Source organism: Cupressus sempervirens, chromosome 3 (genome assembly GCF_028749045.1).
Source record: "Cupressus sempervirens isolate cs-2001-9-10 chromosome 3, ASM2874904v1, whole genome shotgun sequence".
NCBI lineage: Eukaryota > Viridiplantae > Streptophyta > Pinopsida > Cupressales > Cupressaceae > Cupressus > Cupressus sempervirens.
Window position 1 is genome coordinate 446,665,132 of NC_143120.1, and position 72,089 is coordinate 446,737,220.

Consider the following 72,089-nt stretch of genomic DNA (forward strand, 5'->3'; position numbering starts at 1 on the left):
TTGTGAACAAGTAACGGAAATAGGTGAAGCTCTCAAATCTGCTTCCAAAGAATTGATGAAGATGAATAACATTATACTGAACTTGTTGACTGGTGGATTACCAAATCTAGCTAACTTAGACAACAAATTCATTGAAAAAGAAAATTACATGAAAAGGTTGCAAGACAACATGAATTCTAATTTAGGCAACTTGCCTAAGGAAACCACTCTAGAAAGAATTGCAAGTTGCATCAAACCATTGTCAACAATGAATGAAGTTATAGATAAATTCCTTGATTCATGTAAGAATATCTCTCAGAAGTATTTATTGTTAACGAGGTTACAACTATTTAGCTACAACCTCAAACAAATAGAGCTTCCAAATGATGAAGAATGGAGTGCCTTAAAGAAATTCTTTGAAGTTGGGTCATCTTCTCAAACTGAAGTTGTTATGGTTGCTGTCAGTGGTAGTCATGACTCATAGTTGATAGCACTGAGAAGTAACAAATTATTAAGTGATAGTACCATAATCATTTTGTTACTTGCTGCTCTTTAATTTTAAATTTTGGATTTAATTTCAACTTTTTTTAATGTTAATTGTTACAGGAATCAAGAACAAGCATATCAGGATAGTTGGGCAGCCAGGAACTAGCATACTATTACTACACATAGCAGATTTAAAAAATTTCCCTAGTCCTACTACTTGAAAAAAAATTATAATTGGCAATGTGGTTGTATAGTACCAAAGTAACAAGAATTGGAATCGGATCAGAATCGGCAAGCTTGAATCAAATCGTGAATCGAATCGTCGAATCCTATGAATCATCGTGATTCTTGGAACTATGTTGTATACACATAATGTATTATGTAGTAATAATCTGATTATATATACAATTGCAAACTGACCTACAACTATTGTTTCTCCCTTGTATCTACAGAAGGGAATTCAAGATCAATGGTCATTTCAATTTGACATCGAATCATTTGCAAAGGGTTGTAATTATTTGTAATTGTGAAATGTATTATGTTACAGGCTAATTTATAATTATAAATTATAATTTTTTTAAAAAAAAATAGAGCTTCTTCTATTAAATGCATTATGTTACTAATTCTAAAAGAAACTAGAATCAATGAAAATCTCAACATGTTAAAAGAATACAATCAATGAAAATCTCAACCTGTAAGTTTGTAACATCAACATGTTCAAAAAAATAAAATTAAGCATCTATAAAAAGATAGTGAATGAAGGCTATAAATTGACTTCTACAAAAATAACTAATTAGTAGATAAAGTCTTAGATCAGAGCTACTACTACTAGCCTACTACTTAACTCACGCAGAAGTTAGAACTTGAGGTTGAGAAGTTGTTATAATTGCCAATCCGCCTGGACTGGCTCAGCATCACTATCATCAGAATCTTCCTCATTTATTGCATATAACATTTCATTTTTTGTTGTGTTTTCTTCAGATCCACTATTAGCATCAATATGCATGCCAAGGTCAACATCATCTTCATTGTTTCCAATATCAAGACATGAACCATTGCCACCGCCACTGCCACTTGGGTCTGAAATGTTGGCAATCCTTCTTCTTTGACATTGGTTTCTCCAAATGTTGAGAGCCCTATCATAAGGGAAACTTTCTACCTCATACCTAAAACTATAGAGCCTCAAACAATTATCCAAATTTTTGTCTAATTTTTTTCTAACCTTTGACTTCAAGAAGCCCAAAGTACTAAAAACTCTCTCATCCTCCACTGAACCCAATATCATTGTCAAACATAAATCGGTAAGCTTGAAATATTCTGGTATTGACTCTCTCAACTAATTTCTCTCACCAAGATTTTTCCAAAGCTTTGTTACCACTCCCTCTTCATTTGGGTTCTCCATAAGATCATATTGTTCCCTCATTATGTTTACAAAAGAATATGATTGATCTCTCAGTCAAGATTCATCTAAAATTCCATTTATAGTTACTCCATTGATTACTTTAGGTTTGCAAAAATGTTGAATCAAAGTTGTCATCCTTCTTCAAAAATCAGTCGGACAATTTAGAGACCAATATTGTGGAAAAACATTTGACATTGCTTCAAGTAGTTCCTCTAGGGGGAATATGAATCTAATTTCTAATGAAAGATTGTAGCAAACTTGCTTGACAAAGTCAGGCACAGAGTCTTTGATCTTCTTGAAGTCTTACTTACCTTGTAACACATGAAAGTACCTTCTTTGGTTCTTATTCAACTTCGTTTCCTACTTCGTTGGGGTTGGAGTCAGGGTTGATGTGGGCATAATACTACATTGGTATGTCAACTCCATGTACCCTGGCATAAACCTCATTGTTTGCACCAATATGTAAAAAATTTTGAGCATTGTTCAAATCTATGATTTCTATCCACTTTGCAAACTTTGATTCATCTAATGGTAGTAATCGATACAGAGTATCCAAGATATTACATGCCATTTTATGCAACTTATTATATTCTGCAATGTATATAGCTCTTTGTTGAACCTCTTTTATAATATTTCTCATGTCCTGTAGCATCGGGAGAATAGCTGCTAAAATTAAGAGTATCTTAACATTAGTTAGACTTGAATATAGCCAAGGGAATCTGTCTTGCATAGAGTGGATTAGTCCAAGCAATGAAGAATATTCAGAGATTACTCGATGCACTGATCCATCCAAAGAGATCCATCTGGTATCACTGTCTTTAAGAAGCTTCTTCCCATTAGCAAGTCCTTGAGCAAAGTGTTGAAATTCTCAAACTTGTTTTGGACTTCAACAAAAGTATTAGTAAATCTCTTTGATTAGAGATTCCACTTTACTTACACAACCAAAATTGCTGACAATTCCAAAAGCTAGATTCATTCGATGGGCCATGCAATGAATGGGAATAGTGTATGGTGCCAAATCATTCTTGATCTTTTTGCAAAGACCACCTTTATGACCTTGCATAACTGAAGCTCCATCCACTCCAACACATACCAACTTTTTGGCAATCTCCATTTTATCCAAACCTCCACATTCAATTAGAGTACTCTTTAATAAATCATATAAATTTGTAGTTGTCGCACTACAATTCAATTTAGCAATAGATAGTAGCAAAGGTTGACGACAAAGATTGTTTACAGTATAAACATGCATGCACACCCAAAAAGTATTATAAATTGTTGTAACTTCATCTAGAGACAGTGCAATGAAATTTGAGTATTTTATTTTTTCCTTCATATCTTCCTTTTCAACTTGTGCAACACATCTAGCCCATTCCCACCCGTTATTTACTGACCAGTGACTATTTGGATAGTTTCAAAGTTTGAAAAAGTGCAATAAGGTAGTAATTGAAGGGTAGTCTATCATAGGATTTCCTCTACTCAAAATATAAAAGACCACACTTAATTGAACTACTTTTACCATATTTTGCACTTCCATTGCTTTCCCAATGAAATCTTCAATGGAACCTTTTACTGCAGAACGCTTCTCCCATATTTGCTAGTGTAACTCATATATTTTGGCATTCCTGATATGCAGATAGTTGTCCTTTTTTTTCCAAGTTAGCATGGATTTTTCAACTCCATCTATAGTTTCCTTTTTGTAAACTTTACCCACATGCTTTTCTATGGTATCAAGTTTAAGCTACAACCTCTTCTCCTTCTTTGTTATCTCTGTGAAAATCTTACATTTGCATTCTACAAGAGGCTCAGCATAAATTGGATTGGGCACTGGTTCAATGAACCAGTACTTTGCCACCCATTCTAAGTGAAAATTCCTTTTGGACAGATCCCAGTGAGATTGATCTTTCTTTGATTCCAATTTTCTTTTCCCTTTTGTGCATGAACATGATTTATGGAATCACTTTTAGTTTTCTCATCTGACTGGTTTGGGATTGACTCCAACTCTATAATATCATTTTCTAACTCCCTACTCAGGGGAAGTGCCTCCAAATCATGTTCAAGTTCATTCTCAACTGAGATATTAGGTTCACCAACTTGAACTTCAATACAATCCGAGTCTCCAACTTGTGATGAATCTCCTTTTTCAAAAAGCACTGGAGATCTAACTTGTGAACCTTGTAGGCTACCAACATTTCCACCATAAAAATATGCCGCTATGCTTCTGCATTTGGGTAACAGTGGCCTCTCTTGGCTTTTAGGGATCCTACCAGAACCCCTATTACCCCTCTTGTTTGACATTGCAAACTAATAAAGGTTGCAAAAAATAAATCAACTTAGTTGTTGAACAAAAGACTCAAATATTGACGACTCAAAGACTATGAACAGTGACAGTAGACTACTTAGACTGCATATAATAACAATAATATAATTCATTCTCCAAAAAATGGTACTACAGTGTACGATACTACCCAATATAATTCGCAAACCTATAGGCTCTAGCTATCTTAGCATCTGAGATGTCCAGTCACCAATGGTAAAACTAAAAAAATAGTACCATTGTACCAATATGGTAGTACCACTATTGACATTAAAAAAAAATTAAAAATCACTCGCCTTTTACAAAAACCAGGGTCCACGACTTAAGGGGCAATGCACTCAGCACTCTAAAACTTCGGCAGTAATAAGAAATGATAGTCTTCAAACTAGAAAATATTGAATTATGTAGAATAATAATATCTTATAGTCCAATCTAGCTTGGAAAATTACATAGGATTAACAAGCGGGAATGTCAAATGTAGGTGAAGTGCACCTTCCTATGCAAGCCCATAGTATGAAATAGTTGACTAAATAGGGTTGGTGGTCGACACGTGTCTGAAAAATGGTAGGTGATGCCCAACCCAAGGGAAAATTATTTGGTTGTAGTAATGGTGAAATAACGTGGGCCAATAAGAAACAAACATGCAAAAGCTCACAAAATGTTTAAAATAAATGTATCCAAAATGTATATTGCATTGGTGATTGGACCGATATTTTTGACCAATCATGTGATAACTAATGGGTGACTATCACAGGCGTTGAACCCAAATCCGATAAATATCTGGTGACGTGGTTGGTCTACGTTGCATGTGCTATTCACCAAATGACAATCGACCCATGAGACAGGATCGCCAAATGGCGAAGATTCACCACTAAAGTAATCTCTGATGATGATTTTAAGCATGAAGTGATAAGAGGAAATAGTTATAATGTTCTTGTAAGGAGAATAAGTATTTGTAGTGATAAGGTTAAGAAGAAAAATTACTAGTGCTAAATTTGAAAGTCATGATTTTCATACGTGGTAATCAAACATGAAGTTATTTATAATTGAAAATATAATACAATTTTGTGATTATAAATGTAAAAAAAGGCACGAGATGCACATGAAGCAACAACAAAAAAGCAGTCACATTTTTTGGTGTTAGATTATTGAATGCTTATTCCATCACACTAATCTTTTAAAAACATTACAATAAATTTGGGAGAATCTTACTATATTATTTAGATCTCAAGTTTCTAATCCAAATGGTTAATTGAACATGAAATCATTAACCTCGTGATGAATGAAAAGGTAATTTTTGTTACACACATTAGTACATTTCAATCCTTTCTAAATTGGTTTGATGGTATAAACTAACCAGTTCTGAAGATTATGATGGTCAAGCAATTTTACTAGGTAGTATGGCTTCAAATCTTGATTATGTTGTTTTTACATTAAGAATGCAAAATTGATAAGTCCTTCCATCGATGAGGAAATTGGATTTCTTTGCAAGGAGTCTAATTCTTTAAACAAACAAATAAAAAATTCAATGGTATTATTGTCATTAAAATTGACATGTTGAATCCCTTATTCATGAGGCTCAATGATTTTTTCATATTGATCATATAAGAAAGGAGGCAATTTGGAAGGACACTAAAGATGAGTAGTATAAGGGAACTTTGATAGGGCTTCTAGAGGCAACCTAAGAGAATGTAGTGTTGGTTACGTATTGAGGGGTCATCGAGGCATAATGTTATCTTTGAAATCCATACACCTAAGAATGTGAATGAAAAATGAAGTTATATTCCAAGAAATTCATTTTTTCCTTCCCCAGTTGTAAACATCACACATCAACAACCAACTCCTAATGTGTGTGTGTGTGTTACATAGTCAAAATTGACTTATTTTTCCAAACTTAATTTTTTCCTTAGTATGTGATGTTGATCTTCTTTCTTTACAATATGTAGCATACACCTCAAAAGAGGATTCCCTCACCGTCAATGTGATTAAAAAAATGATGATCTCAAATTGGAGATTAGACTAGTGCTTCCCACCTAACATAGTTGGTAAAAAAGTCCAAATAGTATAAGATATGTCATGTACAGGCCACCAAGTTTGCAAATGAGTTGGCCAAAAAACCTTTAGAGGTAGATGATGTACAAGTTCATTTAGATTGATGATTAAAATGTTGATCAAGATAGATCTTTATTAAAAAATGGATGGAGGATAAAGAATACATCATGGGAACATGTGTTTAGCATTAGATTTTATAAGAGCCTTAATGAAGATAAATTGGAGGCATTGGGTTTTTTGAGATAGAAGCAAGTAGAATTATAAATACTTTGTATTTGGAGGGCTTAAATGATAGCCACATTTCATATAGTTCTCTCGAGAATAGGGACAATGTTTTCTCAAGTAGAGTTCATGTTTGCATAATAGCAAAAACAAAGATGAGATGTAGATGACAGAAGAAGACTTGGAGGCCAATGAGGGCATTGACAAGGTGTTAGCTATTGTGGGTCAAAGAAACCATGGAAGACTAACAAGAAGCATGGATAGGACTCATGTAGGCACTGGGGTAGGGTGCAAGTGTATAACTAATAGGTGTGATCGTTTCGACGATACCTTTCAAAATCCTGAGTTGGTTGCATAATTTTGCAATTAATTTATCAACTACAGATAAACCATTATAATTATGAGTTTTCCAAACACCTATTGCCATCAATTTCAAGGATGGCAACTAGATGGAGCAAGAGGGGAGGTCAAGGGCATAAATTTTTGGGGATCATAGGGGATAACATAAAAATTCAAGTTTAGGCATTCATATAATATTTGAACAATATTTTCTCAGGAATAGGGAAGAATGTTTTCTTAAGAATAGGGAACAGTGTTTTCTCAAGCAGTATTCTTGATTGCATAATAGCCAAAAAAAAGATGAGATGTAAATGGCAAAAGATGACTTGCTGGCTAATGCAAGCATTGACAAGGTGTTAGCTATTGTGGGCCAAAGAAACCATGGAAGACTAACAAGAAGCATCAATAGGACTAGTGTTGACACCGGGGCAAGGTAGAAGTGTATAGCAGATAGGTGTAGTCATTTGGACTGTAGCTTTTAGAATATGGAGCTAGTTGCATAACTTTTGCAATTTATTTATCAACTACAAATAAGCCATTGTAATTATGATTTTTCCAAACACTCACATCAATTTCAAGGATGGCAACTGGATGGAGCAAGAGGGGAGATGAAGGGAGTAAATTTTTGGGGATGACGGGTAATAACATCAAAATTCACATTTAGACATTCATATAATATTTGAAATATAAGATGTTCATTGATGCAAATAGAAACAACAAAAAGCTACAATTTATGACTTGTTATTATTTTTTTCATAACAGTAAAAAGTCCAAAAAATACAAAATCATAAATGAAAGCATAATGGCAACATGCATTTTAAATAGTTCTATGCAATCACAGTTTTCCTCATTTGATATCTATATACTCTAATTTTGTAACTGTCCACTCTAAATTTATTTCCATACTCACATTTAGTCACAAAATTTCCCTTTTATAAAGAGAAGGATATGTATGTTGCCATTACACTTGCATTCTATAGTTGTATGCATGCATTCAATAGCTACACATTTTCATTCATAGCTATGTACAATCATTCAAAAGTTCTACACTTTCTTTATACCCCTTGTGAAAATATGACTTCCCTAGAAAAGTTAACATTTTTGGGTAAAGGAGTGCCTTTCAAAGGTCTTGCTCAATTTTACAATACAATCAAGATCCCACACAACATAAACATTAATAAAATACCCATCCCTACACAATAGAACCCCTATTGATACTCCAACCTGAGCATTATAACACATCTTTTTGTAACAACAACCAAAAAGAGTTGGCTGATTTCAGCATAATTTCACATGAAAAACACAAGTTGAAAGTTTATAACTATCTATCAAAATATACATTTACAAGTGTATTTATTGGAAGAAGGCCATAACTATCCAAATGACTCGGCACACTTGAGGACATACGAAGTCATATTCCTAAAACAAAAAAATCTTAAGACCATCAATAAAATGCTATCACAATCTTAATTATAAAGAAATAACAAATATAGACATTAATGGTTTGGGCTTTAAGTTAATCAAGTAGGTCACTTCAATATTCCTATTTCTTTTAGGCAAACAAACCTTAGGGTGTTATAAGATAAGATAAGATAAGATAAGATCAATCTGAAAACAAACCAAGAATCACAAAATCTAACAACATTTACTCAAGGCCAACACTCCTTTCACTTCAACATATTCCTTTGATTTCTTCTCCTGCCAGTTGATAATTTTTGGGATAACTACCTATGAGAATGGTCTAAATTTGATGTGCGTCGATCTTTCTTGAGGTGGAGCTGATTTTTGTGACAAATTTGCGGCCCTAAATGGTCTATATTTTGAGATCTCAGGCATAGCAACAGACAGAACTCAGTCCACTCAGGATGCGGAGATCCGGTCAGCTTTAGCGTCCCCTGTGTGCAACTGTCGAGCAATTACATCTGGAAGAACTATGGAGTGACGGGCTTGGCCGAAAGTGGAAGAACTATGGAGTGACGTTTTGAGTGTGCAACTATCGAGCAATTACCACATCTGGCAGACCCTGTATTGCAGACCAGTATTTCTCCTGTACGAGAGTTATCAGCAGCGTTTGACTACACAGCAAAATTGACCATTTCCACTCCAGCATGAAGATATCATCAACTATTAGAGGTGCTGGGTGTTAGCATAGAAAAAGAGACTATTGCCGATCATTACAGAGGCGACATCCTAACCTCGTGCAGAGGCGACATCCTATGTCGTAACCAGACAGGTTCCATCCCGTTTGACTGTTGGTGCCCTAACGATTGAGGCTCTTGACTGTTGATGCCCCGTCATGAAGTTATCCATGAAGAAATCATCCCCCTGCAGTGAACATGCAAGTAAAGTATGGAGAAGTCGTAATCAGTCCATACCTACACCACAAGACAGATTAGGACCCACAAGACAATCCATACATGATTTGTTTGACAGAATGTCTGGTACCATTTTTTCTTTGTTTTATTCAAATACGACTTAGTATTGTTTATTCATATATTGTTTAGTATTGTTTTGAGTCATGGACCCCCCACCCAATCCAGCAACATTACAGCAAATAGTTGACCGCTTGGCATTATTAGAGAAGGATAATGCAGCTCTGAAAGTCACAACTCTTTCTCTCTCAGCTGTTTCCCAAGGTCTCTTAGTGCAGCTCCAGAAGTTCGAATCAGTGAATCAAATTCTCCAGGATACTATTCACTCCTTATCTCAATCATTAATGACTTGAACCAGCAGGTTGTCACTAATTCTTCACGCATCCAGGACCTTTCTAAAACTTTTACAACACAAACAGAAGGCATTACAAAAGATATTAGCTCCATTATTGAAGACTTCGGAGACATTGGAAACCTCAAGGATAAGCAGACTGAGCTTGTTAAAAAATAATCATCTTTTTTGACTGAAACAGAGCAGCAAATTAAAACTTGGGCCTCTACTTGCAAAAACTCCAGCACTACACCTCTGCTAGTGGTTGAAAAAATTGTCCAAGAGAAGTTGGCAGAGGATCGAGTTAGGCACTTCAGGGAACTCAACCTTTGGGTTAGAGGTCATCCTTCGTCCTCCATTGATCCTCTCCCCACAAGCTACTCATTTCTCAACGAGCAACTGAGTATTTCAGATATTACATTAGACAGAGCATGGTTTGGACACGATGGCACCCTTTTTCTTAGGTTTCTCTCATTGGTTGATCGACTACAAGCTCTCAGGGCAAAGAAGAAGCTCTTCCTTCTTCCCACAAAGATATTTCTTGATGAGGACCTCACAAAATCACAGGTAGCTAAACTAAAGCACTCTAGGAGTCTTGTGGTAGAAGCAAGGAGTAATGGGAAATGGGCAGTAATAAGGAATCTAAAGGCAGTTATTCGTGACTCACCTCCCAAGGGTTGGGATGAGAGACATACCCAAGACAAATGACACTCTGAGCACCAACAGTTTAGCAAGTCTAAGCCCTCCTTTGGCTCTTTTCTTGTCAATTGTTGGAATGGCAATGGTTCCCTATGGTCTTTGCCAAGCTTACTTCATGATGCAGTTGGGGATGTTGATTTGTTAGCTGTTATCGAGACTCATGAGAGTCCTGCTCGGCCCTTCTAGGTTACACAGGGTATCAGTGGCTTTCAGTTTGCAGAGAGGAGGTCCAAGCTTCGGGTGGTGTGTGTGGTTCCGATGGAGTTGCTTGTTTGATTAGAGATTATTTGTTCAGTACTACCACATTGGTTCTTTCTGACACTTATGCTAGATTTATGTGGATTCGAGTTGGAGGTACCAGTCACCATCAGAAAGATATCTTCATTGTTGTTTGTTACTTCCCACTAACTACCTCACCTTACGCCATTCATAGTGTTGAGGATGGGAACCCTTTTTCAGACCTATTTGAGAGCATCTCCAAGTTTGGGGCTATGGGCGACATCATTATCTGAGGAGATTTTAATGCACAGACTAAAGATCTCCAGAACCCCCAATATGATTGTGGGTCCAATTTCATTTTTACTACTGAGAGGGATCTTACTAGTATGGGGCTTCAGCATTTATCCGAAGATCACTGTGGACCTCTAACTTGTTATGGTCGCCACCTTCTCCAGCTCTGTGAGTCCTCCAACTTGGTGATTCTGAATGGCCTCTCTTATTTTTTGGGTTCTAAGCTTTTTACGTGTTGGCCTCATAGTAGGGGTGTGAGCGTGGTGGATTACATCCTCGTTGTTACTTCCTTCCTCCCCTCCATCAAAAATGTTACTATCTCTCGTCTTCCCTTGGCTGATCATGCCCTTCTTAGCCTTTCGGTCTGTGTTTATTCCCACCCTTTACCACCCATCTCTACTCACCCTGCTCGGTTCTGCCCCCACACTCATTTCTGTTTCGAGGATAGTGATCAAGACCTCTTCATTTTCCATTTGAGAAGATTTCTCTGCCCAGCTAGCTTCACGGATCACAGTCAAGTGTCCACCATGTTTCACTCACTTGCTACCGCAATTTGGGAGTCGGATCTCCTCTCTATCCCTCACCACTCCATTTCCAGCACTCACAGATCGGCTCGATGAAATACTTGTCCTGTGAATCAGTGGTTTGATGATGACTGTAAAAATTTCCACAGCTCCTTGTGCTTGGCTTTTGATACTCATTCCCCCGCTTTCACCAATTTACGGCTCTCTTACAAACACTTTCTTCGCCATAAGAAGCGATTATTTATTGCTTCACAGGGTAGATCCCTCCGAGACATGCTTATTCAGTATCCCAAGTTGTTTTGACGCATCATGTTCCCCAAGCGTATCCAACCCCAATCCACCCCCGACCTTCATCTCCTTGCTTCCCATATCTCCACGTTGTATGACATCCCGGGTCAGCTCACCCCCCTTCCCAACCCACTCCCCCATTGTCACTTATTCTCCACCTCCAGAATTTACGAGGCCATCAGACTTATGAGATGCAGTAGGGCAGCTAATGAGGAGGGTTTTCAGGTAGAACTCTTTAAACTCGGTACCATGATCTTGGGCCCTTATCTCTCTACGCTCTTTAATAGAGTGGTTTGTTTTGGTTTTTCGGACTCTTGGTCAAGACACATTATTCACTCAATCCATAAGTCTGGGCTGACCTATGATCCCGAAAACTACAAGACCATCATGATTTGACATACATTTTCCAAACTTTATGCTACAGCTTTGAATACTATTTTATCCAGTGAGCTTGATAGGAGGAATTGCAGGGCTAAGGGTCAAGCAAGATTCAGGACAGACTACCAGACCATAGATCATATCTTTACACTACAAGCTATTATAGAGGAGGTTCGATATCACTCGAAGAAAGTCTACTGTTGTTTTGTGGATTTTCGTAAGGCTTTTGATTCCATCCCTAGAGCAGCCCTTTTTCAAAGACTGAGAGATATTGGTATTTCTGAGATCTTATTAATGGCTATTATGAGGTTATATGAGATCATGATTGGTAGACTCAGGACCACAGAGGGCCTCTCTGATCTTATCTAGAGCACCATTGGGGTGAAGCAGGGCTGCCCTCTCTCACCCACCTTGTTCAAGATCTACATTGATGAACTCGAGGCTTTTCTTAGTGACTCCTCACTTCCAGGTGATGGTTTTCATCTACACCAGGTATTGATCTCCATCCTTCTCTTTGCTGATGATGTGGTTCTTCTTGCTTCCTCTCCTGAGGGTCTTCAGAGGCTTTTAGATAGACTTTCATCTTTTTGTGATATGAGACAGCTGGTTGTGAACCTTGAGAAGACTCGGGTTATGCTCTTCAACGGTCTGAAGACTTCACATCTCCATTTTCACTTCCAGGGTCGGGAAGTTGAGATTACATCATCTTACACATACCTTGGGGTTAAGTTTTTTGGATCTCGTTTCAGCTTGAGATCAATTATTCAGCCTCAGATCAGTAAAGGGTTGGGTTCCCTTGCCATGCTCGAGAGACAGTGCTTCAGACACCACTTTCAGGATACATCATTTAAGCTATCCCTCTTAGATTCCTTAGTAAGACCCACAGTGCTCTATGGTTCGGTGGTTTGGGGTCCTTCTCTTTTAGACTCAGATTGGGCCAAGATCGAGAGTACCCAGATTATGCTCCTCCGTTGGATTATCAGATGTCACGGTTCTACCCCCCACAGCATTATTTTGGCTGAGTTCGGTGCTCACCCATTTAGACTTGCAGCCATTTTTGACTTGATCTGGTTTCTCCACCATCTTTGTGGCTTTTCTGACTCAAAGGAAGTCCAACACAAATACCCTCATTTAGCATACTACTCTTCAGTTGCTATTGCTAACTTCGATCCTGCCACTAGAGCCCGCAGTTGGTATGCTCAGGCTACTATCCTACTGAGTTCAGTGGGGATTGACATTGATCATCTTCCTCCCTACCAGTTCTCATTGGATGCCCCTTCTCATCTACTCCCTTCTCGGCAGGAGTTGAATGGGCATGTTAGACTTGACATTTACAGGAAGTATATCACGCGGACCTGAGTGGATCCTCCAGGGGGACTACGTCCAAGGATGGCTTTCTACGCTAAGCACGTCTTAGTTATCCGAGATGGGATTATTGTAGGCCTTGAGTACTTACATAGATACTAGACTCACGCCCTGTGTATCTCCCTTGGCTCCTTTAGGGTGGGCTCGTACAAACTCCAGATTTAGGTCGATCACCATATTGCTAGAGAGGATCGAGTGTGTACACTTTGTACCTTAGCAGAGGCAGAATCTGAGATTCATTTTCTTTTTAGATGCCCCATATGCTACAAGATTAGAGGGAGATTTTACTATCTGTTTAGAGATCGCAGATCCCTCTCGAATTTTTTTAGGTACACAGATCAGTGTTGCATTGCACTCTATCTCCGCGAGTCCTTACAACTTCGTGACCATACTTTACAGCTTTCATTTCCCAGGAGTCAGACCCAGGCACAACTTATTACGACCTTCTTCTCGCCCTTAACTCCAGCTCGGGGTGTGAAGTGATCGTACAGTTTCCCTAGCACAAGCAATTCCAGATCGGTGAGACCCCGCAGGGGACCTTTTTTCCAGCGACACTCCTCTCGTAGCACTCAACTTCATCACAGGGCTTCTGGTAGCTGCACAGATCAGTCACTGTTGGACTTTTTTCCTATGAAGACAGATACCTAATCTTTTCCGTGATGTTTCCTGCTTTCTTCTTCTTTTGTTGTGCTTGTTCTTTCTTTTTTGGACACCGTTTGGTGTTCCGTTTGTTTTCTTTTTCCTTGTTGTAAGCTTCCAGTCCCATAGACCGACGTTGTGGTCTTTTGTTTGACATTAATAAATTTATCTTATCTTATCTTATCTTATCACCAAGCAAGTTAGATTTCCAAAACATGATTTGCAAAATAAAATGTTTCACACTATGGGAGACCACAATTTGAAACAATTAAAGAAGACATTTTGAGAGTGCTTGTGTGATAAAATGTGTTGGAAGAGTCATAGATTTAACATATTAAGGAGATGGACTCTTGGCCACTGCATCTCAGCCTGAAGCATCTCTCTGTCAACCGTTAGTTGCTCAAGGCCTTAATCTAGCTACAATCAAGTCGATGGCATAGATATGTTGAAGGCAAGAATGTCAACCAATTCATGATGCCAAAAAAACCATTATTTATCGGTTGTGTGAGACATTTCACGACATAGTTACCCCAATTTGAAAACTTATCGACTAATTATATATTATCTATTTTATATCAGATTTTTGTTAAAATCATTTATAATATACTAAAAATAAATATCTAAATATTATTGAAATTTTAATTCTAATAATTTATCAACATATTATTTAACTAAATTAAAAATTAAAATAATAAAAAACTCTCAAGAGAAACATAAAAAGTTTAAAATCATTTAACCATTCACAATTTTTAAGACTTGTCTACCTACATCATACTATTTTTAACAAGTCTCGAATCTATAAAAAATAAATAAATTATAATATAATAATAAAAATGAAAAAATCACTAAATTACATGTAATCATAAAAATGTTAACATCAAAAAAGTTCTTTTTACATGATAAATATAATATTTACATATAATCTATTCTCTCTTTTAAATATTAGCTTATCACTATCATATTTAATACTATCCTAACATATTCTTATATTTAGAAACTACAACAAACATGGGAAGTAGGGAAACTTGATTAAAGAAGAGGATTATATTCATTAAGTAACTGAATCATTCTACTTCCTTAATCAAATTCAAGTTAAATTTCCATAAACTAAGGAAACATTTACCTATAAAGAGGGGTTCTATATAGCTTCACCAAATATTATAAAAATAAGGAAGCAATAAATTATAAAAGATCATACAAATGAAATACACGTTAGATGTTGCCTCAAGGAAATATACTGCTAAATTAAAACCATTGTTCTTTCGACGAGTATGTGCTTTATATATGCAAACTTCAAAGTGGTTTCATTGCAGATTGTGTCAGTGTTCATGGACATAGGTGCCAGGATCAACTCTTAGAGTGTTTTATTCTTTGTTTAGGTTGATTTAATAAGAAGGAAAACTTAAGACAGTTAGATTGACGTAATAAGAAGGAAGACTTTAGATTATTCTATCTTTTATTGACTAAATAGGGTAGTCTATAGGTTCATAGCAAGTAAATAGTATTAAGTAAAATATATCTTAGTGACTTAATAATTAGACTTATTCATGTAATTGGTTTGCACAAGAATATCAATGGTTATTTATGTCAATTCATCATAATGTAACAATATCTAAGAAAATTAATATAGTATTCCATATTGTTATTTACCTACAACAATAATGTAATTTGTATATTATTTTATTTTTTGTCATTTTCACAATTAATAGGCTATGAGAAATAAATTTGCACAACTTCAAGAGAGTCTTCCAAATATAACGTTAAGAACCAATGCATTGACCAAACTCTGTTGGAAATATAAGGTAGGCTAGGTTACTAAGAGGGGAGGGGTGAATCAAGAACTAATAAAACTTTTATCTTACTTTACCAATTAATCCTTCATATATTATTATGATTTAATTGCATGCATGAAAGAATGAAAGCAATAAAACATTCATAACACTTTGACACAAGATATAGTGACTTAGAAACCTTCCAAATAGAAAGTAAAATTAGGATGGGGATGATACCCACAAGCTTTAGTACTATAGTATAAAGTTAACTTGTTAAGGCTTAGAATTGACCACTTCCGGTGATCTACTCTATTAGGAACAATAAGGAGGTCCACCTTATTAAATGATTTATAAACATACAATGAAGTATGCACTTTGTTAGGAGATTTAGCAAAAGATTGTTAAGTCCACCCAGTTAAAGGATTTGATTGATACACCTATCAGGATGAATTAGTGGTTGATCTTTGATCTACAACTTTGATTTGCTGAATGAGATTCCTTGTATTACAATGATCACCTGACTATGATAGATAAATTTATGTTGTCCCATATACTACTTGTAGCCTTCTTCAATTTGCACTCATACACTTCATATTCCTTCTCATTGGCACACTTGGATATGATACAATAAATTACATATATATCAATCCAAATAGTTACTTACTGGAGTTGGCCCAACTGATGTAACTTAGGTTTTGAAGACAAACTCGATGATGTTCTGATACTCAAAAAACACTATCAACAGTCAGCAAACTATGGCACTCAATTGAAGTTGAAGCTCATACTAATCACTTCAAGTAGCTCAAATTCAATCAGTATTGTGTGACTTAGTGAACACTGAGAAACTCGGTAATTGTTGAATCACTTAGTTGACACTGCATGACTTGGTCAACACTATATTCACTTCATTAACACTACAATGTAGAACTTGGTTAACACTACGAAGCTTGATTAACACTAGAGTCTTCATCATTTCTACTGGAAAGCTTAGTAGACACTGCTACACTTAGGTGATATAGTAAACTGTCTCTAACGCTCAGTAGATATTGTCAAGCTTGGCATGTGCTGCAAATTGTCTATTCAACTTGGTAGCAACTGAGACACTTAGTTAACACTGCTAGCTGAATGATAAGCTCAGTAGTAATTGTAACCAATTGACTTAAGTGTTGAGTCACTAATAGACAAATTGACCTTAATGTTAACAATTTCTCCCTTTGGCATTAGTGACAAAAACACCTATCATACCAAAAATCTGAATTCTCAAAATTATAAGCCAAAAATTTGTTTTATCAACATTTTGTATCTTCAGCTTGATTTGGACTTCCCGTTACTGTAGCTTGGTAAAATACTCTATTTTTCTTATTTTTCAAAGTAAAGATATTTTGTGATCATCTATACATATATTTGCATATTACTAAGCTACACCCCTATATACCGATCAGCATTGCATTGCACTCTATCTCCATGAGTCCTTACAACTTCGTGACCATACTTTACAGCTTTCATTTCCCAGGAGTCAGACCCAGGCACAGCTTATTACGACCTTCTTCGTCCTTGCACTGTATCTTCGTGAGGCTACTATGCTCTGGGATAGTATGATTCAGAATCCGCTTCTACACCCACCCTCATCTACTCAACTCATTACTGCCTTTTTTACACCTTTATCCCCCTTGCGTGGTGTGAAAAGGCCCTCTAGCTCTATTTGGCTTGATGAGCCTTCTAGACATGTCAGATCCCGTTCTGCTTATATGCACCAACGACATTTTTCTAGGAATGGTCCGAGACAGTATAATATTTCTATGCATTGGCACATGTTTCATGCTGTGACTGATTTCTTTTTACCCATGAAAGCATCATAGTGCTTTTTGTTGCATTTTGTTGCTTCTCTTCGAACACCTTTGCGTGCTCCTACTGGTTTCTGTCCTACTTTGTTGTAATCTTTCAGTCCCATAGACCTCTTTCTGGTCTTTTGTTGGACATTAATATTTTTATCTTATCTTATCTTATCTTATCTTATCTCGCCCTTAACTCTAGCTCAGGGTGTGAAGTGACCGTATAGTTTCCCTAACATGGGTTGTTCCAAATTAGTGAGACCCCGCAGGGGACCTTTTTGCCAGCGACACTCCTCTCGTGGCACTCAGCTTCATCACCGGGCTTCTGGTAGCCGCACAAATCAGTCACTGTTGGACTTTTTTCCTGTGAAGACAGATACCTAATCTTTTCCATGATGTTTCCTACTTTCTTCTTCTTTTGTTGTGCTTGTTCTTTTTTGGACACCATTTGGTACTCCGTTTGTCTACTTTTTCCTTGTTGTAAGCTTCCAGTCCCATAGACCCACATTGTGGTCTTTTGTTGGACATTAATAAATTTATCTTATCTTATCTTATCTTATACATATATATCTAGAGTATAGTGTTCTTCTCCCCTTTTATCCAATAATACAATATAAAATATCTTCTCCCCCTTTTTGACATAAATGCCAAAGGTGTCTAATATCTACAAGTTAATACCAAAATGTGACAAGAAATCAAAATATACCTTCAAAATTGGTATCATAGTCTTGTCCCAATTCTCTTGCAATACCTTACTTGCATGTAAGGCTATATGTATTTCTGCTAACCGTTCCATCATGTGGTCAGCTCTGGAGAAGTTATGATCATGGATGAGAGTCTTTGCATGTGCAATGTGCTTTTGCAATGCATCCATATTTGGAAGAATCATGCCTTGAATTCCTAAATTCTAGCTTCTTCTTATAGCAATTCTACCTATAGATTTGTTAGGTATCTGATCTTTGAGAAATGTGCAGAACTACAATTGGTATCAAGAGATAGCTGGTGTAGTGTCTACCCCTAGTTTACATTTTATTATTATTGTCAAACTCTTTTAGGCTAGTTTATGCTTGATGATTAGTAGCATTATCTTTCAGATTATTAGATATTGTTTCACACATGGTTGATTTTATGATGAGACTACTTGGTACTATTTACTTCATGCATAAATGATTATACTTTGATGATGATTATTGCAGTGAGTTTAGTCATTTGATGATAAATAGTTAGATAGATTATTATACGTGTTTTCTTATGGATACTTACCCCATACTACATGTGTATGGTGTGCGTGTATATTTTCTTTATGTATGATATTTCTGATGTGGTTAAGGAAGGGAGTCGTAGTCACCTGCTAGCCGAGATCTACACGATGCACCACTTCCTACCATTGCCTATTTAGTTTAGTATATATGTGTTTGTACATGTGTGGATTTTATGTAGATTGCAAGTACCGGGTATTGACTTCCCTAAATTGCCAGGACGAGAGTACCTTATCGCAATATCTCAATGGTAAGAGAAATTGTCATAGAGGACAAGTATCCATGATGATTACCCTTTTGAATTTATCTTATGACTTAAATTCATGATTATAACCCTTGAGTTTGATTTTGTATGTGATACTTTATGATTGGTTTTCGTATTTTGTCTTTTAGGTCTTTGGTGATTTTTTTCTATTAATTAAGTCAAATTAAAAGATTAATTAATGATTTAATTTAATAGAAAATTATTAAAATAATTTCAATATGTAATTATATTTAATTAATTAAATAAAAAGAATTAAATTTTAAGAGGAAATTATAGTTCTAATTTGAGAATGTAATAATATTTAATTAATTGAATAATAATATATTTAGGAGATCATTTTTAAATAAATGCTAAATAATATTATTACTTAAGTTAATAAATATTATATTAAAAAAGGTTCAAAAATTAATAAGAGAGGGTAAGCAATTATTTAATAAAGTTTATTTTAATTAAATTGCATAAAGCTTATGCGTGAGATTAAAATATAATAAATTAATTTTTTTTTTAAATTAATTTATTAAATACATTTAAAATTGCATAAAGTATGCATGAAGTTTTGAAAAAGATAATAAAGAGTTAAAAAGTTGTGATCAAAGAGCTCCCTCGGTTGATCACACAATTAGTGCCCCAAATTTAGGTGAGAACTCCTTATCAGTAATTGAGGGTCCATTTTCTAAGGACCAAGGGATTTTTGGAAAAGGAAATTTTCAGAGAGAAGATTTTGAGAAAAAAGAGAATTCTCTCACATTAGACTCGGGTCTTGTGTTTTGTTCACTTAATGAATTATGTAATTTGATATTCCTGTCTACATCGTGTTTGTGGAATTTGCTTTCCAAATTTCGTTTGTATGAATCTTTCAATCTTTCATTATGAATCTATTGATATTCGTATTGAATTCCATATGTATATCAGGATTGAAAAGCAATTAGAAACCCTCATTTTGCAGATTAAAGAAATTAGTATTTTAAACCAGGAAGGGTTTTGAAAGAAATATAACTTTTAGAATATAGATTTGGTTGGTTGGCCGTATTTTCTCTATCAGAGTATTGATAAACTTCTGTAAAAATATATATATTAAAAAAAAATTATAAAGAGGGGGGGCTTGTTTTGTTTTTCTTAAAACAAAATTTAAAATAAAATAAAATTTAATAATAAATGGTGGGCAGGGGCCACCACCCCCCCACCCACTCTTCTTATCCCAACTTTCATTTTAGCCGATAGTGGCCTTACTGTCGTTTTCGCTGCCTATACTACTGCTAGAACAGTCTACTACGGTAGCACTACTGTAGGTAGTGAATAGATTGGCTGGCGAGCCTAAAACGCATTTTAAAATTGCATTTTTTATTGTTTTAATTATAATGAATATTAAATTTTAACTATTATTTGTTAATATATTTATTAATAAATTTTATTAATAATTAATTAATTAATTTTATATATATATATATAATACAGTTTGGTTTCTTTTAATAATTATTAATTAATTAAATCAAATTTAGTTTAATTAAGTTTAATTAATAATAAATATTATTTAATAAAGTTTTAAATTTATCTATTTTATTATTATTTATGATTTTTAATAAAATTGTAATTATTTTTCGAGAATCAATAATTATTATTTTAATAACTTAATAAATAATCACCTTTAAATTATTTTAGAATATTTAACTTTTAATCAAATAAGGGTAATTGTGCATTTTGTTCAAATACAAGAAATGGGTTTAATAGTTAGGGTTAAAATGTAAATTCTATGTATTTGAAAACTTACATTGAATGAAAACTTGACCTTACTGTTACATCAAACTATGTGTTTTTTCAAAATCAAACCAAACTATGAAACTACACTATTAACTATATGTTGTCTTATGTTTTGGGTTTGGATTGACTAGAGTGTTGACTAGTTTAGGATGTCTACCAGAGGCTTGGGAGTTTTGTGATTTTCATATTGTGATGATTTGATCTTTGATCTTTCAAACTCAACCATGGTAATGTGTCTAATATGCTTTATGATGATTTGGATTTATTATTCATTATTGCTTTTAGTGTTCTTGTGTGAAACTGAAATGAATGGTATGACCTTTTTGACTTGACCTTTGAGTCTTCGATCAATTATTTTAGGGATGCTTTCCAGTTGGTTGTAAAGGAGTGAGGTTTTATTATGGATTATCTTTTGATGCTTTCTAGTCACTTGTATAAGACTGAAGTGAATAATGTGATTCTTTGATTTGTACTTTTATGAGCCTAGGGTAGGTAATCTATATGTTAAGTTGGGAAGTGGCTTGCAATAGAGGTCGGGGCAGTGGCTACCAGGTTGACCCATTGAAAGTAGTTAATAAGTGATAACACTACACTAAATGAGACCAAAATGAACCTGATAAGAGTCTTTGTTTTTCCTTTCCCATGTGTCGAGTGCTAGTATAGACTAGGATAGGAGTAGAGAAGATGCTTGGTTGCGACCATGCATTGTTAGTATGCCTCGTCAATATGAAAGGATGCTAGTGCCACAGAGAATCACTAGGGGGGCGGAGGATTAAAAGAGTAGTCTGGTAATCCTAGAGTTGGTTTGTATGATGACATTTGCTTGCTAGCAGTATAGATTTCTTATGTGTGTATGTTTGCCTCTGGGTTTAGATGTCGATTTATCTTGAAACTTTTGAGTTAGATTACTTTTAGGGTTTCCTTAACATAGATGTTACTTTTGATTTTGGGATTGATATCCTGTTTGAGACTTGAGACTATCTCCTCAGTGCGGTGGGAGTGGACCTTTTTGGGTTACCATGAGGTCGGGTGGTAGTGCTTCTTACTCTTACCATTGAGATTCGTTCGTTGATGATGTGGTTGGAGTTCCTTGTCTGCATTTCCTTTCATTCTATCTTTGTGTATTATGATGGATGGATATATCTTTATGATGGATGATTTCACTTATTGTATTGTACCTTGTTTCATGGATCCAAAAGGGATGATGTAATCTATTTTTATAAATGTATATTCTTTTGCCTTTCATACCCTGTGACATGTATAGTGGATGATTGTGCATTCTGGATTTTATTGCCAAGTGGCATTCGGACAAATGTATATTATTTAAGAGGAATGGACTTGTAGTTGTACTTTCATGTGGATGTGTTAATTGTTAGACTTAGTTTTATTTAAAATTAAATGTGACTCAATGTCTTAAGATCCTTAAGGAATGTAATCTGTTATGTTTGCTTATGTGCGATTGAATGTTATTGCTTCCGCTACTATGTGATTGTTGTACATGTTATTCTTTTAAAAAAAAAATTTGGCAAACTTAGTTAAACTTTAGGTTAATTCCTTTGGGTCCCTTTGGCAGGGCATTATACCTGGTGTGCACTTTCCTTCATATCCTCATCTATCTTTGATAATTTATCTTTAATTTTCTTTGTGAAGATAGATGTGTCACTCAATTTGAAAAACAATGAAACAACATTATTTACAAATATTTCCAGCGAAGCAAGAATAGTAGATAACTCTACTTGATCAATAGAAATTTTCTGTGCTACTTACTCCTACACTTTATTCTCAAATTTTCTTTCATCTCTCTGCAACATTTTTTCTTGTCCATTCAATTCTTTGTTAAACTTGAGGACAATTTCAGCTAATTGATCTAGAATAGGTTGTTTGCTAGCAACCTCAATACTCAAAGCATCAACAAATATGTTTTTTGTCTTCAAGGACTCGATTTTTCTTCTTCTTCTCTGCTCTAAGATTTTATTGCTTAGCCCTTTTCATCAAAATTTCTCCCACAATATCCATTTGACTAGGAGTGACGTTAGTGGTATCCCAATTTGGAATAACAATATCCTCATCCAAATCAATTTCTTCCTCTTTAGCCTTTTCTTTTGAAATTGTTGATGAAATAATTTCTTTACTCTTATTTAAAACTTCAGTGCTTGGTTGAGACCGATTCTCAACTGTCATTGCACTAACCATGGATACACTCGATATTGAAACAATAGTAGAAATGGAATAGAAACAAATGTAGAAATAGTAATGACAACAGGAATACCTTGTTGTTGCTCGGTCAAGTTTGATGCTGGAAGAACTAGCTACTTGGAAAATGAAGTTTTGGGCACTTCAGTCAATGAAACACTCGAGAGTATAGATCCAAAGATTGGTTGGGTGCAATGTGATCTAGTGGTAACCACAACCAACTCGGTAGGAACCTTCTCTGAGCCTGATTACACTAAGGCTTTTCTTGAAGAATAAGGAAAGGAAGTCATAATCTGTGCTACAATCTTTTCTACATCAGATTCTTCAATACTTCATATTTTTGGAAGGCTTCCTCTAGTGGCTTCATGTTCTTCTTCCTCATCATCAAGATTAACATCATCTATCTCATCATCCCTTATTTCTACTTCTTCTTCTACATCCTCATCTTCACCATATTTTTCATCAACATGCACAACAAAGTCACTAGGCTTGTGCAGCCCATAGATATTCTTCCATATTCTAGTAGTAGACCTCACCATAGATTCAATGTCCTTGACAAGTATTTGACATGTATTGAATTTGGGTGTGAGATTCTTCTCATTCTGCTTCAATTATTCCTTCACCTCATTTTTACTGAGACTTGACATAAGTTATCTCAAAGTATGTTCACTTATGTCCTTAGTAGTTTTCATTGCACTATCCCATTGAAGTTTGACTGCTTTCAAAAGTACATAAAGAACTTGGTGTGTAAGCTAATAAGGTGAATACTTCCATTTGCCCAATTTTCTCACAAGAGTTTCCCCAATCTTCTTTTTCTCTTCTTCATTCTTGGTGTCATATTTGATAGACTTGAAGCATGTCATACATGTTCCTTCTTCCATCTTTTTCAATCTTTCTTGAAGGATAGGTCCATACCTCTGAAATATAATCTGTTATGCTTCATCCTAACCCAACTTTAGCTTCTTTTTTGACTTTGTAGTTCTTCTTGTAAACATAGTAGGGGAAGACTTAGCAGGTTTGTTTATTATAACCTTACCTTTCTTCTTGGGAGGCTCCTCTTCCTCAAATTTTTCTTCCTCTGCCTCACCTTCTTCATCCTCTATATCATCTCCTTTACCCTTGGTAATCATGAAAGGAGAACTTGATGACTCGGCATTCTTGATTATTTTCTCAATCCTCTTCCTTCCTTTGTTTACTGCTTAAGGTAGCTTGATCTCAAGCTCAATTCTGTCCTTAGCCTCATCAAATGTTCCAAAATAAGTTGTCTTAGGATCCCCAGGCTCATTCAGTAGAGCCTCAATGATATCTTTAGTGTCATCAATGTTAACCTCATATTCTAGAGGCTTAACTCGTGCTACTATAAGTATGACTGCATGAATGTAAACTTTGTCACAGTCAACCATAAAATAGATATCTTGCTCATAATCTTCTATAAAGCTTCCTAGGTATCCTTAATCTGCTCTACATTTTCTCCTTAAATGTTTCAAAATAATTGTCCATAATACTGCTAAAATTCTCACCCATCTCTACTATGAATTCATTTATTTGGTACAGTACTGGAATATCTTTCCTCCATACTACAGATTCGTTAGAAGGGAAAAACTTCTAAATGTAGAAAAATACACATGTCAAAAGAGAACCAAACTTATATGGGTTGTTCTTTGACACTCGAATGCTCTCCATGTTCTTGTTGAATTGATTCAACGACATCTCGGCAAGGTCGAAAGACAACTTGTTCTTCACAACCTTGTATGCAAGGTCAACCACTTCACACAACATGTTGTTCAACCAACTTGAGCTGTAGATTTTGTGAGCAATTATATGGATGCCAAACTTTAATTCCATGTCAATCACACTACTCAGCTTCATGCCTCTTCCATCCCACTAGGTAAGAATTCATTTTGTCAGTTCAACCCGACCTAGGGTTTTAGTGGTCTTTTCCTTATTCAACATGGGTGATCCAGTGATTTTGTGTATCATCTTCTTGGTTATCAAGATAGAGTGATCTAACCACAACTATCCATTGCTCGATAAGGTTTTGAATACGAGAGAATTCTTCAATAGCAATTGCTAAAATCACTCAAAGGCTCTAAATTCACTCTTAACTCTGTGCTCTAAAAATTCAAGGTGAAATAATACATTTGATTTCTCCCTTTTAATGAATTTCTTCTTTTTGATCATCATTAATGCTTCATATGCATGCCTGCTTGGTGATAGGTTGTCCTCCCACCCGATTTGGTCTTTAATGCTTAGAAGACTCCTTCAACTCAGTAAGGTCTCTTGACTCAGCATCAACATCCTAAAAAAGATATGCAACCTGACCTTGCTCGGTAAGGTCTTAAGTTTTCATCATCACTCAGTGATCCTTGCATCTTGAATGTTGATATGGATCTTTCTTGCTAGCTGGTTGGAATTGATGTTAGATCACTTCTTCTGAATCACAGTTCTAGTGATCTCCATAGGGAACTAAGTTGAAATGGTTGAGCGAACCAACTCATTGACTTGGGTGTTAAAAACTTCATGAATTTGGCTTGCATTCTTTGGAGATATCAGCACCCATTGTTGCCTCATCTATTTTTTGATGTTGTCAGCTTTGTCTTTCTTTTCATCTGTAATTCTTCCTATGTTCATACAGTTCTTGGCAAGATGTCCAAGTTCTATACAAATAAAACATCTCTTTGTAGTATCTCTTTTCCTCATGTGATGTTTCACACAGTTTGCTTCAATGTGCCCAAACTCACCACAGTAGTGACATCTACACCATGTGTTGTAATCACATCCAAATATTGCTTTCACAATTTGTTCTACTGGGTTCCACTTCTTGGTTTTACACTCTAAAGATTTGTGTCCTTATTTATTGCAATTGTGGCACTTTCCTTCAAACTTAAGAGTTTTTTGTGCATTCACTTGCTCTATGTCCATACTTATTGCAACTCTAACATTTTCGCTTTACTATTGCTCCAACATTTGTTGGATGTATGATCTATATTACCACAATGATTGCAAGTATTTCTTTTTTTTCTTTTGAGCTCCTTGCTAAGATGATTCACCTTCTTCTGCATATCCTAATCTAGCTTTGCCCTTGTGTCTATACTGATTTTGCTCATTCAATTGATTCATGCTTTCTTTAGATTTCATCATTCTCTCATTGGTTTGTTTTTCAATGTTGGGATCATTATGCAATCTTTCATTCTATGTCCTTAGATTGATAAGCTCTTGATTTGCATCATTGAGTTGATCAATAAAATTTTCTTGTTGAAGGGATAGTTGATGGATTTTATTGTCTTTTCCTTCTATCTCTTCTTTGGCTTTGTCCTTTTGTTCCATGACCTCACACATTCTAACTAATTGGATTTCTTTCTCTCTTTTCAGCTTTCTGAATTATTCTTGAAGAATAGAATTCTTCTTTAATAGGTATTTGATTGTTGTATCAGCTTCATCTGAATTTCTTTCTAGACATAAGTCTTCAATTCTTTCTTCAATATAGAGATTGTCATCCATTTGTGTTGCAAGATCTTTCCTTGTTTTCAATGATTGGGAGAGTTGCTCCTTTGCTTTCTTGAGTTTTCCAATAGCTAATTCCATATCCAACTTTTCATTCTCAACAGCCTTATTCAGCCTACATACCTCCATTGCCTCTAATCTTATCCCAAGTTGTTAAACTTCTTCTCTGGGAACCAAATGCTCTAATACCAATTATTGGAAATATAAGGTAGGCTAGGTTACTGAGAGGGGAGTTGTGAATCAGGAACCAATAAAACTTTATCTTACTTTACCATTTAATCCTTTAGATATTATTCTGATCTAATTGCATGCATGAAAGAATGAAAGCAATAAAACATTCATAACACTTTGACACAAGATATGGTGACCTAGAAACCTTCCAAATAGAAAGTAAAACTGGAGTGGGGTTGATACACACAAGCTATAGTACTACAGTATAAAGTTAACCTATTAAGCTTACAATCGACCACTTCTGGTGATCTACTTTGTTAAGAGCAATAAGGACTGTTAGGTCCACCTTATTAAAGGATTTATAAACATACAATGAAGTATACACTCTGTTACGAGATTTAGCAAAAGACTATTAAGTCCACCCGATTAAAGGATTTGACTGATACACCTATTAGGATGAATCAATGTTTGATCTCTAATCCACAACTTTGATTTTTTTAATGAGATTTCTTGTATTGCAATGATCACCTAGTTGTGATAGATAAATCTCTATTGTCCCTTATACTTCGTGTAGCCTTCTTCAATTCGCACTCATATGCTTCATATTCCTTCTCATTGACACACGTGGATATGATACAATGAATTACACACACACACACACACACACACACACACACACACACACACACACACACACACACATCCAACTAGTTACTTACTGGAGTTGGCTACAATACTAATTTCATCATAATTCACAAAGTCGGCCCAACTATTGTAACTCGGGTTCTAAAGACAAACTTGGTGATATTTTGATACTCGGCAAACATTATCAACACTTGGTAAACTCTAGCACTCAGTTGAAGTTGAAGCTCGGTCCATACTGATCACTTCAAGTAGTTTGAACTCAATCAGCACTGTGTGACTCAGTGAACATTGAGAAACTCGATAGTTGTTGAATCACTCAGTTGACACCGCATGATTCATTCAAAACTAGATTCACTTCATTAACACTACAAGCTTGGTAGACACTATAGAACTTGGTTAACACTACAAAGCTTAGTTAACACTAGAGTCTTCATCATTTCTACTGGAAAGCTCTGATACAGTAAATTGTCTCTGATACTCGGTAGATATTGTCAAGCTTAGAATGAACTTCAAACTATCTGTTTAGCTCGGTAGCAGCTGAGACACTTGGTTAACACTGCTAGATGAATGATAAGTTGTAGCAACTATAGAGTTCGGTAGCAACTGCAACCAACTGACTTAAGTGTTGAGTCACTAATAGACAAATTGACCTTAATGTCAACAAACTCCTCTACTAAAAATTAGATCTCCTACACTTCTACCCATTCATCTATGCCCTCCACCTCCTCCCACTACTCTTCAATCAGATTCTATACATAAACTTTTTAATATATCCACTTCTTTACAATACTTCACACCTACTACTATTAATACAACATTTATTATAATAACTCCAAAAAATGGGTTCAAACTATATTGGCGTTGCTCATCTCTAGCCTTCTCCTTCAACATCTCAACTTCTATGTCTTTGATTAATTCAAAATTTGCATCTTCACCCTCTTCTATAACTACCTATAACAAACTGACCAATTTGTGCTCTAGCGTCATTGATATCCAATACTCTTTCCCTCTTTTATTCTTACCAACAATATTTTTTCCCCTTTCATATGCACCCTCTACAAAACCAATCTCTCCATGCCTCTTTGTTTCTTCTTTAAACTACAACTCCTCAAATAACATCTTATTACTAGTACAATCAAAACTACATTGTCACGTGCAACAATTTCATGCTCTGTATTGGATCCTCATTCACAATTCCTCTAATAAAAAACTTATTGGATCTCATCATGCATACTCTTCATATTGTGGTCTTCAACTAATATACTCAACTCTATTATCCTTCACCACTTCCTTGATCCATCCCTTGGTGTGTCTATATCCACCATGCACTATTAATACCCACTTATATCTTCTTTTTCATTGTTTAGTGCATTCTACATAGATGTACATTTCTCTCTAATATTTCTATATTCATTTTATGATATCTATTTCCAGTCTTTACAACTCAATGGCATTAAGCTATAATCATGCATTTCCATGTGGACCTTGGGGTTCACTATCACCATCTTTAAATTATGATTTTGCCTTCCATTTGGTTTCTCTTTAACTAAAAACTATGTTTATACTTAACACCTATACAAAGCACTCATTTGGTGTAATCCTTTGAACATATGCCATATTGTTTCACTCTTCATGCAATTTAACAAACATGTACTGACGACAACTCTTGCTAAACCATGTCTCTTCTTTCCAAAGGATCTTCTCAAACATGGACTCTTCACATTCTATCGCACCATATTCCACAAGTTGTTTCAAACATCTATGAGTATGTCCACTAATTTGAACAATAGTCTATTGCATTTTTTGCCAACAAATTGACACTCTCCTCAATGAAATACATTACTATGTATATTTTGCAATTCCCCCTTTAGGTCATTTTTAGAATAAATACAAGCCTTATAATTCAAGTCATCCACAAGTTTGTTTCCTCATCTAGAAATAGATATATCCCTCAAATCTAACAGATAAAACTAATTACATTTTGACTTTCTCATTTATTCTCTGAAGTGTTTTCCTTCTTCAACCTCTTCTATAAATTGGCTTACTACATCTTCATCAATGATTTATGTGTTATTGTCAATATATCTGATGTTAAGTGTATTTACTTCAATACAACCTCTATCTTCGAAAATTCCATCTACAATCCTCTTCTTCCTTGTTATACTCTATCAAACTACAACATTCTAGATCATTCATCAAAAAATCTATTATCACTCAGCATATCAACCAATTTCCTAAAAGGAATTTTTTTCTCCATCATTACCCTTGTCGTTTCTTGCCATTGTTGATTCCTTTGTAATAATATCTTGGAAGTCAAATCCTTGAATATCTCTTCTAAGAATCTACATTTTGTTATCCCCATCTTCGAGAACTTCCCCCCCTGTCTTGGCCACTAAGACCTCTCTTACTTTATTTGTTCCTAAAAGAGTCATTTGTTTCCTAAATGCATTTTCGTCACATCCAAATCTTAATTGTCTCGCTATACATCCATTATATTAACACTCTACACTACCACTTCTAACCCACTATGAAGAATGAAACGCCTCACTATTTATGAGATTTCTACATTATTTGGTTCTTTTTTATTGATCTCTTTCTACATTCTCACATTTTTTTATCTCTTTAATTTATATAATTTAGATGCCATGTCCTTCAGCATCGTGTCTACTACTTTCATTTGCATCTATAAGGCTCTTTGCATATTGGCAAATTTAACTCGACATCTACTTCTCATTGACAATTTAACTATAGATCATGCAAACCTGCCAATTGAAGCAAAAACACTCTTCATAGATTGAGCACACTAAGTAAAAGTGCATGGTTCAAATTATCTCATCCTAACACTTCACTATCACCCCACTTGCAATTGTCTTAGGCTTGGTGATTTTTTCTACTCACTCATCTTACAAATCACTTGCAAATTGTGTGACAATTCAACAATTCTATATCTACTTGGCCTTCTCCTTACATATTGCATCACAATCAATGCTTCTATTGATCCTTCTATTTTCTTATCCCTCTCCTTAAGAATTGCCTTACCACCACCACTTCTTGACATTCTCATTAAGAATTGCATGATTGGTAATTCTATTTGATTAGTACTCTCCCTCCCCACTCTTACAAATCGACTCACAATTGATGGCTCTATTTGAGCATACTTCATAAAACACTTATTTTAAGAATGCTAGGTCTATTACCACTTGGTGATGGATGCCTCACTTTGACATTTTATCTACAATCTTGACACCTTGGATATCATCTACTTAATGCCTCTATGCTAGAATATATCTTCACACTAATATTTATCTCTAGTAAAACTCAATCCAACTCTCCTCTTGATAAATTAGCACCATTCAACCTACTTTACTCTATATAGGTTTGATGTGGTGCAAGATAAAGAGTTCCAATTAAGAGAAGCTCAATCCCACAACCCAAACACATAGAACCACTTTCACGATAGAAATCACAATACGATGAAATTGTGAACTCAAAATTGATGTCTTATATTCATAAAAAAAAACATTGAACCACTTACATCAATACACATTTAGGCCTTTAAGCTTCACAATAACGATTGATACTACAAATAAACTATAGACTCCACATGCCTTCTCAATTCAAACACATTCTCTTTGACCAATGATAATGAATTAACACTATTGTATCCGCATGGACTCCCTCTACTACCTTGTTACTTCTTGGGTTCCCATATCCCTAATATATATAACCAATGGCTTACAAAACTCACTACGTAAAATTTGAAAAACAAGAAAGACCTCTAATGAATAATTTCTAATATACAATCATCTTTATATAATACTAACACTTAAGAAACCATTACATCCATTGGTAACATAAAATAGATTTTATTAAGACCTAAAAATAACCACAAAAGATCAAATGTGTAAACTATAGCCTTTAGTGATTCTTCTAATTGACCTATCTTTTGGAAGTCATGGGATGCTTCATGTTAGCCTCGGTTCTTTTATAATCCATGGATAACACAACACATTTGTAGAGCTTGTGATTTAAATATTTGAAATCTATGGCCATTGTGAAATGTGGAGGAAGAATTAAGATGCCTTGACTGTTATTATAGAATTTCTTAATGTTGAATTGTATCTCACATGCTACCACAAAGTCTAAGGACCATGTGAACCTTATTAATTTGATCTACAATTACTACTTAACCAAAAGGTTTTGCAAACTACTAACTCTAACTAGACCATGAAAATCTCGTAAAACATTAAAGAGTAAGGTAATCACAAAACATATTTTTAGGTAATACATGATCATTCAACACTTAGATACACATTAAGCCCAAACTTAAGTCCCTTGTATCTAGGAATCATAGTTTCTTAAATAATTTGAATCTATTTGACGTATTAAGCGGAATTTACTATAATCTTTTAGGGTTTGTAAGTTTTTCATAACATCGCCCCAAAAAATAGTTCTCCATTCTCTAAAGGGTTCATCTATGTTGTAACCAATAAAAAGAGATGACCAATATTTGAAATATTAGAGAACCCACCTATAATTATGTGTCAGTAGTTGACAAAGGAAGGAAAACAAGGAGTGTATCAATTCTAAAAATTTAAATAGTGATATGAATCTTATTACTTTGAGCTTCAAAGAGAAACCACAATGCCTAAAGGACTACTTGGATCATTGCTTCCTTCAAAACTTTAGTACTTCCTCAACTCAAACACCCAAGAAGCCTTTGACTTTGGCCCAAGCTTTTAATAGTGCATTTTTAAGTGGCTTCAACTTTTCTTCCTATAAATGTATTTTCCCAACGAAGGTAACTTTTTAAGTTCTCTATTTTTTTAATTTTGCAAGATCCAATTCTAGCACAAAATACAACCCCTCCCTTAATTGATGTGGAGATAGAGATGGAAGCATCTAGTGTATGTAAAGTGAAAAAATCACTTCTATTGGTAGTTTCCAATATATTTAAATGATGCATCTATTTTCATATTAAGTTGGATATTAGGTTGGCAACATTCAAATAAGGGGCTTCAACTAAATTGGAGCAGCAAATTATCAATAATAGTCTCAATGATAGTGATCCCTTTGCTAATGACAAATGTCCTTCCCAAGTCATTTTAGATTTTTTTAGGTCAACCAATTCCAATTATAATGCTTCAAGTTATTGGACTTCATTGAACATTTTGTATTGGATATTGTCACATGTAAAACAAAACAAATTTACACACACACAAGTGCACAAACATGCGCACACACCATGCACGTGCACACACACACACACACATGTATGCATATTTGTATGTGTGCATGCATAGATATGTGTGTCACACACACACATAGACATGCCTACATACGTATGTAGATCTATCTATCTATGTATATGAAAAAAATATGGCTACATAGTAGCATTGCTCATAACTCTATTGCAAATGGGAATCATGGAAAGGACAATTGATGCATAGAAAAATTGTTTGCCAAACAAGGTTGATTATTCAATTTAGGACTTGCTCTTAAGTAACCACTCTTAATTGGCATTATAGTAGTCTTGATTCACATAGATAGAGCCATAAAGCATTATCAGTTTTAATGCAATTTGTCCACCAAAATCATAGACTTCCTCAAGATTGGGGAGAATGAAATCCACATTATGGTTAACAATGAGATGCAAGAAACACAAAAATGTGAATACGAAATATAACAAAGAGGGAAAGATTATTATAATGAGAATGATATGTGGAGTGAGAATTCAACCAAGCCTACAAGGCCTAATACAATTGTGCAAGAAAAACAAGCAGCTTAATCTTCCCTGTTGAATCACCTACTGGATCGACTTCATATAGCTATGTCATTGGCTCTATCTCTACTTCTTATTCCCTTGGATTAACTCCTTCCCATTATTCCCTCCCATCCCTAGCTCCCACCATATCCATCCCATCCTTCAAACCTAAATAGAAAAAAAAAAACATATGCTACTAGACAATGAGGGTACACAAGCTTATAAGTGAGGTCAAGGTAAATTGTAAGCTTGCTAGGTGAGGCTACCAAAAGAGATTTGAGTAATGAGGAGGATAGAGAGTGCTCCATTATTTATTTTATGGGTAAACTGGAGTACTAGTGACCCTCATCGAATGTAGCATGAGGGAAAGTTTCTTCCCAAAGTATAGAAACATGTAATTAATTGTCTCTAAATTAACACCTCAAACTATTTCCATGTGGAATTGAATATGGACCTCCATTGTGGTAACACTCCTTTACCATTCAAATCTAGCACAAAAAGCTACACTAAGCAAGTGTTGAATGTGTTCCAAATCTCCTTTCATTTTCTTTTCTAAGAACCTTGTTTAACCATGATAGATAATTTCACTTTTCCCAGCCTAGGAACTGACTTTATTAATCAATTCTCTAATCTCCTACAGTGTCAAGGTTTGCTAAGTAAGATTACCCACCATAAGTAGCCCTACATAAATGAGTAAGTTTGATGTGTCAAAAGGTCTAACGCAGACTCTTGATTTGTTTAACCAAGTTGTTCAAGCATGAATTCCATGGGTTACAAGTCGATGAGCATCACATACCTAGAGAAGAATAGAACTTTAACTTGGCTCCACCAAAGGCTTTTGTCAATTTCATACTCCTACCACATTATTTAATGAAAATCCAAAGCCAACTAACTACCAAGAAGTTTTCCACTCGTTCAAATCCCTTAATAACTCAACTTGCTCTAGGCCTTGCCCAAATTGAGCACGATAAATCAAAACCATTACTTCAAATGGAAAACATTGGAGAAGTGATGTTATGGGGATTAGGATACAACTAATACCAAAATTATTGAAAACTATGACTTTGTTGTTAGCGTAGACTCCAAATACATAGATTTTCTCATTACTTTTAATATATTGGTTTGTTTGTTGTGCTATCTTCATTTTTTTTCTACATGATTTCACACAACTCTTTATTTTATATTTCTATATTTTCATTTATATAATGAGGTGTACTTCATATAAGTAAACTAGGTGTCCTGGTTATAAGTTTAAGACACTGGCCAATGTTATGAATCTGGTATCCTTTAGTTATGAGGATGTATTTACAATAAAGACATCCAACAATAAGGCAATCCAATTCTAAGAGGATTCAGTCGGTTCAGACCATGATTTTTAGCATAATTGTGTTTGAGCCTTAAGCCTTGCCATTTGAAATTCACATGAATCAAATTTTGTGATTCAAATACATTTAGAGTATGTCATCTTTAAGGAGCCTTGTGTGTTCAAGGGCCTTAAAAAAACAAAAGCTCTCTATATATACTAATTAAGAGAACTTACAACAATCGTCACTTCAAAATAAATAATCAACATAATTCAACTAAGCAAGAACATTATTCCAAATTGTTCTTTCCTATATCTAACGCACCATCAAAATGAGTGCTCTCTTGAAACTTAGGTATGAATTTATTTCTTCTTAGAACTCTTAAATATAAACTTCTATCAAAAACTTTTTGGAATTCCCATCTTTTGGGTGTGTCCATTGATCAAACTAATTGTGCATTCCAAAATAGATCTAAAGGATGTATAACCACAACCAATCACAATTATGTTGCAAAATCAGCTTCCCAACACTCCTTCAAAACCTAACACCCTCTTCCTATTAAAAATGCCAAAATCTCAACATTTGAAGAAAATTAATAGGACAAGTTATAAGGGGTTGTTAAAATTTTGGAGCAAGAATAATTAAGAAGATGGCTTCAAACCTATGTTTCACCAAGTTTATGGGATGAGGACAACAGGGTACAGCAAGAGATATATCTAGTACATGGATAATTTTGAGCCAATTCTAGGGGATGGTCGGGTACAACTATCAAAACATGAATTTTTAAAAGTATAAAGAAATTTCAAATAAACATATCATTATATTGATAAAGCATTCATTGTAGATATTATTGAGCTTAATGCATTTGAAAATAATTGAGAAAGTGGTTCATCATTGTAGAAAAAATCATTGTCAATGTGCATACATATTATAATCAAATTATAATAAAAATGCCCCCAGAGGCTTCTAGCTTCACCCATGAAAAAGACAAATTGTAAACAATGAACATAGAGTTACAAAACTATAATAATATATTGTCGTCCATAATCAACAAATGACAAGTCTAAGAGTCCAAATCAAGTAGACTTGATACCCTAACTTTTTTTTCAACTATTGTTCACTCCTTGACTAGATCCTATTAATTTTCTTGCTACTCTTGTTCTTTGCAATGTGACAATATTGTTTTCTTTGTTAATTTATGCTTAGATTAGGCTTTGGTGTTGTTTAATGTGGTTTGGTTGTCCTTGAGGACACAACTACCAATTTTCTTCAAATAAAAAAATAGGCCTACCAAAAGTGGTTTGGGCAAAAGTGGACATCCATAAGTCCCTAGGGCAGCTAGGGGCGGCTAAGAGTCCCTTGGCTGTCATAGGGACTTTTGGTTGTCCCCTATGTCCCCGGCCACTCTAACAACCATCCTAGAAACACTTCCAGATTTTTTCTTAAATTGGGGATGGGAAGGGTACTTCAAAATGCCTTCCTTGTACCATCTCCTATAAGGGAACAAGCGTAAAAGCATAAGGGACATGTCTCAGAGGAGCATAGCTTCAAGGTAAAAACTATCCTATAACACCCTAAGGTTTGTTTGCCGAAAAGAAATAGGAATATTGAAGTGACCTACCTGATTAACTTAAAGCCCAAACCATTAATGTCTATATTTGTTATTTCTTTATAATTAAGACTAAATTCATTAGCTGACTGACATAAACATAAATACAATCCTTCTTGAAGAAAAGCAACATATTTAGGAATATTGATCAACTTCATTTCTACCAAATTAATGATGGGTCATGAAAATACACCCTAAGACATTTTGACCTTGAATTCTAACACAAAAAATTAATGTTACACAATACCAAAAATCTATGGTACGCATAATCCCAAAATCTTACTAACATACTACTTTGTTTCATACAAGAAATAGTTCTCTAAGGTAAGACCTCAACAGACCCAATACTTCTAGTTATTCCAAACATTCTTCAAGTATCATTATAATTAAGAATATTTCTCTATAGTAAGAGTTGAGCAATTTAAGTTTCACTTTTGGGCACCAATAAGATATCTTATGCATCTTTTTTGCTATGAACATTGGAAGATGTGTTCTTTAATTCTGATATCTCACTATGAAGTTTTTGATTGTCTTCTTCCAGACGATCATACTTGATGAGGAAACTCTGAGCTTGTTCCTCAAGAGCCTTGGCATTTGCTTCTGCTGACTTTGCCTGTTTTTCTACTGTCTCAGAATCTAAACTCAGCTTTTGTAACTTCTGCCTCAGCTCAAATATCTCATCTTTTAACAGTTTCATTTTATTTGATCCGCTTTTTACTTTCTCTTCTGTGAGAGGTTCCCGAAACTTTTTAGCTTCCTTTTTAAGTGTATCTACCCTTTGAACGAAGTAGTGCAGACGGTCAATTAATAAACCAAGTAAAAGAGCATATCCTGTGATTGCAAGTGACAGAAGAAAGATAAGATAAAATTCCTTTAAATGTGGAAATGAAAATGATAATTAGTACCATTCTCTGGAACAACTTGGGTAAACTCAGAATGACAAATTGAAAAACTAGTACAATTATTAGTCTTTTATGCAAATACGATGTAATGGTTGTGTGAAATTATCAGAGCAATACATTATAAAACCAGGATGACTATACTGAGAAATCATTATAAGAAAACTAGACAGCCCAGGGTAATGAGTAATTGGAAAATCTAAAATTTGTCACTGATATCTGTGATAAGATTTCAGAAATTATTTATTCTTAAATTCTTGAGTGAAGCAGGAGTTTGAGGGGCACTTGAATAGAGTTGATCACATCTTCCATACTCCACAGTACATGTAGAATCAGGCATCTTTACAAAAATTAAATAGATGAAATTCAAACTGCACATTAAAACCCATCATAGAGGCCTGAGACCCCAAGGAAGAGATATTGGCTGCTACATGTATCTTGCAATGCACATTTCAACTTTTCAGAAAGATTTGAAAACCATGCAATAGGGCACCATTTGAGGCATAGATATTGGCAGTGGGAACTATTTGCCAATTGCATTTACCAGACTCAGACATCCACAGCTTCCATTGAGATAAACAAAGCTCTGCAGTTTAGACAATGTGACCTTTGATCTTATCACTGTACCAGTGAATCCATGGAAAAAGCAGCAGACTTGGATAGAAAAATGAAGTAGATGGGAACTAAAAAGAAAATAATATGTTTGTCCTATCACACACTAGAGACATAACAAGCAATCATATCTACAGTGTATCACTAAAGGAAACAAGTGCATCTTGACACATCATGTCACCCATATCCCTACTTGCCTTGGAAAATCAGTCAACATCCATGGGCATACTTAATACATTTCTTGTATACAAGGAGGATATGCAGACATTGGGCAGGAAATAAGTAAATGATTAACAATACAATCAAGTACATTTTATTCCAAATTCCTATGTGGGCCAGTTCAAATTTCAGGTTAATTGTTGGTGATAATATCATTGGCAGATAGACATTACCAGAAACAGATTACCTTGATCATTATCCCCCAAAAAGAAGACTAAATCCACAAAGGAATAAGAAACAACCACAAGGAAATGAAAGAAAATATCAGGGAAACAAAGTGTTGTCAACATAAGCATTTCCAACAAACAAGAAATTGTTTAGAACTTATCTTCATTGTGATGTTTAAGCTAAAGATGTTGAAGGCACTAGAATACATAAATAAATAAATTCAATGAAAGTCTCCTATAAAGGACCATCACAAAGAAATAGGCTGTTCGAAAATGCTAAAGCCACTTTAACATGCAAATCAGACCAAACTTAATGGAAGATCAATTTGAACAGAGCTGTAGACAGAGTCAGCTAAAGAAGCTTTCTTACAGAGAATAAAAGCCGACCGTAAAGAGATCAAAAACTTGGAAAAGACAAAAACTTATTGGCTATAGTAATATTTAAAGAGGCTTGCCTCCTCTGCCTTAGCTAATAATATCACAAACAAGTTTGGAGAAAGGTTATATGCATATACGTGAAAGACAGACTCTTTGCTACAAGTTACTTTCTGGTAGAGAAAGAAGGAACAAAATATCCCAAACTACCATTAACACAATGGTTGAGGCAGGTACAAATATTTGTAGCCTATGACAGGACTACTGAGAAAGCCCAAATGTTGCCAACAATTTAACCGGAGCACCATCAACCACAGCAAAATGCAGAAAATATGCAAATATGTGATCTATCTGGAAACATGAAACAATTGAAAACCATCACATTCTAAGGTTTCTCAGCACCTAAGTTGCAGCTGATGTGCTGAATTCCATGCATTGGTCAAATTGTCAAAAAAAAAGTCTTGACTCATCTATAACAATAGATGTTCAACTAAAACTTTCAGGTATTTTCTTATGTTTGTGATGTTCTGAATATTATTATATGAATGAATGCTGCTAAAGTTTTGGGGAGCATGGCTTTTTATAAAATAAAAAAGATAATATTAAATTGGTTAGGACATAAATAAAACATTTTGGGTCCAGTCTGGCTTGAGGTGGGAAAACACCAGATATTCAAATGCAGAACCATTAACAATTTATACAATCTATAAATGTGGAACTCTGATATCACATATCTACTTCAGTGGCTCTAGAAATGAGCTAAGGTACTCCTTACATACAGCATTTTCTGGAAAGTCAATTAACCATTGATTATTTCTAAGATTAGTCAAGGCAATTTTGTAAGAGGCGGTAAGCAGGACCTAAGTACCTCCTCTTTATTGCAATGAGGTTCTCTTGAACACCTTTTGAGAAATTTACGATGCTGACATTTACAGATTTTTATACAAATGTACATAAAAGAGAGAGTTGATCGTTTCAAGCAACTACAAACCAACTCAACACAATAAATAAATAAAATCCTTTCAAAAAGCGATAAGAGTTGCTCACCCAGAATAGCATAGAGAATCATGGATGAACATGATCTTTAAACCGACCAATGGTTAATAACTTTATCTGACAGAGATAATATAGATAATTTGCGAAGCCAACGTGAAGAAACAAATCCTTAGAAGCCTAAAAACCTTCAAATTGTCCTCATTTATTTCCAAGATGTTCTCCTTTACATGATACAAAATCCCAAAACTCTTAAGCTTTAGTGTTAGCAGTCTTGAAAATGTTGAAATCATAAGCATTCTTCCCTTTTTATAACTTTATAATAAGGAAAAACCACTCCATCACGAACAACAAAACATAACCCTGAAATGAAAGGACAACATAAGTCAATTGCAAAACATACAGGTAAAGACCAGACCCATCTATTCTCAATGCAGAAATAGAACATTAATATCACTTTTTAAATTCCTTGTCAAGCTCCAAGACAGCTTCTTATGTTGATTCCTTAACAGCATCATATTGTTCTAGGAAAAGTTAAAAATGTGGTCTTCTCTAGCATCTAAACCTGCGCACCAAATTGGCTCTTCCGCAACAATGCTGTATGATATGCTAAATGGCATTGTGCAGATGTTTTGGCTTTGTATTTGAACTGCTCACAAGGCTCCAGTATTTGACAATTTATTTTCCTTCAAAAATCAACTCAAACTCTTTATGCAAAGCTCAGTATGCATACTGCGGCCTCTTCCTTTTCCACATCTCCTTCAATTGTATTTGGGGAGGGGGGAAGCAATCTATCTAGTAACTACCTTCCTTTCATTCCTCAAGTTGAACTGACCTAACATAGATTTACAACATTTGTATTGTGCTTCTTCAACATGTTCTTTGAATCCACTGACTTCTAAATCATTATCATAAGAATGTTTCCGATATCCATTACTTTGCAATACAATTTGCCTAATATCTTATCTGACCTTGAAGAAACCAAATCAGAGTAGATATCCCCATCGAGGGCACAGCCAGGAGCTTCATCAGGATGAAGTCTACCACCTTTTGCCAGGAAGATCAAGCAACCAATTAACCGTTGCAATCAAGGAGCATCAACTGCTTCTATGATTTGTACATTCCTTCTTGACAACAATCACTTTTCCTTTCTACAACACTTGAGTTGTTTTCCAGAACACAGACTTCCTAAACACTGCCCTGGTTAGCTGTGACAGTTTACTCTTCCTCAATCAGGAATTAACATAGCATCCTTGATGTGAATAAGGAAAGACACAACCACATGAATGAAGAATATTTTTAGCATGTTTTCAAATGGTAAATTAAATCAGTTTTATAACTTGGTTTCTATTTTAGGTGTTCAAAACAAATGTGTCATTGTCCATATCATTTATAGAGAAATTGAAAATGGGAGAATGGGACATAGGGAAGTGGAGGACGGGGTTTCTTGTTTCACATAATTTAAAGTAGCTTGTATATCTATGCACATGAAAGGAACTTAAAGTTTCAAAAATTATATGTGCTGTTAAAAGACACCACATGAAATTACTCATGATTTTAGCAGGATCTCATATCAACCATTGATACAACGTTATTATGGGGAACATGTTCATTCAAGCATCATGCATTATTCTACAAAAAACCCATAACCAGAAACCTACTCTAAGAACTCATGTTCAAGCAACCACGTTTGAGGACGATAACCCTCAAGTCTGCCTCATTCCAAGGATGGAAATCCCAAATACAATCTTATAGTGACAACGCCCTCAATGAACAAGGGTTTCCATCCTTTTCTCACACATTGCTAATGGGTTTCCATCCTCAAGCTCTCTCCTTCAACAGGGTTACATCCATAAAGAAGTTAGAAACCATTCTGAAAATCTTCAAAAGTAGAGAAGAAAATGACAATCAATAACCCTCAGAATTACCAAAATCACAATAATTGTATCCATTGTGTATGCAAGATTTGGTGCCAAAATTCAAACTCCTTCCTTTAGAGTTTCTGGTAATTTAAGTATGATAGTTGCCAAAAATTGTTTTCCTCGACTTGTGACATCAGAACCTTCCATAATTCATCCAAATGCAACTTTCCAAAAATGGGAAATTCAAATTTGAACCCCTTACGAATTCCTACTAATGTAATTATGATGGTTGCCGAAAATTGCAATTGAGTTATCAAAAATTCTCCTCCACTTGTAAGGACAGAAACTCTTTAGAATTCATCCTGCAACAACTTTTTCCAAATCGCACAAATTCCAACACCCCACTAAGTGTTTTCTTAAATGAGATGCTATTGTTGATAGAAAAAGGGTTTGATATTCTGGTATGTTTTAAATTGGAAACAAATATTTGCATAGTATTGTAAAACCATCCATAACTGTGACATTAAAAGCATCAAATTCTTCAGTTTTTAGCCCTCCCTTCACAACTACCCCTTCATCAATAAAAATGTGGGTTGCTCCACTATCAATCAATACAGTCAGTTATTGCCCTGCTAACACTCCAGGAACTCTGAAGGGATGGTATCTTAGTACTCCTTAAAGTGCAGCTAGTGAACCTTCTTTTGCAAACTCCTTTTCTTCATCAACTTGGTGCAAAATTTGCATAAGGTGCCAACATGGAGCACTGTCTCCTCTTCTTATTTCCTTAATACTTTACCAAGACGTAGACAAAGACAGAGAGTGGGGGGTAGGAAATAAGATAGTTTCTCTCTTTGTTTTGAACTCAAACATAATTAAAAAACCATTTATACTGCACAGGACACCTTATAAACTGATTTTTTGTTAAATATTCAAGATAATATCTTCAACTAGGAGCAATAAATATGTCTTCAATTGATCTTACATGCAATCAGGAGTAAAGCTTAAAATCAAAATTCACAATAATATATAAGTAGCAAGAAGAAGAATGATATGGCATATATCTTGGGAAAACCAACCCAGACTGAAATATAGCTCTCGCTATTTTAACACTGAACAAGTTTTACAATACAATAAGAAGACCCCACAAGTGAGGTAGGATGGATGTCAACAATTTGAAAGCATGCCAGTTGCCAACCCCACACTCTAAATTTGCAAAATACCATCCAAACCAAAGCCAAACCTCTGTTTCTAGTTGTGTCATCTAGGATACCAATTGTGGTTTCCTCAAACACATGGCCTTCCAAAGTGGATACCCACATAATGATCAAGAGGACCATTGAAACTCAAAAGTCATCATTCACACATGCAGCTGTAACTTGCACCTTACTACACAGCCATGCAAACTAGGCACTCCATTATTTCTTTCATATTTGTAAAACCAATCCTTGTGGAGAATCTGAGTCAAAATACCTAAGTCAATTGACAATGCATCATGATAGTGCATACTTGAAGGTGCCTTTTATATATCTCCTACTTTAATGGATATCTCCATTCCTATGGAGAGAACATCACCAAGTTCTTTACATTTGTCAGCCTTTTTAAATTTACACTACTTGAAATGCCCGGTTTTATTGTAATATGAAACTTTGTTCACAAGTCGTCCTAGATATTTAGATTTGCATCTCATTTTTTATTGTTTGCACCCTAAACTATTTTCCTTTCTCCATTGATGGGAAAACTATAAAAAAATAAGACATTGTTAATGAGATTCTTCCATGTTTCACTTCATCTCTTACAATAACGAGGATGGAACTCTCCTTAAGCTTTAATTTAAATGATGCACCAGCCATACTCATACCAAAATTATCAAGCATGAATTTGAAAAAAGACTTAACAACTAATGCATTTATCTTATTCTATTTTAAAAATCAACTCAAGCTAATTGGCCTACAAAAAAGTTACACACATTCAAAGGTACTATCATTCATCCTAAGTGAATAATTTCTTTTAAAGAAAAAGTTTGTTTACTAGGACCTTTGTTTGATACAAAGACCCAAACTTCATCCTTGTACTTTACTATAGAAAGTATGAACCGATAGGACATGTAACAACAATATTACTGAATAGATTTAACTATCAATTTGTCCATCCACGACAATTGAAGCAGTCCTCACCCATGTTTGTTTCATCTCCTCCATCAATATTTTCACCTTTAAAAATTGTCTGTCAAGGAAGGATGTACACAATCTTTGTTCTCCAAGTAGGTGTAAGAGGATCCAATTGCTCTTGCATCTCTCAACATACCAATGAAATAAGGAGGCCTTGACAAATGAAATTGGATGACATGGGCATAACAAAACTTGGCCACTAAATCACTGGCTTACTCACATTTTTGTATACTCGTTATCCCAACTACTGTTTTCTCACCCATAGTAAAAGTGGCTTTTCTCTTCCCTCTACTGTAACTCTTTCCAACTTATACATTGGAAGAGCCATCACTAAATTGCAATGTTCTAGATGAATATTTCTTAGTGGTACTTGCATTTATTTCCTCACTCTCCCCGACCATCTTTAACATTTGGACCTATTGTTCAAAGTTTATATCTTTACAAACTCCAACCTATGTTCACTCTCGTGCAATACATGGTCTGCATCCGTACTATAGCTCCCATGATAATCAGTTTTATATATATGACACAACCAAGGGTTGCTGCTCCCTGTATGTTTACCCTTGTTACTGCTTAAATTGGTGGCAAATTACAAAAGGATCTTGGAGAATAGAAAGGGCATTTCAATTTATTTTGAAAAGTGGCTTAGGCATGCAACACAATGTTGTGGTGTTCCCATAGAACTTGTGCTTAGGCTTTCAAAAGAAAGATCCATTTTGTTAAATTTAAACTCTTCACGGCCCATCTCATTCTGGTTCACATTATCATTACTGCTAGTAGTGGTCATTTTGTAGATATTTTGTGACCACAAACTGAAATCAAAACATTTTAAGACTAACTAGAAAACCTTCCCTAACAAGCTAATTGTTATAACTCTACAAATATTTAACTTGTGAATATAAAAATACAAATTATGAAAAAGAAAACCAGGACAGACACTAAGAAGCCTCCAACAAATGTTGAATAAGCTTAATGCATTGAATGTTTTTCTTTCTGCAATACTGTGAATAAGGGGCGTAAGTGGACTTGTGGTATCCCACACCCTTGTAGAACACTTTTAATTATTTTTTTCGAAGTATCAGTCAAAAAAAAAATCAAAACCATCAGTCATTTATGTAAGGAACATTTGGTCATTCACAAGTCAGTCAAGGGATATACGAGGCGGCCCCAGACACCTCAGAGACAGCAAAAGGTCCCCTAACCATCTCTTGCCATCCCCTAAAATGGAGATGTGTTTCTAAAACAATTCTTGAATTTGATTTTAGGCAGGGAGGGGCAGCTAGGGCATCCCCCCTGTCCCTGAAAAACCTAAGACAACAGAGACAGGGTTCAAGGGATGGCGATGCATCCCCATGTCACACAACATAATCCTGATGTGCCCTATATTTGAAAGGATTTGACAAAACTTCCCATTCTCAATGGCATCTCATTACAGTACTTGTTTTCCTCCAATACGAAATGCAAGAGGCTTAAAAATAATCTAAAACTGATTTTGAGATAACTTTATTTTGGGGAAAGAGAGGAAAAGCAATTGACACGGAACAAAATTCAAACAAATATCCAAAACCCAAAGCATCGACTCAATAAATAACTTCCTTATTAATAGTAATTTGCATTAGAGGAGTGAAAATTCAAAGTTGATAAGCATGGAGTCAGAGGACAAACCAACCGCCCCAGAAGAGAGAAAAGGGTGTTTTTAAAGTCATTATGGAAATCTTTTTACCACTATGCAAGATACTAAGGAAACCAGAAAGACTGACAATACAGGCACCCATTGCTTAAGAATCAAAAGACTAATCTTTCATATTTTTGTACTAAGAACGCCAATTTGATCTGAGGAAAATTAAAAATTGAACTGAACTGAACGTATAGTCAGATGCCTACCCATTAAAGAAGCCTCAAGCATGTGGGTTTTCAAGAGAATTTGATCCGTGGGAGTAATTGCACCAAGCTCCCTGCTTTGACCTTGTATTTTCGCAATGCTATTGATACTAGACCCCAAAATCACAAACATTGTACCTGCAAGAGTCCCTACTACAGCAGACATCCTGCTGCTCGCTGTATAATTAATCTTCCTCACCACCTTGCGGATTGGGGGCAAATCTATTGAGATAAGCACGGCCACAATGGCCTCCGCAACGACAACCGTAGTCAACAATTGGATCATTCTGTATTATTTGGTTCTGGCTATATTTATCATGAATCTCACTGTTTAAAAACCAATCTCAAAATAAATCTTAACTGGGCAATTTCCAGGTGCTTATCCGCTTCAGTTGTTTCCTACTTTTTACTCTGTTCAAGGTCACCTTCTTTTCGTACCAACTTCCATTCTTCCAGTCATATTTTAATGCCTCCATTTGCCCTGCTGTTTCAAAACGAATGAGGAAAGCCCTGACAATACCGAATCTCTTTTTGGTTTTTTCCCCAATATTTTCTTTGGTTCGGGTCAAGTGCGAAAGGTTTATGTAACTAGGCTGAAAAAACGTGCAAGACAACTACTAGTCAAAGTTTCTAGGCGTTCACTAAAGAAGACCCAACAAGCGAACCGCGTAAAGGCGAAGATTCACGCCCGCAGGGTTGGAAGGCATCTCCACCGTCCCAAACAAAAGTCGTTTGAACAAAACTGTAGGCTCCACTTTTTAAAATTGTATGAATAAGTTGGAGGATATTAATTTTCCAGCAAAGGCAGGAGGGGATAGTCTACATTGTTTGTTGGTTATTTATGTTAGTTTCTGAATGAAATTTTATATAAATTATTGCTTTGAATTTTATTTAAAAGAATTATAATAAAGATCAATTAGTTTTTATTATAATTTCAAATTTTATATTTTATTTGAAGTGTGATATAAAGAATTTATGTAATAAAATGGTTTATAGTAAAAGGTTTTAAATTAATTTTACAAAAGTAAACATCATTAATATCATTAAATTTTTATAATCTATAAGATTATGATTCTTTTGTTTTTAATTGTGAAAGATTTAGAAATGTCCACATTGTCAACTTTATGATTAAAGTTCTTTGATTACAAATTTAGATTAGAAATATAGACATTGTCAATGTGATTAAATTTCCGTAATCTTGTTTGTTTGTTCACATTGTAAAGCAAAAATACACAAGGAAATTGACATTGTGAGAGAGAGATAAGATATTTTAAATTGAATTAAAATATCCAAACATTCTATAAAATAAAAACAAAATAGAGATAATAATAAATCATATTAAAATAAACATCATAAATCTATTGAAATGATCATTCTTTTATGTAATTATAATAATAAAAATACTACAACACCATAAGGATAAAATAATATTATAAAGAACAAAATATCTAAGTCCAGCATTAAAGAAAAACAACAAATTATGATAACAACCAAGGCAACACCCACAAACTGGTGAATCCATTAAGACAAAGATGAGATTCTCCCTACCCATCAAATTGGAAAGCTGAGTGCTATAATTACAGTTATGATCAGAGAATTCTGAAATGCAGCACAAATTGCTGAATAAACAGAACAAAAAAACATTAAAGCAAAGATATGCATTCTCAGTGGTATTACTTACAACAGGAAAGATCAGAGAGTTCTGAAAAGCAGGCACAAATTGCTGTACAAACAAAACAAAAAACAAAAAACAACGAAAGCAAAGAAATGCATTCATTATTTAAGGTATGATCAGAGGCACCAATTGCTGAAGAAACAATCAAAAATCTTGCTGAACACAAATCTTGCCCATTAGAGTACAATTTGGGCATTTGCCGAAAGAGGGTACAATTTGGGCATTTGCCGAAACAGAAAAACAAAAGATTGAAATGAAATGAATTAAATTGAATGAATGAAGGCATACCCATTAAAGAAGCTTCAAGCATGTGGGTTTTCATGAGAATCTGATCAGTGGGAGTAACTGCACCAAACTCCCTGCTGCGACCTTGTATTTTCATAATACTGGTAATACTAGACCCCAATATCACAAACATTGTACCCGCCAGAGTCCCTATTACAGCTGAGATCTTGCTGCTTGCTGCATAATTTATCCTCCTTACCACTTTCCTGATTGGGGGCACATCTATTGAGAAAAGCACCGCCACAATGCCCTCCACAATCACAACTGTAGTTAATAACTGGATCATTCTTTACTCTCTGGTTTCTACTTCAGATCTATACCATGAAATTCCCCCGTTTGAAGACGAAGCTCTGGTCTGAAGAGGTGGGAATAAAGAAAGCCTTAGCGGGGAGACTAACTACTTCGCTTTTAATTGTTCCCCGCTTTAAATCGTCTTCGATTCATTGCTTCTTAGCCATTTTGTACGGACCCACATGCTCTGCTGCTACAAAATGAATGGGGATGGCTATGAAAATATCTGTTTAAGGGTTCTTTAGCTTGTTATTTTCAAGGTCAAAGATTAAAAGCGTTATTGAACAGGTGTCAACTACTTCATCCAAAGTTTCCATTTGATATTCAGTGAACAGTGTAAGGTCTACATCATTCTTTGAGATCAATATATTTTTTAATAAAAGAATAAGTATATAATAATAATAATATAAAATTATAGAAGATATTAATGATCAGACAATTATATAAGATGAGAAGATGTATTGATGGTTGTAAGAAAAAGAAACAAGAGTGGTCGTATTGTTTAAGTTGTGTAAAAAAACAATTAGAGTTGGGCTAAGAAGTCATAATGCACCAACCCACTCAAAAAGCATCTAAATTGATGGTGGAGATGGAACAAATTATGGGAAAGTAGTTGCATTGGATCACAAAGTCAATCAAAATACTTAAATTCTCATTATAGTTTAATTTGTATTATGTAATTTTGATTATTATATTTCAATTAAAGTTCTAATTTTCATATATCAATGTTTATATAAGATCTTAGTCTCACTTATACAAAAAATTGTTTTAGAGTTTGAAAAGAGACCTTGGTGGAAAATTCAAGAGGGTAAAGATTCTATATTTACAATTCAAAAAGTGAGGACACACATTCAATAAGTAATAGTTGCATATTAAAAATAATATTTTTATTTTTCTTAAAACAAAAGAGGAAAAAAATGTAATGGAGGAGAGACTCGAGAACATAGATTGTAAGAATTTGTACTAATGATTAATTAATTACTAGATTATTAATTGAAATTTTTAATTGATAGATCATGTTACATTTTTCTTTTATATTAATTAGATAAGGGTTATGTTGGAAGGCATATTCATAAAATAAAAATATCACATTTTGTTCAATTTTCTTTTAATATGTGATCTTTAAAACATTTGAGCAAACACTTTCTATGGGTTTTTTTTTTATAATTATAATAACTTCACCTCCTTTCTTAGTGATTGAATCTTTGTGACTACAATGTCTCTTCCCTCAACTACCTCATCAAAGGAAAAATAATCTTTTGAAGGATTAAGGTCAAACTAAACAACCTCTTCGTGTAATTATTAATATTTTTTTATGACTGACTGAAGATTATTCCATTTGCTTCAACACATCCTTCAAAAACAAAATGGAATACCTCGTTTCCTATTAAAGGCTCTTCCATGAGCTTGGATTTCTTGGCTTGTTACACCACCATCAAATTCTTATCCAACAAAATTGGCTTACACGAAGGAAACATAGAAATAGAGAAAGTTATTATATGACCTCTAAAGGAGCAAATTATGACTTTAAATATTCCTTCCTCCATTTAACCTCATTAATCTCCAACTTTGACATAATGTGTGCTCTTATTTCATAGGCTTGAAATAAAAACATCAATATATTGATAAAGAAAGCAGACTTGAAAAGAGACTACCAACTACTTATTACTCAACCAAGCATCTTTAAGTGAAGGTTCTTCTTTAACAACTATTCCAAAGCTTATGAAGCTCATTTTTGTTAAACAAGGATCCATTACAAGAAATGGGTGATGAAGAGAATAAAAAAAATAACAATAATGATGCATTTCTTTTCTTAACTATATCATAATTCTTCAAAATATGTCATGTTTTAAAACTAAACTAATATTTTTAGAAAGTATTGTTTTAGAAAATATTATTTTTATTTGTTGTAATTTTCAAATAATCACAACAAGATAATTCATCCATCGAATTAATATTTTTATCAATTACTTTGTGTTAGTCTCTTGGAACTCAAACTTTCAAGATGACTTGCAAAAACCTAAATATTTTCTACAAGAGGGAAAATCATGAGAATAAATTTACAAAAATGGTTACAATTTTTTTATCAATGAATTAATCCAAATGTACAAGTAAGACCTTATTTATATAGGCACAATTTAGAGATAGGACTACCTAGGATGATGGCAAGTGCCTTATTCTTGTCACATGTGACAACCAAGGATAATGACACATGTCTATAAGAGAATCCTACAAATCTTCCTTATGCCTTAAGTAAAGTTAATATGTGAACATGTGTGAAAAGATCGCAACTAGGAACGAATCAAATAATAGATCATGTTAACACTACAAAGGATGAAATTGGATATAAGATGCCCATGTAATAAAAATATCACAAATTGAAAAAATGAATAAATCCTATTGGGACAAAATCCCCCCCCTAGAGAGAGAGAGAGAGAGATGTTTTCAAGAAGAGAGATCATATAGGCTCCCCAAAATGGACAATATGGATCGATTGAAGATGCTCAAAATCAAATTGAAATGATTTGTGATTGTCCAACAACATCCTCCCTTTAGGGGAAAAAATAATAAGTATGCACATTTCTTATAGGAATGTGTAGGAAATAAAAAGTCTTTTTTTTTTCTCAAGTGTGCCCACATCAATGTTAATATTTTCACCCCTTTAAAATTGGCCATTGTAGGCTATACTAATGAAAATGATAACCTTGGATCTAATGGTGATGGACGAAGAATAACATTCACAAAAAATGTACCTCCTCTAAAGACAAAGATATCTTCTCCAAGTATTTTTGTTAAGTATACATACTCTTGTAAAACTATGATGGATGATCATGTGGAGAATGAACAAGAGGGTATAAAAGTTCCCCCACAACAACTAAAGAAGAATAAACTCCATCAAAGAGAATGTGAATATATGCAATGGTATCTCCCAAATCTAAAACATAAGAATCTATAAATAAACCTATGATACCTATCAAGTAGTCATCCAAGTCACTACACCTGGAATAAAATGAATACCATGTTGCACTAAATCACACTTGTAACCATATTTGTAGCAACACAAGTATCATCGATAGCGACAATAGGTAGACATGTTATCCAAGTAGGATGAGGAGAAGCAAGAATAGAAGTTTCTTTGTAAATTGGAAATTCGATATATTCACTATCTTCAAGATCTTCTAAAGTATCATCTTCAAAGGGTATATTATCTACAATATTAAGAGGAATGAGGCATTTCACAATATGATCAATTGGGAATAAAGAAATATGAGGTTCTTCAAAGATCTCCTATATCTTAGTCCAAAGTATGTGTGGGCACTCATTCTTTGAGATCTTCATAGAAATCTAAACATCAATAGTTGTACCTATCAATCTTATTCTATTACCATTAAGACCCCAAACTAATTTATTCTTGTGTGTGTTTAGTTTAGGTAAGAGACATTAAAGATAGGGGAAATTTGAAGCCATCTAAGATCTGTGTCAAAATGCCTATTTGTTAGTCCCTCATTATTACTTTTAAAAATTACCATAAGAAGATGAATAGAAAAACCTATCATTAAAAGGTATAACACTTTTAAATATTTTTAACAACTATTACTTAGGACTTTTTTACTAATAGACTGCACTTTTTATATATTATTAGTACCTTTGTCATTTATATTTACAATATATTAGTATTCAATTTTTATTAATTATGTATTATATGTATACAACTATAGATAAGTTTGATCTAACATATCGATAAATAATTGAGACAAGGAGGCCAACATTGCAAGATAAGAGATTGAATATGTTAGATCTAGGCAGAAATAAAGAATGAGTTAGTGATACATTCAAGCATGAGGACATAATATTATCAATCATGACTTGAAGCATGTCATTTGTATTATTTTATTTTATGAATTTTTTTTTCATGCTTTATGACCCGTGCAATTTAGCTTTTCCATATAAAGTTTTTAAATTTTTTTTTAAAATTATGACATGCTTTATAATCCACATGCAATCTAGTTTTTGTACACAAATCTTGAAGCTTATGTACTAAACTTTGCGCATTAAATGTATCTATGATAATGTTACACTTAATCTAACATGAAACTATTTCTATGTGTGAGAAGAAGATCAATTTAACTTAATGTAGTGATTGACTTCATTATAAACAATTTGGTGGATCATAGATACCATCGAATTAGATGAGTTTGATCCAACTCACTATCGAACAATCAATTGAGATGAGGAAACCAACATTGCTAGATGAGAGATTGAGTTTGTTAGATCTAGAGAGAAATAGAGGACGAGTTAGCAAGATGTTGAAACATAAGGACATAATGCTCTCAACCATGCCATTTATATTATTTATTTTTATAAAAAATTATTTATATCATTATTTATGATCAATGCAATTAAGTTTATGTATGTAAATTTTGAAATTCGGTATTGAACTTTGTACGTTTAATACATCTATAATTATACAAAAAAAAAAAAAAAAATTATTTTTTGTCTATATCAATAACTACTTTTTACACACATACTATATTGATGACTATAAAGTTAAATTGTCATGGAACAAAAATTCTTCACATAACATCTAAATTTATTTACCAAAACATTTTTGTGACCATATTTATACAACATTCATGTCGAATCAACTCTAAAGATAATAAAAGAACCTACGTGTGTACATGTCAACCTAGAGATATTTTAAAAATTCAAAACTCATACATTGAAAACTTGAAGATGTGTAAAATCTTAGACTAACTAAAAATAAAATGTTATTTAGCTATCATAATTAAAAGGAATAGAGAAAGAGAAAAATGTGTTGTAAAACCACCATCAAGATTGACAAGAAAATGTAAAACCCAAAGAGTAACAAAGAGAGGAAAGGTCCATTATAATCCATTATAGAAGACATGTTTTTGGTCTACATAAAACATGTTATTTAGTTATCATATCCATAAAGAATAGGAAAAATGAAAAAAAAATTCAGGTTATACAGTAATAGTAAAACCATCAAAACCAATACGATTGAAAATATAAATCACAAAAGTGACAAGAAAGGGAAAAGTTCTTTTATAGTCTATGATACACGACATGTTTTTGGGTCTACATATGATAACAACAATACGAGACTACTGTGTACTCCTTGCGGAAGGCGTGCCTAACTAGACTGCAAATAGAACCTACTTATATATACCCTCCAATGAAATTTGAACTTGAGACCTCCCTTCTAATAATACAAATTATCCACCATAAATCGAATTCTCCACAACTAAACTAACTCATATAAAGAAGCAATGCTAAACAATCAAAACACTATTCTTTCCTACTTTGGTGCATTGGAAAACTGCAAAATGCTCTCATGAAAATAGAAACTTGAAGGAAATGAACGCTAATGACAGGCATACATACCCATTAGAGAAGCCTCGAGCAAATGGGTTTGCATGAGAATCTGATCAGTAGGAGTGACTCCACCAAGCTCCCTGTTGCGACTCCGGATCTTCATAATGCTACTAATGCTGGACACCATTATCACGAACATTGTCGCTGCAAGAGTCCTTATCACAGCTGCCCTTCTGCTGCTCTCTGCATAATCCAGCTTGCTCACCAGTTTTATTATGGGAGGAGCATCTACCGTCAAAGCTACGGCGGCAATTCCCTCCAGAACCACTACAATGCTCAACAATTGAATCATGTTTTCAACTGTTTGTTTGGGATTTTGTAAGACTGAATACCAATATCATTAATCTGCTCGTTTGAATAACTTGATTTTATATCAGGAGAGAAGAATGAAGAAAGCTTAGAACAGGGGATTTCCTTCTGCTTCCTTTCTTCATTGTTTTTGTGATTCGAAGCTTTGGAATTCACCTTCAAATCTTGCCGACCCGCTGTTTTCCAATATACTTTGGAATGAGGGGAGAAAAAACTCCGTATACTTCTTAACTTTTTCTTCATACATTGGAATGAGGGGTGAAAAAAGTCCGTATGCTTCTAACTTTTTCTTAATGTGTTAGATTTCTTTAAATTAAAAATGTTGATGAAAATTTAGTATTGATTGTTGATTTTGATAGATTATTGGTTATTGTTAATAATTTTCCAATCAAAGTCCATTAACTTTACATTTAGTCAAAGTTTTAATTTTTTTAAATCATTGCCAATAGGTTAGAAAATTTCAATTGTTTATCTATCATATCCCATCAACTTATTCATTTTCAATTGTTTATCTATCATATACCATCAACTTATGCATTTTCAATTGTTTATCTATCATATCCCATCAACTTTGCATTTGGTGAGAGAGGGGGCAATGAGAGAGAGGCCTTAAGAGTGAGAGAAAGAGGTTTGTTTTAAATATCATTATTAATGATTGGAAAATTGATTTGGGGGTGTAAGAGTAACCTTATTTTGAGTATGAATATTATTAATGTTTGGAAATTTTATTTGGGGTGTAAGAGTAACCTTATTTTGAGCATGAATATTTTTAATGTTGGTTTATTTTTTATGTATATTTTGTGTTTATATATAGACTTTGTTTATTTTAGTTGGTTATTTTCATTATGAAATTTTACATTTGAGGCTTTTATGATTTGTTTAGATCATACACTGTCTTTCTATTAGATATTATTTGTTTTGTTTGACTACATAAAGGATGAGCACCATTTCTTTTTCATAAAATGATTTAATGAATTATTATCTTTAAGTGGATGATCTCCAATTCAAGGGCCTTTTCTCTTGTACTACATAACTCTTGTTATATACCTTGAAGCATCATTCTTAACACTAAATATTTTATTTAAAAATAGAGGTAATTACACCTAGAGTAGTGCACATGGTTTCCTTTCACTTATCAATTGTCTTGGTGGATACCTCATTCCCTTGGTGATTCATTTAGAGGAAAAAAATGGCTATTTATATTTATTCAGAAACCAATTAAAACATCTACAATACACAAGATAACTCATAGTTTATGGTGGGTCTTTGTAAATTTTTATTCCATTATAGTGTGAAGAACCTCCTTATAGCAATATCGTGAGAATGCTCGAAATAACAGAATACAAAGTGATAGCAGAACTCAGAATGAATCTACTGATCGCAGGCCACTTCGAGGGGGTAACCTCCTTTGAGCAAGCTCAATACAATAAATTCGTCCGTGCCCATCAAGGGCCTCAACCTATTCTTATATACTGGGTACGATCTAGAAAAGTAATACTACCTATGCATGTGGGATAATAAAATATACTCACGGGACGACTTACAAAGCATATGCGTCCAACAACACTACTCTAACAAAATAAACAGAAGGAACACACAGGTTCCTAACATCCCCTCTCCCTTAGAAAAAAGCTTTGTCCTCAAAGCTTAAGGTGTGGAAATTGTTGTTGAATCTGAAGAAGGGGTTCCCAGGTAGCATCCTCTGGTTGCATGCCATGCCACTGAATCAAGACCTCAGAGATGGAGCGAGAGCGAAGCTGGCGAGTGCGCTGGTCAATGATTGCCACCGGCTCCAGGATAATGGATCCTTCCGTATCCATTTCAGGGAGAGTAGTTTGTGCTCTGACAGTGGTACCCAGAACTTTCTTTAGACAAGAAACATGAAAGACTGGATGAATGCGGGAAGAAGGAGGAAGTTCCAGTTTATAAGCAACTGAACCAATCTTCTGCAGAACCTTATAAGGCCCATAAAATTTTGGGGCCAGCTTATGACGCCCTTTCAGCTTTAGGGAGGATTGTTTGTATGGCTGTAGACGAAGAAAAACCATATCCCCAACTTGAAATGAGCGCTCAGAACGGTGTTGATCTGCTTGCTGTTTCATCCGATTACGGGCCATGTGAAGATTATCCTGTAAGGTACGAAGAATCTGATCCCTGCTGCGGAGAACTATGTCAACTGCCTGGACTGGTGAGCTGTTGGGAGTGTAGGGAAGGAGCACTGGAGGTGCCTGGCCATAGACTGCTGCATATGGAGTCATTTTAGAGGCAGTGTGGTAAGAGGTATTGTACCACCATTCAGCTAAAGGGAGCCACTTGGCCCACTGATGTTGCTGTTCGGAAGTGAAGCAACGAAGATAAGTTTCCAAGCATTTATTGACAATTTCAGTTTGACCATCAGTTTGTGGGTGATAGCCCGAACTCATCTTCAGTTTGGTGCCAGTTTTCTGAAACAGTTCAGTCCAAAAATGACTGGTAAAAGTTGCATCACGATCAGAGACAATGGAAGAAGGGAGTCCATGAAGACGAAATATCTGGTCCATGAAGATTTGTGCAACAGAGGAGGCAGTATAGGGGTGGCTGAGGGCACAAAAATGACTATATTTCGAGAGACGATCAACCACAACCAAGATCACTGTCTTGCCACCGGATTTAGGAAGCCCTTCAATGAAATCCATAGAAATATCAGTCCAAATCTATGTAGGGATGGGCAATGGTTCGAGCAAGCCAGGAAGGAGGGTCGTTTCACCCTTGTGGCGTTGGCAAGTATCACATTCAGCCACCATCTGTTGAATCGTCTGTTTCATCCCTTTCCAAAAGAAGTTTCTCCTTGCTCGCTCATAAGTTTTGAGGAAGCCTGAGTGCCCTGCTGAAGGAGAAGCATGGAGTTCATAAAAAATAGCCTGATGTAGAGCTGGGTTCTGAGGAAGCACTAGCCGACCCTTGTATCGAAGAGAAGCACCATCCCAAGAGTAATGTGGTATAGCAGAAGGATTATTGGCTAGCTGGTGAATGATTTGAGATAAAGAAGAGTCACTGTCATAGCCCTGCTGAACAGACGCTAACCAATTGGGAATGGGCATAGAAATAGCGGAAAGGGAAGCTTGATTATCAAATGTGCGAGAAAGAGCATCTGCCACAATATTCTCCTTACCCTTCTTGTAGGTGATCTCATAATCATACCCCATGAGTTTGCTGACCCATTTCTGTTGTGTAGGAGAGGATACCCGTTGTTCCAGGAAGTATTTCAGACTTTGGTGATCGGTTCTGATGCAAAAATGACTCCCTAAGAGGTATGGCCGCCACTTCTGTACAGCATGCAAAATAGCCATCATTTCTTTTTCATAAGTAGAGAGGGCTAGATTCTTACCAGAGAGGGCTTTGCTAGTGAACGCAATAGGATGGTCATCTTGCAGGAGAACAGCACCCAATCCATTGCCGCAAGCATCACTCTCAATAGTGAAGGGTTTGGAAAAATCTGGCATCGCGAGAACAGGTGTACTGCACATAGCCTGTTTCAGTTGTTCAAATGCAGTCTCAGCAACAGGGGTCCAGGAGAAGGCATCCTTTTTTAACAGAGCTGTCAATGGTGCTGCAATTTTCCCGTAATCTTTGACAAACTTGCAGTAGTAGCCAGTCAACCCCAAAAAACCCCGAAGGCTCTTGAGAGTTTTAGGATGCGGCCAAGTTTTCATGGCATCTATTTTTGTAGGATCCACCCGCACTCCATGGTGTGCAACAATATGCCCGAGATACTCCACTTCCTCCTGGCCAAACACACATTTAGATAGTTTTGCACAGAGTTGATGATCAGAGAGAAGTTGCAAGACAAGCTCCAGATGATGGAGATGCTCAGCCCAAGTTTTGCTATATATGAGGATATCATCAAAGAAGACCAGAATGAATTTCCGGAGGTATGGTCGAAATATGTTATTCATCACTGCCTGAAATGTTGAAGGAGCATTCGTGAGGCCAAAGGGCATGACTAAAAATTCATAGTGACCATCATGTGTGCGGAAGGCAGTTTTAGGTATATCCTCCTCATTAACCCGAATTTGATGATACCCAGAACGAAGATCTAACTTGGAGAAAAAATGAGCCCCATGAAGTTCATCAAGAAGTTCATCAACAACTGGAATGGGAAACTTGTCCTTTATAGTGAGATGATTAAGTGCTCGGAAATCAATGCAGAGTCGCCATGACCCATCTTTTTTGCGAACAAGCAGAACTGGAGAAGAAAAGGAACTGGTACTAGGGCGAATAATACCTTGCTTCAGTAAGTCACGGACAAGTATCTCGATTTCGGTCTTCTGATGAAATGGGTAGCGGTAGGGCCTGATGTTGGGCGGAACACTGCCAGGAAGGAGCTGAATACGGTGGTCCTCTGGACGAGAAGGAGGTAATCCCACAGGTTCAGCAAATATACCAGAATACTTGTCCAAAATGTGTTGGAGATCGGCAGGAGTGCTAGAGACTGCTGATGGCTGCATCTGAATGGAATGGAGCTGAGCGATGACACCGTGTGAATTCTTCTTAAGAAGTTTTTCCATACGGTGCGAACTGATGATGCTGAGAGACCCTGGTTGTAAGCCTTTCAAAGTGTGTTGGTGCCCCTCGGCTGAAAACTGCATCCAAAGTTCAGCAAAATCCCAGAGAATGGGGCCAAGAGTGCGTAACCATTGGGCACCCAAAACCACATCACAGCCACCTAAGGGTAAGGCAAACATGTCAGAGCGCATGTTATAATCTCCAATAGAGAGACGCACATTGCGACATTTCCCTTTACAAGGTAAAGTGCCCCCATTGGCAATCATGACTTCAAAGCTAGAGCAGGGATGGATAAAGCAATCAGCCTGTTTGGCTATTCGTGGATCAATGAAGTTATGAGTGCTACCAGAATCAATGAGTATAGTAAGAGGGATCTTCTTGAAGAAACCCTGGACCCGCATGGTTTGTGGAGTAGTGACTCCTGCCAAAGCATGGACAGATATCTCTGGTGGAGCTTCTGGTGAAGGAGGTTCAGGCTGGTGAGGCTCAACCTCATCATCCACTGTTTCCTGAGCATCTACATATTCTTCCAGTTTCGGTGGAGAATCCACATCCAAGAGATAGAGCTTTTGCTGAACACATCTATGGCCCCGAGACCATTTCTCATCACAATTATAACAAAGCCCTTTGTCTCGCCTGACTCGCATCTCTGTTTCAGACAAGTGCTTGATCGAAGTAGTTCTGGGAGCTGGTATGACGGGAGGGTTGTGAGAACCTGTATTTCTGAATGGAACAAAATTAGATCTGGAGCGTTGTAGAGCACTAATCTTGTCTTCCGCTAACTTAGCCAACCCAAGGGCTTCCATCATTGTAGTAGGTCGAAACATTTTGACTTCTGAGCGAAGTGCATCCTTCAGACCACTGACAAAACAACTACGGAAGAATTCATCAGACAAGCCCTCTGTGTAATTAGCTAATTTTTCAAACTCTGTCTGGTATTCTCTTACAGTGCCTGTTTGACGCAGTTTAGTGAGTGCTCCTGTGAAATCATCAAAGGAACTAGGGCCAAAGCGCTCCAAAATGAGGGTGCACAATTCGCTCCACGTTGGGCCTACATTAGCCTTGATGTACCAACGGAACCATTGAAGAGCTTCATGTTCCAAATGAAAAGATGCAAGGGAGACTTTGTGGTTATCCAAAGTATTATGCAAGCTGAAATACTGCTCTGCCCTATAGATCCATCCAGTCGGATCAGAACCATCGAAGCGTGGAAAATCAAGCTTTGGTCCACGGAAATTGCCAGAAGAGGACCCAGTATCTCCTGAATGGTTTCGGCTCATGGCTGACTGCTGAAAGTTAAGACCCAGAATTTTGTCATCCAGATCTTGAAGTTTGGTTTTGAGGGATGCAATTTCCTCTTCCATGATTTTTGCTCCTGTACGCGTAACAACCATAAAACAAGGTTTTTTTTTTTTTTTTTTTTTTTGAAATGGGTAGAAGATGAGAAACAAAAACTTTTTTAGTTACGGCAAACTTGGATTTGGGTAAAACTCATATAGGAAATGGGTGTTCGACGGGTGGTGGGAGACTATCTGGGGACAAGGGAAAAAGAAAAATGAGGGTTTCAAGGGTAGGGAGGCGAAATGAGGCGAACAGTCCAAGAGGGATAAGGGAGCAAAATGAGGAATTGAATCTTGTGGCTCAGTTTGGTGGCGATTGGATGAGAGGTGAAAAAGATAGGGCAAACCCTAAAATTAGATAAATGAGGGATTTAGGGCTTTGATATGTAAAATTTGGGGTTGGGTCGCCAAGGAAGGAAGTATGCGAAATGATATTGCAGACGTTCTGTGGAAGTATGAGTAGAAACAGAAAGCAAACAAGGAAGCTACGACTAAAAAACAGAAAAAATTTTACTCTTTTTTTTTTTTTTTTTTTTTAAATAAATTTTTTGAACAGTCGACTTAGAAAAATTCACTCACAGACAGAACAACTGAAAAGAGTTATTGCAATAACAAGAGATATTAGAAGTGAGAGGAACCTGAAGGCCACGACAGAAAAAAAAATTTGATGTAATTTCCACCCAGCGAGCCCAAGAGAGTGCTCTGATACCAGATGTGAAGAACCTCCTTATAGCAATATCGTGAGAATGCTCGAAATAACAGAATACAAAGTGATAGCAGAACTCAGAATGAATCTACTGATCGCAGGCCACTTCGAGGGGGTAACCTCCTTTGAGCAAGCTCAATACAATAAATTCGTCCGTGCCCATCAAGGGCCTCAACCTATTCTTATATACTGGGTACGATCTAGAAAAGTAATACTACCTATGCATGTGGGATAATAAAATATACTCACGGGACGACTTACAAAGCATATGCGTCCAACAACACTACTCTAACAAAATAAACAGAAGGAACACACAGGTTCCTAACATATAGGCTTGATCTTGTGAAGGTTCACACTAACACCCTTTTTATGAAATAAACTCCAAAAATGAACTTGGATGTATTAACATTAAAAATAACAATATACATGATTACTTAAAACTCAATGCATATGTCACAAGTGTTCCTCTCATGTTTTTGTATGTACTAAGGTGGCATTAAGTACTAAAAAGGATATAAAATAACCCAAAGATAGAAATCATCAAACTCTAAAATGCAAATAGTGTTTTATGATGCCAAACGATATTACTAAAAATTCATAGTACCTCTTTTGTATTTCCCCATTTACAATTTTGATTTAATGATAATTTGGAAGAAGTATTTTTTCCTATGCATACCTATGGTAGTTTTCCCTGCATTTGAATTCGCCCTCACAATGAGCACTATATTATCAATCAACATTGGTTTTTCCTTTGGGATCTAGTTTGGGATGATTGGATCTTTAGGTTTCAATACTTTCCCTTCAACCATCTTGAACTTGTCATTGTTGTCGATGATGATTCGTGAGTGACCCTAATGCCTAGAGCCTCTTTCATGATTTTGTTTCTAGGTGGCTTCGAATATGTCCCAGGCTTCATCTTCCTTATGTCACCCATACTTGGCCTGATGGTCTCCATGCCCTTTGTGGGTATCAATCATCCTTGAATCCATTCTTCGAGAGACCCCTATAAAAATCTTATCGCCCATGCTTGTCTCACCTCCTCCTTGTCACTCCATATGAAGAAATTTTAATATAGATTTTTATTATACTTACACACACACACATATCTAATAACATTAATCATGTTTCAAGTGGAACTAAAACTATCATTGTTATTATTTTATAATATGAATAGATATTATTTATATTGAATGTAATATTCTCTATAATTGACGTATATGTTGACCCCACATGCATCTTTGGCATGAAGAATGAAAGAAGCACTGTGCCTTGTCATTGATGGCCAAAAGTATCTGATTGGCAAAATATGTCACAATTAGTCAAAGGAAGAAGAAGGAGAAAGAAGTCTGCAGTTACCGACCATGAGGCACACCGACCTACACTTTGGCACACCCACGTTGGCACAAGAAATCATATATGGATAATAGTTGATCCAAGTCATCAACACAATGAGTCACCATTGATGTGATAAAAAGTAAAATCAAAATGGCACAAAAAGAAAGGACGGCAAGCCACCATTGGTTCACAAAAAGACTGGCAAGGCTATGAGTCTAGACTCTAGTCATAGGGTTCGTGGGTCTTATGTGAACAAAGCAAGCATGGAATTCAAAATTTTGAATTCAAGAATGAGTAGGACAAATTAGTCATGGATAATCATGCCCTAACATCGATAGAAGGATATATGAAACAAAAAATCAGATAGAAGTAGTAGTTGTGAAAATAAGAGTTGTCGTGGGAGTCACTACTACAAAAGAAGGAGAGAAAAGAGAGCAAGAAATTAAGGAAGAGGAATTTAAAAAAAAGTGCAGTAGATGTTAGAGTAAAGCATTAATTTTATTTTATTTATTAAATAACCTTTACTCCCTTCTTAAGATTTCACTTTATGCACTTTGCATTTCCATTTAATAATTAACTAGTAATTATTAAATGTCATTTACCTCTCAGGGTTTCCCTTTTAGATTTTTTATCTCCTTCTATAAGGATTGATCTTTTGTAATTATCTCTCATCTTTTTAGTCTAATAATATAGTTCTCATATTTTTAGAGAAAAACCCTTGCCTCTTCTTTGTTTTTTCTTCTCTTTGATAGGTTCTTGCATGTAGGTGTTATTCAAGTTTTGTGGATTTGTATTGCTCAAATCCTTCATGGTATCTAAGCCTAACCTATTGTAGCTTATTCAGTATTTGGAGAAAAAAAAAAGAACAAGGACTTGACACAACAGGTCTAACATTTTTCCAGTATTTTTTGTGAAAATATGGGGGATCTCTTATTTTCAGAGCACTTTGAGGCCAAACAGACATCACAGTTGGATCAAGAAGGCATCCAATACCCAAATTTCATATAAATTTTGTCAAATTTGGACATATTTAGAATCTGAGGCAAAATAATATTGCTTCCATAGTAGGCACATTTTTCGAGACGATGATCTTCTTATTTTCAGTATGCAAATCAATATTTTTTGGCTCAAACATCAAGATTTTTGGCATGCAAATTGAGATTTTTTGTACGCAAATTGAGATTTTTTAATACAAAAATCAAGAATTTTGACATGCAAATTGAGGTACTTTTACATGAAAATCAATGCATTTTGGGATGGATCTCGAGGCATTTGGTACCTTTTTTTTGTTCGAAGTTAGATGATCTTTTTTTATCCTCCAAGGGTGTAACTTGCTCATTTTAGCTTCATTTTTTGATCTGAAAGAAGTGTTGGGAAAGCTCTTCTTGAGCCCTATCCATATTCTCTATTATTTTCATCAGTATTTCTCAAAGGTACATTTTTTTCTCAAAGTGAAGCCTTTTTTTCTCTCTTCTTGTTTACGCATTCTTGCTAGTAGCTAGGGTTCAATTTTTTGCATTGTGGGGGGTGTTTTGCATTATTATGTCTATTATTTACATCAATAAACCAAAAAATTTTCAAAAAACTATTCAACACCTTCTAAAACAATGGCCAAGACCTCTTCTTGTCTAGAACTTTTGACCCCTCATAACTATCACACATGGAAGACCTTTATGACATGGCTTCTCCAGTCAAAAAGGTTGTGATCTTGTTTAGATGCAGTGCAACCAATTTTATAGAGGCCTTTTGAGGTCATGCATCACATGAACAACATGGATGAGGCAATGGGGTTGATTGCTTTACAGGTATCCGACAATCTACTATTTCATCTTGATGGGTGCAATACCCCTCTAGATATGTGGACCAAGCTTGATGGCTTGTTCGGTACAGTGAATGAATTGAGGGCACTTCAAATCGAGGTAGAGCTTACCTCTCTTGTACCAGATTCTTTTCCTTCCATTGAGGACTTCTTGATGAAGTTCAAATAACAAATAACATTATTGCAAGGTTGTGGGAAAACCAAGACTAACATTGAGTGCACTTACCTAACTCTTTCTAAGCTTCATGAAAACTTTTAAATTTTTGCTTCTACCTTCTATTATACCAAAGATTCTTTGGGTAATAGATTTACCATGCCATCCTTTGAGGTTTTGTGTGATCATTTGACTCAAGAGCAAGCTAATGTCTCTTAGTTGGATTCACTCACAGGCTTATAGACTTATGCATTGGTAGCTTCGTCATCTTCTCAAATGAAGAAGAAGACATAGAGATTACGTTCTAGAGAGTCTCAGATTGATTCTAGCCCTCATAGTTCATCAGGGCCACCTCCTCCTAAAGGGGGTAAACCAAAGCCAGAAAGACCAAAGTGTGCTTATTGTAATAAGCCTAATCACGATGAGTCACATTTCTATGAGAAGAAGTTAGATGGCTATGCCAAACATGTTTCAAATTTGACTGCTCTCCTTTAGAAAAGTAACACTAATATTCCTTCTACTTCTCACATATCATCTTCTTTATCATCTTTTCAGTCATATGGTAAAGATATAGGAAAGGGTCATGCACCATGTGCAACTACTACTACACATTCTTTTAGATGGTTACTAGATTTGGGTGCTTCACACCATATGGCATCTTCTCAGGATTTGTTTTCTTCTTTTAAGGCTTCTCCTACTCCACACATTTTGACTGGGAACAATTGTTATGTTCTATTGGCATTGATGATTTTCATGATGTACTTTGTGTTCCATGTTTTTCCTCTAACCTTCTCTCTATTTATCATATTACACACAGTGGGACAGGCGAGATAGTTGAGTTTGCACAAGATTCAATGTATATCAGAGATAGTGAGATAGGCAATATTGTTGCTATAGGGATTATCAATCACTCTTCCTACCTACACTCTTTCTCTCATTTTGGTCCATCATTTCTACTATTGGGGAAGCACACTCCTTTATGAGAGACTACTGAGGTGAGGTCAGGTCGCTTGAACTTATGTGTTGTTCTTGAAACTAGTGTCGTAACTTCTACACCTCCACCTCCTATTCAAATTCCATCTATCACACAGGATTACTCTTCAGCATTGCCTACCATTGTATCTCTAGTCATCAAGCCATCTATTGTTGAGGATATATCAGAGGACACACATCTCCTCTCAAGTGACAAATTCAACAGATGTGTTGTCCCACCTCCATTGGAGATTCCATTTCAATACTCTCATGCACTCTCCTTTGAGCATCAGCTAGGACTTCCAACTTCACCTTACATTCAGGGGTTTTACCCTCCTTATTCACTACATTTGTTTCTTTTAGATTGGAGCTACATTGGTATGTTCATGGACATAGGAGTTCTGCCATTCTAGGGGGGCTATGGAGTCGCAAGCTTTTATCATAGGGGGTCTTATTGTACTTATGGTCTTGAGAGTCTCTTGAGATATTTCATTTGTGCATCCTTTTCTATCTCTTTTTGGAGTAGGGTTTTCCCACTAGGTTTTCTCTATTTCTTTTTTTCATAGAGATTTGGTTGTGATTGGGTGCCTCATCAAGCCATGTTGCTAGGACCCAAGTTTTCTTTCGACATTGTATTGTAGTTTCCTTTCTTTTTCTACATTATTTGTAGTTGATTGTTACTAAGCGGGGGGGGGCTTGGTTAGAGTAAAGTGTTAATTTAATTTAATTTATTAAATTACCTTTACTCCCTTCTTAATATTTCACTTTTTCACTTTGTATTTCCATCTATAAGGATTGATCTTTTGTTATTATCTCTCATATTTTTAGTCTAATAATATAGTTCACATATTTTCAGAGCAAAACCCTTGCCTATTCGTTGCTTTTTCTTCTTTGTGATAGGTTCTTACATACGGGTGTTCTTCGGGTTTTGTGGATTTTTATTGCTCAAATTCTTTAGTAGAATGAGTAGAGAACAACTACAAGTTGTTGCAGGATACCAAGGGAGAGGTGAGAATAGAACACTAAGCAAGAAAGTAGAAATATCAGTGCATCTTTAAGGCAATAAAACATAGATCCACATAGCAAGACAATGCTACACTCAAAGGTCAAAACACTTAGAATGTTTTCTTATCATTGTATCTATTTGAAATCTCCTAACAAGGCTAGCTTCACTAGCAAGCTTATTGTACATATCCTTTAACAAGGTGTCTCTGAGAAGGAGACTATTAAATCCTTTAACTAGGTAGCTTTCACAGGCTTTTGTAACTTGAACAGGTTGCAAGCATTCCTAATAGGATGCACTTCTAGAAGAAGCACTTGTAACTCCTAATAGAGCACCCCTTTACATGCATTATAAGGGCTAGTGGGTATATTATCCCCACTATGGTTTTCATCCTCACATTGAGGATTTCCACATATAAAGTACTTGTGTCATCTAGAGGAATATTGTTGTGTGTGAGTTTACTTGCTTTTATGTTATTGCATTTGTCACAGTATAAATTATAAAGTGTGTAGTAACAAGGTTGGTTAAAAATATTAGAAGTATAATCGGTTTAGTAGATGGTACTGATCCACCCCACCCCTCCCTCTTTCTTAGTACCTATTGGGATCAACAATTGGTATTAGAGAGCAAACCCTTGTTGCAACAAGTCTAACAACTTGAGGAAAGATCTAATGATGTCGCTATAGAGACAGTTAGAGAAAGCCTTGGACACCATTGATGACTTGAAGAAAAGCTAAGAAGAAGAAGTTGATGTTGAAGCTCAATGAAATTCAAGAAACCATCAAACAACAACACATCAACTCTGAAGAGTCAAAGGAAGCCATCTCTAATGGCTAAAATAGAAAAACTGAAGGAAATCTTTGCTCAACTAAGCAAGGAGAAAGATGAGCTAAAAGGAGAAGTTGTCAAAGCTTGGACTAAACAAGATGTTTCCATCCCAACAAGAGATGACGTCATTGCAACAATAAGGAGAGTAGGTGAGCTGAAGACTGAGCAGAGCAGTCAACTCAATATGGAATAGTTCATGGAATTGATTGAGCAAGTGCTCAAGCTTACTAAAGAGATAAGAAGCACAAATGAACAAAATGAAAAGTTGAGGATATTTAATAAGAGCTCTGAGAAGATTGATAAACAAATAAAGGCTCAAAGAAGGAACAAAAGCACAATCGATCTTTGTTACTAGGGTGACATTAAGACTAAGGAAGGAGAGAATTCTGGACAATGGAAGATTAGGAAGCATATCTCCAAAAGGCAAGGGTAATGTTGAACCAACTTGTAGTTTTTGTGGTAAGAAAGGACACACATCTGGTGTGTGTTGGTTTAAGTAGATTACACCTATTCAACAGTGTACCCATGAAGGGTACTACAAAAACTTCCATCTCCATGACCATACAACAAAATAATGTATTTCTTATTTTAATGAGAAAAGAATAGATAGATTTAATTAGTGCAACAAGTAGGGGCATAGAGCAGAAGACTACAAAACAAGAGCCCAAGACAATCAAAGGTCTCCAAAGGAAATGAGTCCCATTAGAAGGGACAAGTTTTCCACACCAATCTGTATGACCTATGGAAATGAAGGTCATCCTAGAACTCAATGTAAGTTGAGGATGAACCCAATGAATATCATCGAACCATGGAAAGGTACCAAAATAACCTATTATATTTGCCACAAAATAGATCATCTTACAAGGGACTATAGATACATTAGAAGACAAGGGAGTAAGTCCCTAGTCAAAAAGGAGATCATGATTGTGGAACAACTAGAAAAGGACTTCACTACCAAGTGGATGAAGAAGAATTATGTGGATGAAATAAAGCCAGAGGAGATTAAAAACTCACTAGTCAATGGTGAGACCTCACAAACTGACTAAGCTTGCAAAGCTTAGAGGGTTCAAAGATAAAGGAAATAATAAGAATCTAGTCCCCCAATTTAAAACCAATTGTCATACACATGAAGAGGAGTGTTGACATGGAAAGAAAGTGTAACTTATTGATGGAAGAGCAAGACACTAAAAACTAACCATTGTAGAATGACTTGAAGCATTAATGACATATCTCCTTTGTTAGGTAAAACATCTTTCTAACCATTGTAACTCCAATGTTTCAATCTTATGACATAATTACAAGGACCGAGAATCATTCAATACTTTGCATTGTGAAACAATTATGCCTTCATATTGCAAAACCTTGAGAGTTCACTAGTGAAGATTACAAGAAATCATCTGTGAGAAGAATCTTGAACCAAGAAAAAATAATAACAGAAGAGATCAATAAGGTGAACCTGATAGACAGAAGGAAAAGCAATCACTGGGAGTATCAAGGAATCATAGAAAAAAGGAAGGATGTTGAAGATTAAATGACACTATCATCTTTGCATGATGATGTCCTTCTCATAGAAAACATGAGCACAACCTATAAGTCAAGATACAAGATATCGATGATAAAGAGATAAGCATTTTATGATACATTTTGTTCAGAAGAAGCCCTAAAAGAGGAGCACAAAGATCTGGTGGACTCTACATTAAGAAAAATGATCGAGATTTCTTCCATGAGGAATGGGTCAGGTTTTTTCTTTGAAGAATTTATGAACAATATGTATGGTAGGACAAATCGTACAAGATCACAAAGGCCCTAATTGAGAGGGTAACTAGGTTCAACATGTTAGTGTAAGAAATGATAATGTTGAGCAAGGAACGAGAAACAATCCAAGTAAGTTAAGTGTGCAACAATGTTACCATAAGATAAGCAACTCCAAGAGCATACACCAAGATGGTTCAACAATGGAGACAAGGATTTATAAGGGGAAAGCAAAGAAAACCCCTTGTGAGTATTATGAATGAAGGCAAATGCCTAGAGAAGAGAGAGAGAGAGTGTTGGAGCAAAAGTAGCTCAATACAATAACATCAAGTGCTAAGAATGTGTTGAAGAAAGAAGGAGGAGCATCTCTTATATAGAGATGAGAGAGGAGTTAAATTTGTAACTCCCATTTCTATGAATGCCACATTCATAATAGGTGTGTGCAAAGTGTCACAATCCTCTTAAGGAGGATAAACTAAATAAAGAAATAAACAAGAGTTGTCCTTACATGTGGAATAAAGGACAAACAATGACATGTCCTCCACATGTGTACAAGTGGACAAACTACATTTAGGGACCCTTGGAATATCCCAATTAATATATATCCAAGGAAAGATTAACCTTTCTAATAGTTAGAAATAATAGTCCACCAATATAACTAAGAGGGGGTGGGGGGGTGAATCAGTTATCCAACTAATACATTTATCAACCTTAATTAATCTTAACCATGTAATCAAAGTAAACAACAACCATAACAACATGCACATACAAAATTACACCAAATATGTTAACTAGGGAAACCCTTGATCAAAGGGAAAACCCCAGTGGGGATGGTACCCACAAGATGATGTACTAATATAAATATTCCTTATTAGAGGATAGACCTTGTTAGGAGTCTGTTACAACATTTAGTACATATGAGTCCCTTTTAGGAGACTTTGAATCCTTGTTAGAAGATTCCAACCCTGTTAGAAGTTGTAGGAAGTAGAAAGACCCACTGTCCAAACAGCTTTTGGGGCAAGACCACTAAACTTCACTATCTAACTGATCTCTCAACTATTCCTTACAGAATAATTGTTCCTACTATGGTTTATTCTCTTTCCTCTATCCTGTCAACTAGATCAATCATTGTTAAACCTTATAGACTAGGTCACAAAACCTCATATCTAAATACCAAACCTCGAATCTCAAAATAAAACCTCGACAATGAAGTTTTTTCCAACTTCGCGCTACTCTACTTATCTTCACTTATCAACTTGTTTCTGCTCTTTAACTCTTTATGCATCCTCCTTCCTTCCTTCTTAAGTATGTTTAACAAAGGAAAATATCCTTCCTTTATACTGAATCCATAAAATAATTTCCTTGAGTCAGCTAACACACCTTCTCAATTAAATTATTATAGGACTTCATTAAGAACACATTACTCTTACCAATAACATTAATCTGTCATCTTGTAACTTGAATAACTTTATGCACATGTAATGTTATGACAAGCAAGCTTTGCCATGTCATTTCCAATATGTATTTTACATGCCTTTTAACCTTGTTTCTCAGAATAACAACTCTGCTAAGACATATAACAAGTTTACCAGAACATGCTTTTGTAAACTCTATCTCAAAATAGTCTTCACCAAAACTTGCATAACTTCTTCCAGACTTAATATCTTTTTATTTTGAGGTTAGTTGCACATACAAGACACTTATTAGTATCTCCCACTAACCTTGCTAGTGAAAAAATACTCAACAATCTGTGCATACCAACTTGATCTTTACTATTGTTCTTCTGTCAAATACCACAAAAAATTACTATGCTGACACCAATGACAAATACAGTCATGAATGTAACATATCATCATCATAATGATCTAATTATGTTTCTGCAATACTCCCCCATTGGAATATCATCAACATTCATGCTTCCAACAATCTCCCCCTTTGGCATTGATGGCAACATAGATGAAAAATATCTAGTTCCAAGAATACCAACTATTAAATATTGTTATCATTTCTTTTCAAATCCTCTTCATCAATCAATCTACCCCTTTGATATACCTCAATGTGCTCTATATCAAAATATTTTTCATGTTGTAATCTCTCCCCCATTGACATCAATGTCAAAGGTTTTAGCAACCATCTATCGTTGCATCCTATCAATCTCTGCAAGAATTGTCTCTAACCTACTCAAGTGTCCAAAGACACTATTCAAAACAACATATATCAAGAGTCATAGATGACTATGTCCATCAAAAATACTCCCCCAACAAGAAGCATCAACATTCAATCTAGAAAAACAATAATGTAGGTAAGGTCATAACCCCTAGCATACCTCGTAAATACTCAAAAGTCTCTTTGGGAAGAGGCTTAGTAAAAATATCTGCAATCTCCTCTTTGGTGCTTACATACTCCAATCTAATTTCCTTTTCTACAACTTTCTCTCTCAATATGTGATATTTGATAGAAATGTGCTTAGTCTTAGAATGTAACACTAGATTCTTAGACATATTCACTATGCTTGTGTTATCACAATGTATGACAACAGGTTTACTGAATCTTATCCTTATATCCTTCAGCATCTGCTTCATCCAAACAACTTGATTACAATTGTTTGTTGCTACAATATATTTTACCTCTTCTATACTCTGTGAGGTACAATCCTTCTTCTTCCTTAACCAAGAAACCAATCTTCCTCCAAGAAAAAATGCTCCACCACTGGTGCTCTTTTTGTCATCCATATTGTTTGCCCAATCAGCATCAATATAAGCATATAAAAGTGAAATTGTTAGATCTGTCATACCATAATCTAAACTCTGGTGTTCCTTTCAAATATCTAAATATCCTTTTAACTGTTGCATAATGTTCTTCTCTAGAATCAGCTTGAAATCTTGCAACAATTTTATCCACATTTTCAATATCTGGCCTTGTGTGAGTCAAATATTGTAATCCTCCAATCATAGATTTGTACATCTTCTGCTCAACAGTAGGTGACTCATCCTTTTTAGATAACTTATATCCAATTATCATAGGTGTTCCAACTGGTTTACATGTTTCCAAACCAAACCTTTTCAATAGATCTTTCAAATACTTAGTTTGAGAGATAAAGATTCCTTCTTTATCCTACACAATCTACAATCCTAGGAAATATTTCATTTCCCCTATCATGTTCATTTCAAATTCCTTCTTCATTCCTTCTAAAACTTTTCACTTTCATTATCATCTCCTCCAAATATGATATCATCAACAAATATTACCCAAATCAACAATCCATCATCTATTTCTTTCAAGTATAGATTACCATCTGCCATACCTTTGCTAAATCCAAGTGTTGTCAAATGCTTATCCAACCTTGCATACCAGGTTCTAGGTGCTTCTTTCAGGCCAGACAATGCTTCTTCAATCTGCATACCATGTCCTTGTCATTTGTTAAAGGAAAACCTTCAGGTTGTTCTATGTATACCTCTTCTTCAAGTTCTTGATTTAGAAATGTTGACTTGACATCTATCTAATACACTTTGAATTTCTTATGCGTTGCATAGGCTCAGAATAACCTAACTGGTTCAATTCTTGCCATAGGAGCATAGGTTTCTTCATAGTCTATTCCTTCTTGCTATGAGTAACCTTTACATGCCAATCTTGCTTTGTTCCTTACAACTTCACCTTGTTCATTCTTCTTCTTACTGAATACCCATTATGTTCCTATCATATTCTTGTCTACTAGTCTAGGGACCAATTCCCATGCATCATTCTTCACTATCTGATCCAATTCTTCTTTCATAGATTGCTTCCAATAGTCATCTATGCATGCCTCATCTGCATTCTTTGGTTCTACTTGAGATATCAAACATAGTTCTTCATTGATTCTACTTCTTGTCATCACTCCTTTATCTTCGCTACCGATGATTTTCTCAAGTGGATGATTCTTTGTCATATTTTTACTAGAAGTAGGAGTTGTTGTCTCAACTCTTAGTTTTGTTCTAGGTTTTGAGCTTTGTTCCTACCTTTTCTCACGTTCATTTTGCAAATCATTGTTAGTATCATATAATACTTCATCGTTCCTTGGTTTAGTAACAACATTCTCATCATTAGAATTGTAATAAACTATTCTTTCTTGTATCCTAAATTTCTCATCAACTCTTACACTTGCACTTTCAACAATAGTCTTAGTTCTTAGATTATAACATCTATAAGCTCTGTTTTTCAATGAATAACGAAGAAATATACCTTCATCACTTCTAGCATCAAATTCACCAACATCATCATCTCTTTTGATATAACATTTGTTGCCAAAAATTCTAAAATACTTAACTGTAAGTGAGTGACCAAACCATAGTTCATAATGAGTCTTGTTTGTGTCTTTCCTAACATGCACTCGATCCATAGTGTAAATTGTTGTATTGAAAACTTCTCTCCAAAACATCTTGAATACATCATTCTCAGCTAGCATAACTCTTGTTGCTTTTGTTACTAACATGTTTCTTCTCTCTATAATGCCATTTTGTTTAGGGGTTCTACGAGCTAAAAGTTGT

The 72,089-nt window shown here is 35.2% G+C and overlaps 1 protein-coding gene across 3 annotated transcripts; it reads right to left on the bottom strand.

Annotated features, from left to right (window-relative positions):
- Positions 1–36,113: 36,113 nt before the first annotated feature.
- Positions 36,114–53,371, bottom strand: LOC149566991 (uncharacterized). 3 transcript variants are annotated; one of them, XM_089820198.1, is made up of 2 exons: positions 52,813–53,371; positions 36,114–36,810 (listed from the first exon to the last, which is right to left on the bottom strand). In XM_089820198.1, the coding sequence occupies exons 1-2, from the start codon at positions 53,093–53,095 to the stop codon at positions 36,434–36,436; spliced, it is 660 nt and encodes a 219-aa protein (XP_089676324.1). In that variant the 5' UTR covers positions 53,096–53,371; the 3' UTR covers positions 36,114–36,433. The 3 variants fall into 3 exon arrangements, with proteins under 3 accessions (XP_089676324.1, XP_089676322.1, XP_089676323.1); XM_089820196.1 differs by lacking the exon at positions 52,813–53,371 and adding an exon at positions 47,119–47,514; XM_089820197.1 differs by lacking the exon at positions 52,813–53,371 and adding an exon at positions 45,159–45,712.
- Positions 53,372–72,089: the final 18,718 nt, after the last annotated feature.

Coding starts and splice junctions, on each gene's coding strand:
- LOC149566991 (XM_089820198.1), bottom strand. CDS start 53,095: ATGATTCAATTGTTGAGCATTGTAGTGGTTCTGGAGGGAATTGCCGCC. Junction 36,811..52,812: donor GCTCGAGGCTTCTCTAATGG/GTATGTATGCCT, acceptor TTGCAATCACAG/GATATGCTCTTTTACTTGGT.